Source organism: Pan troglodytes, chromosome 8, assembly GCF_028858775.2.
Source record: "Pan troglodytes isolate AG18354 chromosome 8, NHGRI_mPanTro3-v2.0_pri, whole genome shotgun sequence".
In the NCBI taxonomy this organism is placed as follows: Eukaryota; Metazoa; Chordata; class Mammalia; order Primates; family Hominidae; genus Pan; species Pan troglodytes.
The window spans coordinates 26,166,286-26,236,849 of record NC_072406.2 but is presented as its reverse complement, the minus strand read 5'-3'; the positions used below and the strand labels follow the sequence as shown (position 1 = coordinate 26,236,849).

At 46.8% G+C, this 70,564-nt stretch overlaps 3 protein-coding genes across 7 annotated transcripts in view; all 3 read left to right on the top strand.

The window, feature by feature from the left end:
- The first annotated feature begins 17,281 nt into the window (after nucleotides 1-17,281).
- Nucleotides 17,282-48,632, top strand: SEPHS1 (selenophosphate synthetase 1). 4 transcript variants are annotated; one of them, XM_024346122.3, is made up of 9 exons: nucleotides 17,282-17,575; nucleotides 20,529-20,799; nucleotides 26,769-26,872; nucleotides 29,235-29,342; nucleotides 31,610-31,764; nucleotides 35,752-35,842; nucleotides 37,090-37,189; nucleotides 42,732-42,938; nucleotides 46,387-48,318. In XM_024346122.3, the coding sequence occupies exons 2-9, from the start codon at nucleotides 20,607-20,609 to the stop codon at nucleotides 46,599-46,601; spliced, it is 1,173 nt and encodes a 390-aa protein (XP_024201890.1). In that variant the 5' UTR covers nucleotides 17,282-17,575; nucleotides 20,529-20,606; the 3' UTR covers nucleotides 46,602-48,318.
- Nucleotides 48,633-56,482: 7,850 nt separating this feature from the next.
- On the top strand, nucleotides 56,483-57,401 carry LOC100610318 (ribosomal biogenesis factor-like). The gene has a single exon (XM_024346768.3). It carries the CDS (start codon nucleotides 56,909-56,911, stop codon nucleotides 57,263-57,265), a length of 357 nt encoding a protein of 118 aa, XP_024202536.1. The 5' UTR covers nucleotides 56,483-56,908; the 3' UTR covers nucleotides 57,266-57,401.
- A 7,775-nt stretch (nucleotides 57,402-65,176) lies between these two features.
- PHYH (phytanoyl-CoA 2-hydroxylase) overlaps nucleotides 65,177-70,564 on the top strand; it is a 22,454-nt gene continuing 17,066 nt past the window's right edge. The window contains exons 1-3 of one of the 2 annotated variants that reach the window (XM_507662.7): nucleotides 65,177-65,475; nucleotides 67,162-67,220; nucleotides 69,816-69,926. In XM_507662.7, coding sequence (XP_507662.7) covers nucleotides 65,197-65,475; nucleotides 67,162-67,220; nucleotides 69,816-69,926 — 449 coding nt within the window. In that variant the 5' untranslated portion in view covers nucleotides 65,177-65,196. Of the gene's footprint in view, nucleotides 66,024-67,161; nucleotides 67,221-69,815; nucleotides 69,927-70,564 lie in introns of both variants that reach the window. The other variant, XM_001141280.6, reaches the window with a different exon arrangement.

The following is a 70,564-nucleotide window of genomic DNA, read 5'->3' as shown; positions in this document are numbered from 1 at the left end:
ATAAGGGCTGGCGACACTGCTGACAGAGAAAGTATCCAACAAGGACAGTCACAGTTGGGTGGGATGAACTCACGTTGTAATTCTTTTCCCAAGTGGCCTCTAACCAGAGGAAATAATTAAGGAAGACGGTAATCATGGGGCAAAGGGTAAAGTCTGCCATGGATTAAACATTGGAGACAAAGAATGTGGAGAAATAGCTGCTCCCTTCCTTGGAGAACAATGAACTCTAGTTAACTGAGGACTTAGTTCTGGATTCCATTTTTATTCAAGAATTTAGAGCAGGAAGTCAGCCTGAAACATACATCCACATATACTTGTCTTTTCGATCTATTTTCTCTGCATCTCTCTCCTCCTTCCTTTTCCCTCTTTCTGCCCCTCCCCTACCCAATAAACACGAGCTGGGAGCTGCATGCTAACAATCATCATTCAATACAATGTGACCACATGCAGATAGTCTTCAACACTGGGGGACAAAGAAGAGCCTATCACAATTTCATTCTGAAAAATGTGAAGAGGCTGGTGCATAGCTCACGCCTGTAACCCCAGCACGTTGGGAGGCACAGGCGGGAGGATCACATGAAACCAGGAGTTCAAGACCAGCCTGGCCAACATGGTGAAACCCCATCTCTACTAAAAATACAAAAATTAGCCAGGTGTGGTGGCACGTGCCTGTAGTCCCAGCTACTCGGGAGGGTGAGGTAGGAGGATCGCTTGAAACCAGGAGACTGAGGTTGCAATGAGCCGAAATCGTGTCACTGCACTCCAGCCTGGATGATGGAACAAGACTCTGTCTCAAAAAAAAAAAAAAAGAAAGAAAAAGAATAATGTGGAGGATGCATCTAGACCGAGGTGATCATGACTCTTCATTTAGGCTGGGCACGGTGGCTCACGCCTATAATCCCAGCATTTAGGGAGGCCAAGGTGGGAGAATTGCTTGACCCCAGGAATTCGAGATCAGCCTGAGCAACAAAGCAAGACTCCATCTCTACAGAATTTTTTTTTTTTTTTTTTTTTTTTTGAGACAGTGTCTCACTCTGTCACCCAGGCTGGAGTGCAGTGGCGTGATCTCAGCTCACTGCAAGCTCCGCCTTCCGGGTTCACACCATTCTCCTGCCTCAGCCTCCCTAGTAGCTGGGACTACAGGCGCCTGCCACCACGCCCCGCTAATTTTTTGTATTTTTAGTAGAGACGGGGTTTCACCGTGTTAGCCAGGATGGTCTCAATCTCCTGATCTCGTGACCGCCGGCCTCGGCCTCCCAAAGTGCTGGGATTACAGGCGTGAACCACCGCGCCCGGCCAGAAAATTTTTTTAAAGTAGCTGGGCATGGTGGCGTGCAACTGTAGTCCCAGCTACTCATGAGGGCTGAGGTGAGAGGATCACTTGATCCCAGGAGTTCAAGGCTGCAGTGAGCTATGATGGTGCTACTGCACTCCATCCTGGGCCACAGAATGAGACCCTGTCTCAAAAGAAAGGACTTGGACTTAGATAATAACCAGAAGTGAGTGGCTACCAAGATCTCATTTAGAAGAGGGGAGTCTGCACTTTCTGAAATGATGTGCAAGATTTCACTCATTTTAATTAGTGGAGGCAGGACGGGGCGGGGGTGGGGTCGATGAAAATGCAATCAAAGAAAATAAACCAGGTGTTTTTCAATATTATCTTTCACCTATCAAAAAAGGGGAAACAATTTTTATTTTGTTTTTCCTTTTTGAGATGGAGTCTCGCTCCCTCACCCAGACTGGAGTGCAGTGGCGCGATCTCAGCCCACTGTAACCTCCGCCTCCCAGGTTCAGGCGACTCTCCAGCGTCAGCCTCCTGAGCAGCTGGGATTACAGGCACACACCACCGTGCCCGGCTAATTTTTGTACTTTTAGGAGAGAAGGGGTTTCACCATGTTTGCCAGGCTAGTCTCAAACTCCTGACCTCAAGTGATCCGCCCACCTCGGCCTCCCAAAGTGCTGAGATTATAGGCATGAGCCACCACGCCCGGCCAAGAAACAATAATTTTGTAGCCTTTGATATTCTCTGGGTGCAAGGAAATCTTCATTTTATACACAAAAGGAATCATTTTGGGGGGGTTAAAAACGCGGAATTCACTGGGCAAACACCATGGCAGGCACGGTGGGATTTTGGTGGAATGTGGCTACGTTCAGGGAGCTGCAGAGCTAGAATCTTGGAAAGCATCTTCTGATTGATTATATTTCAGTGGCGCGTACTCCCCTCACCGCATCGCATGGAGGTGTGCTTCCGGCCATTGTCAATCGCATAGATGCCCCCTTGCGTTGCTGTCTAGACTGAGTTCAAGTCCTGTGTCCTGCCTCCGTTCTGCCACCGCGCAGTGGTGTGAGATCTTTTTGTTTTTTGTTTTTTGAGACGGAGTCTTGCTTCGTTGGCTAGGCTGGAGTGCAGTGGCGCGATCTCGGCTCACCGCAACCTCCGCCTCCCGGGTTCACGCCCTTCTCCTGCCTCAGCCTCCTGAGTAGCTGGGACTACAGGCGCCCGCCACCACGCCCCGCTAATTTTTTGTATTTTTAGTAGAGATGGGGTTTCACCGTGTTAGGCAGGATGGTCTCGATCTCCTGACCTCGTGATCCGCCCGCCGCGGCCTCCCAAAGTGCGGGGATTACAGGCGTGAGCCACCGCGCCCGACCGGTTTGAGATCTTTTCTGAGCCTAACTGCAGAGCCGCATGGGTAGCAGCCCTGGGAGAGGGGACAGCAGCGCCACTCAGAGGCCTGGAGGCTGAGGGGGGTTCTAAACTATGGTGGACTCTATGGCGTGTTCTTCATTTAATGAAGGCGTGAAATCGTTAATTCACTCCTTCTGAAATCAAACACAAAAGTGCCAAAACCGTGACAGGAATTCCTTGTGACCTTTTTTTTCTTTTCTTTTTCTTTTTCTTTTTTTTTGAGACAGGGTCTCACTCTGTCACCCAGGCTGGAGTGCAGTGGCATGATCACAGCTCACTACAACCTCAACCTCCCAGGGCTCAAGCCATCCTCCCACTTCAGCCTCCTGGTAGTTAGGACCACAGCCATGTGCCACCTTCCCAGCATTTTTTTTTTTTTTTTTTTTTTTTTTGAGACAGAGTTTTACTCTTGTCTCCCAGGCTGGAGTGCAATGGCACGATCGTGGCTCACTGCAACCTCTGCCTCCCATGTTCAAGTGATTCTCCTGCCTCAGCCTCCCGAATAGATGGAATTACAGGTGCTCGCCACCACACCCAGCTAATTTTTTGTATTTTTAGTAGAGACAAGGTTTCAATATGTTGGCCAGGCTGGTCTCGAACTCCTGACCTCGTGATCTGCCTGTCTCAGCCTTCCAAAGTGCTGAGATTACAGGCATGAGCTACCACACCTGGCCATTTTTAAAAACTTTTTTAGAGATGAGGCTTCGCTATGTTGCCCAGACTGGTCTCAAACTCCTGGGCTCAAGCAATCCTCCTGCCTTGGCCTCCCAAAGTGCTGGGATTTCAGGTGTGAGCCACTGCGCCCAGCTGTTGTGACCTTTTTTATTTTTGTCAAAAAAGCTATGGTTCTACCAAAGATCGTAAGGCCACTGATGAAGAGGAATGATGATTACTGAAATTACTGTAGCATTAATGAGTTAATGGAATAGTAATGTCCTCCCTATATTTCAAAGGTCTCCCTCAAATGCAACTGCTGTTCTCACAGTACTTACCACCATACTTAGGCTGGGAGTCACAGACCCCTCCGAGGAGCTAGTGGAAGCGAGGAACTCTCTTCCCAGAAATGACGAGGAAACACAATTTTGCTCATCATTTCAGAAGGTTCATGGATTCCCTCCTCTCCCCTCAAATGTAAAATAAAACAAAATGCATCTCCTGCCCGGGTGCGGTGGCTCACGCCTGTAATCCCAGCACTTTCGGAGGCCGAGGCGTGCAGATCACGAGGTCAGGAGATCAAGACCATCCTGGCTAACACAGTGAAACCCCGTCTCTACTAAAAACACAAAAAATTAGCTGGGCGCGGTGGCGGGCACCTGTAGTCCCAGCTACTTGGGAGGCTGAGGCAGGAGAATGGCGTGAACCCAGGAGGCGGAGCTTGCAGTGAGCAGAGATCGTGCCACTGCACTCCAGCCTGGGCGAAAGAGCGAGACTCCGTCTCAAAAAAAAAAAAAATGCATCTCTTGCAATCTCCACTTAGCACTTCATATTTCCACAGTTCCCGTCCACTGATTTGGATTCCAACGTTCACGGGATCCCAGTACCCAGCCCAGTGCCTGGAAACTAGTAGTTGCTCAGTGCTAAGGCTTATTGTTAACCTGACTTTGTAGGCAAGGGTGGTGGACAAAGACAAATGATATATAGAAGTAGATAGAGGCTGGGCGCGGTGACTCACGCCTGTAATCCCAGCACTTTGGGAGGCTGAGGTGGTCAGATCACCTGAGGTCGGGAGTTTGAGACAAGCCTGACCAACATGGAGAAACCAACCCCGTCTCTATTAAAAATACAAAAATTAGCCGGGCATGGTGGCTCATGCCTGCAATTTCAGCTACTCAAGAGGCTGACGCAGGAGAATCACTTGAACCCGGGAGGTGGAGGTTGTGATGAGCCGAGATCGTGCCATTGCACTCCAGCCTGGGTGACAAGAATGAAACTCTGTCTCAAAAAAAAAAAAAAAAAAAAAAAAAAAAGGAAGTAGGGAGAAAGCTTATTTCTCTTGTTCAAGAAAAAAACTTTATTGGTCTTTCAGCGGTATCCATTTTTGTTGGAATTCAGGTCACTTGGGAATTTCATAGCATGGAAAAACAGGACCAGTTTCTCTTTTTTTATTTTTATTTTTAGAGATAGGCTCTCATTCTGTTGCCCAGGCTGGAGTGCAGTGGCAAGATCATAGCTCTCTGCACCTTGGGCTCAAGCGATCCTCCCACCCTAGCCTCTCAAAAAGTGCTGGGATTACAGTCATGAACCACTGCATCCGGCCCAGTTTGTCTTATACAGAGAGGGATCCAAAACCCTTGCCCTTGGAAGAGTTCAATTGATCTAGAAAGCTATGTAGTTACAAGAATAAACCCAGGCAAGTCCAGGCACCGTGGCTCACGCCTGTAATCCCAGCACTTTAGGAGGCTGAGGCGGGAGGATCATGAGGTCATGAGATTGAGACCATCCTGGCTAACATGGTGAAACCCCACCTCTACTAAAAATACAAAAAAAAATTAGCTGGGTGTAGTGGCACACACCCGTAATCCCAGCTACTCTGGAGGCTGAGGCAGGAGAATCTCTTGAACCTGGGAGGCGGAGGTTGCAGTGAGCCGAGATCACGCCACTGCACTCCAGCCTTGCCGACAGAGCAAGATTCCGCCTCTAAGAAAATAAAATAAATAAATAAATAACCCCAGGCAGGGGCCTAGGGGAAAACAGAGAGGGCTCCAAAAGATGAAAATGCAATCTAAAATTTGCCTTAATGGTCTTGCTCTTTTACAGTATCAGCCCACAGGAAAATGCTGGCTTCCAGGGCATACACAGCAGGTGGTCCCAGGCCCTACTTCGGGATATAGTCCAGGCTGTGTCACTTTCCCACCTGACCTACCAGGGCTCCCATCTGGCCTTCCTGGTTCTCTGGCTTTCCTTAGCCCTGAATCGATTACCTCGGAACCTCCTGGTTCTGGATCTGAATTTCTGCTCCCCTTAGACACCTACCTTCTGACACTTGTCCCCTGGCCCTAATCCCTGCTGACAGACAATTCTAGAGCTGCAAAGACAGGTCTACAGGGAGTGAGGTGGTCCTGTGGAAGGAACCAGCCCCAGGGCCACTAGGGTTCCCTTCAATCTAGTGATCTATTTTCTTTTCTTTTTTTTTTTTTTTTTGAGACGGAGTCTTGCTCTGTCGCCCAGGCCAGAGTGCAGTGGTGCGATCTCCACTCCCTGCAAACTCCGCCTCCCGGGTTCACCCCATTCTCCTGCCTCAGCCTCCCAAGTAGCTGGGACTACAGGCGCCTGCCACCACACCTGGCTAATTTTTTGTATTTGTAGTAGAGACGGGGTTTCACCGTGTTAGCCAGGATGGTCTCGATCTCTTGACCTCATGATCCACCCGCCTGGGCCTCCCAAAGTACTGGGATTACAGGCGTGAGCCACGGCACCCGGCTCCAATGATCTATTTTCAATTCCTTATCTTACTTTAATTTTCTGTAGATTTGGCAATGTCCGATATTCTTCCCTTCTTGAAATGTTCTTTGTCACCAAATTCCAGAATGTCACTTTCCTGCCATTCCTAGCATATTTCAAGCAGTGTGCTAGGCACTGGGGGGCAAAGACATTCCAGACAGTTTCTGCAAGACACTCATGGTTTGATGGGGTTTTTGGAGGAACAGGCTAGGTACAGGGAGCACCACTGCAAGTCAGCTGGATAGGTTCCATGACGAGGACTGTACAAGGGATAGGGTGGTGCAGAGAATGGAATATTTGTTTCCTTTGACTTTTCTAACAAATAAGCCACAAATTTAGTGGTGGCTTATTAAACCTATTGAAAAGATGCAAATCTATTACTTTATAGTTCTGGAGCCCAGAAGTCTAAAATGGGTGGGCAAGCCACGCTTGGTGGCTCGCACCTGTAATCCCAGCACTTTTGGAGACTGAGGCCAGTGGATCACCTGAGGTCAGGAGTTTGAGCCCAGCCTGGCCAACATGGAGAAACCCCTGTCTCTACTAAAAATACAAAAAATTAGCCAGGCGTTGTGGCAGGCACCTGTAATCCCAGCTACTGGGGAGGCTGAGGCAGGAGAATCGCTTGAACCCTGGAGGCAGAGGTTGCAGTGAGTCAAGATTGCGCCATTGCACTCCAGCCTGGGGAACAAGAGCGAAACTCCGTTTCAAAATAAATAAATAAATAAGTAAATAGTAAAAAATATAAAAATAAAAATAGGCCAGGTGCACACCTGTAATCCCAGCACTTTGGGACGCCAAGGCAGGCAGATCACCTGAGGTCAGGAGTTCAAGACCACCTTGGCCAACACGGTGAAACCCCATCTCTACTAAAAATACAAAAATTACCCGGGCATGGTGGCGCATGCCTGTAATCCCAGGCATGTAATCCCTACTCGGGAGACTGAGATGGGGGAATCTCTTGAACCCAGGAGGCAGAGGTTGCAGTGAGCCAAGATCGCACCACTGCACTCCAGCCTGGGTGACAGAGCGAGATTCCGTCTCAAAAAAACAAACAAACAAATACATACATACATACATAAAAATAAAAATGGGTGGGCAGAGCCGTGTGTCTTCTGGAGGCTTCAGGGGAGAATCCGTTTCTTATGGACCCTCCTGTGTCCCTTGTGATGACATTGAGCTCACCTGGATAATCTGGGATAGTCTCCTATCTCAAGATCGTTAGTTTAATCACATCTGCAAAGCCCTTTTTGCCACGGAAGATACTATATTCATTCACAGGTTCTGGAGATGAGGATGAGGGTATCTTCAGGGATTATTACTCTGTCTACCAAGAATAGGGTATTCACTCTCCCTAGAGTATCTAGAGAGCCCTTCAGAGAGGAAACTCTTGGAGCTGAATCTCACAAGTTTACTTATTATCCATTTTCACCAGAAGTGAGGAGGGTGGAAGAGGGAGAGCAGGTGAAGAAATAGTACTTGCTGAGACACTTCGTGAAGAAAGAGAAGTGAGCCCGGAGATCTGGAAGGCACTCAGTGTGGCTGTAGGGCTGAAGAGGGTAGATTAGATTAGAGAAGAAAAGTAGAAGCCTGGCTGCGGTGGCTCACACCTGTAATTTCTGCACTTTGGGAGGCCAAGGCAGGAGGATCTCTCAAGCCCAGAAGTTCAAGGCTGTAGTGAGCTGTATGGTGACACCACTGCATTCCGACCTGGGTGACAGAGCCAGACCATGTCTCAAAAAAGAAAGAAAAGTAGGCCAGGCACTGTGGCTCATGCCTGTAATCCCAGCACTTTGGAAGGCCAAGGCAGGCGGATCACCTGAGGTCAGGAGTTTGAGACCAGCCTGGCCAACATGGTGAAACCCCGTCTCTACTAAAAATACAAAAATTAGCCAGGCGTGGTGGCGGGCATCTGTAATCCCAGCTACTCGGGAGGCTGAGGCAGGAGAATTGCTTGGACCCGGGAGGTGGAGGTTGCAGTGAGCTGAGATCATGCCACTGCACTCCAGCCTGGGTAACACAGTGAGACTCTGTTAAAAAGGAAAGGAAGGGAGGGGAGGGGAGGGGAGGGGAGGGGAGGGGAGGGGAGGGGGAAAGAGAGAAAGAAAGGAAGGAAGGAAGGGAGGGAAGGAGGGAAGGAGAGAGAGAGGAAGGAAGGAAGGAAAGAAGGAAGGAAGGGAGAGAAGGAGGCTTGGTCACAAAGCGTTTATTTTTTTGTTTGCTTAGTTTTTTACCATGTTAAGGAGTCTGAAATTTATCCTGTAGCTATTATTTACTTGGTCAGTGCTATTACTTCAGCCTGTGCTATTGTTTCTTTAAACTTTTATTTAAATTGACTCACTTTTGTTCTGAACAATAATGTCCGTGAAATCACAGGTTTTATGTTTCAGTTAAATCCTTCCAGTGGGTGTTGAAATGAATACCCCTAACTACAAAAATAAAATATTCTTCCATGTCCTACTTAACATGCACACACTATCCATGCACACCCACGAATGAAGACCAGACTTTTTGAGAAATGGAACCACAGGCAATGGGAGCTACTGCGCGGTTTTAAGCAAGGAAAGGACATGATCAGGTTTGCCCCTGATAAATGTCATTCCAGCCGCATGGATCATTTTGGGCTGATGGAAATGAGCAAAACAGCAAAAGACCGTAAATAAGGCTAAGTCCACAACAGTGGGGATGAGAGATGGAGAATATCAAGGTGGTAGAATTGACTCAGAATAGGGACTGGAAAGAGAGGGGAGGAGTTCAGTATAAGGGCCAGGGTTCCACCATGTGCAACACAGGAGATTGTCCACCAGCCAAGAGAGTACATAGTGGGGAGTGATGGGACAGGGAGAGTGGGAAGGAAAATGATTATTTTGGTCTGGAACATGTTGAATGTGAAGTGTTTGTGTAACACTCATGTAGGTGCCCAAATGCCTGTGTCTGGGGTCTGGGAACCAGGAATCCTTTAAGGCAGTGTTGTCCACTAGAAAGTGGATGTGACCACATGTGTCATCTTAAGTGTTCAAGTGGCCCCATTTTAAAAAGTAAAAAGAGGCCAGGCATGGTGGCTCACACCTGTATCCCAGGACTCTGGGAGGCCGAGGCAGGTGGATCACGAAGTCAGGAGTTCTAGACCAGCCCGGCCAACACAGTGAAACCTCATATCTACTAAAAATACAAAAATTAGCCACGTGTGGTGGGGCACAGTGGCTCACGCCTATAGTCCCAGCACTTTGGGAGGCTGAGGCGGGTGGATCACGAGGTCAGGAGTTCTAGACCAGCCTGGCCAACACAGTGAAACCTCGTCTCTACTAAAAATACAAAAATTAGCCAGGTGTGGCCAGGCATGGTGGCTCACGCCTATAGTCCCAGCACTTTGGGAGGCTGAGGTGGGTGGATCACGAGGTCAGGAGTTCAAGACCAGCCTCGCCAACACAGTGAAACCTCATCTGTACTGAAAATACAAAAATTAGCCAGGTGTGGCTGGGCACGGTGGCTCACGCCTGTAATCTCAGCACTTTGGGAGGCTGAGGTGGGTGGATCACAAGGTCAGGAGTTCAAGACCAGCCTGGCCAAGATGGTGAAACCCCATCTCTACCAAAAATTAAAAAAAAAATTATCCAGGCATGGGGGCAGGCACCTGTAATCCCAGCTACTCGGGAGGCTAAGGTAGAGAATTGCTTGAACCCGGTAGGTGGAGGTTATAGTGAGCCGAGATCGCCCACTGCACTCCAGCCTGGGCGACAGAGCGAGACTCCGTCTCAAAAGAAAAAAAAAAAGTAAAAAGAAACAGGTGACACGAATTTTAATTGTGTGTGTGTGTGTGTGTGTGTGTGTGTGTGTGTGTGTGTTTGAGATGGAGTCTTCTTCTGTTGCCCGGGCTGGAGTGCATTGGTGTGAACTTGGCTCACTGCAGCCTCCGCCTCCCAGGTTCAAGTGATTCTCTTGCCTCAGGCTCCCCAGTAGCTGGGATTATAGGCACCCACCACCATGCCTGGCCAATTTTTTTTTAGATGGAGTCTTACTCTGTCGCCCAGGCTAGAGTACAGTGGCACGATCTCGGCTCACTGCTACCTCCACCTCCTGGGTTCAAGTGATTCTCTTGTCTCAGCCTCCCAAGTAGCTGGGATTACAGGCACCTGCCACCACACCTGGCTTATTTTTTTGAATTTTTAGTAGAGACGGAGTTTCACCATGTTGACCAGGCTGGTTTGGAACTCCTGACCTCAGGTGATCCAGCCGCCTCAGGCTCCCAAAGTGCTGAGATTACAGGCATGAGCCACTGTGGCCTGCCTGAAAATTTCATACAAAAGAGTGGGACTAGCAAATGCTGGAGGCTGGGTGCATGGGCTCCAGACGTAGCCCAAGCTCAAATCCTGGTTTCACTACTTACAGCTGGGCACTGTGGTAGCACTGCCCACGCCATTGACATCTGACTCACTGATCTTACCCAAAGCTGCAGGGGCCAGCCCGCTAAGAGCATCCCACCCCAATCACCTGCCTGCCCAGCACTCCAGGGCAGCTCTGCTGGCCCTGAAGTTCTCAGTCTTGTCCAGTCTGAGAGGACGTGCGGGGAGTTCTGGGGAATTAACATCCAGGGGCAACCCTTAACCACCAAAGGACAGGAGTCAGTGGATAAAGCCGTGGCTTCTTTTCCTGCCAGTAGCATGAGTTTAAGGGGACAGATTTGTTGCTATTGCTGTTGAGACAAATTATCACAAACTTTGTGGCTTTGTCAGAGGCATTTGAACCAGATCAACTCCATCTTGAATGGGAGCTGGGTAAAATGAGGCTGAGACCTACTGGGCTGCATTCCCAGATGGTTAAGTCATTCTAAGTCACTGGATGAGATAGGAGGTCAGCACGAGATACAGGTCATAAAGCCCTTGCTGATAAAACAGGTTGCAGTAGAGAAGCCGGCCCAAATCCACCAAAACCAAGATGGTGATGACAGTGACCTCTGGTTGCCCTCATTGCTACACTCCCACCAGCACCATGACAGTTTACGAATGCCACGGCAATGCAGGAAGTTACCCTATATGGTCTAAAAAGGGGAGGCATGAATAATCCACCACTTGTTCAGCATATCATCAAGAAAGAACCATAAAAATGGGCAACCAGCAGCCCCCAAGGCTGTTCTGTGTATGGAGTAGCCATTCTTTTATTCCTTTACTTTCTTAATAAACTTGTTTTTTAAAAATACATAAATAAAATAAAATAAACTTGCTTTTGCTATTTTGCTTTGCACTGTGGACTTGCCCTGAATTCTTTCTTTCTTTTTTTTTCAGACAGAGTCTCACTCTGTTACCCAGGCTGGAGTGCAATAGCACAATCTCGGCTCACTGCAACCTCCACCTCCTGGATTCAAACGATTCTCCTCCCTCAGCCTCCCGAGTAGCTGGGATTACAGGCGCCTGCCACTATGCCTGGCTAATTTTTGTATTTTTAGTAGAGAGAGGAATTCACCATGTTGGTCAAGCTGGTCTCGAACTCCTGACCTCAGGTGATCCACCCGCCTCGGCCTCCCAAAGCAACGGGATTAGAGGCGTGAGCCACCGCACCCAGCTTGCCCTGAATTATTTCTTGTGCGAGATCCAAGATTCCTCTCTTGGGGTCTGGATCACGGCCCCTCTCCTATAACAGCTTGAATTATGATCTGACAGTTCTGTGGACCAGAAGTCTGACACGGATCTCATTAAGCTAAGATCAAGCTATCAGCTAGATGTATTCTCTTCCAGAGGCTTTAAAGGAGAACCTGCTTGTCTTTTCCATATTCTAGGGGGCACCTGTTTTCCTCAGTTTGTGGCCGCTTCCTCCATCTTCAAAGCTAGCAATGTCAGTCTAATTCTTTCTCAGGCTCCCATCTCTCCAGCTCTCTATTCCCTCTTCCACTTTTCAGGAGGCTTGTGATTACCTTGGATCCACCTAGATTATCCAAGATAACCACCCTATTTTAAGCTCAAATAATGAGCAAATTTTTCTTTAATTATTTTAAGAGACAGGGTCTCTGTCACCCAGGCTGGAGTGCAGTGGTACAATCATACCTCACTTTGTCCTTGAACTCCTAGGCTCCAATAATCTGCCAGCCTCAGCCTCCCAAGTAGCTGAGACTAGAGGCATGAGCGACAACACTTGGCTCTGATCAGTACATTCAACTCCTGCAACTGAAATTCTTCTTTGCCTTGTAACATAACATAGTCACAGGCTCTGGGGCTTGGGACATAGACCTACTGGAGTTTGTCATTCGTCTGCCTGCCCTAGGGGGTCCGTACCATTTCTCAGATCAGCCTCAACAGGGCAGAGTCCCAGGTGCCCACGGTTGGTAGGCCACTCTAACATTCCTTCCGGCTTTCTCCTTTCTGTTTCCTCCTGTCTGCTTCATGACTTATGTTTCCTAGGATCACCTCCCAAATTAACTAACTCCCTTCTCCCCAATCCTTGTCTCCAGGTCTATTTTGGGGGAGCCCAAACTAAGACAGTGACCTTGGATAAATTACTTAATTAGTCGGAACCCTGGTTCCCATCCCCATGAAAGGAAAACCTACCGCAGGGGGCTGTGGGGAGAATTCTAAAAGCAATGCTTTAAAACACTGTGCAGTGGGGTATGTAGTGAATCCTCAACAAAGGTTAGCTATTGTTGGAGGGGTGGAAGTCAGGGTACAGGCAGGGACCAGCCTGGGACAGGCAGAGGGCAGTCCTGTCTCTGAGACACTGACCCTGGAGGTCAGAGGAGTATAGTGGGGCCAGGGAAGGGTGGGGGAATTACAGGGTTTCCTCTGAGGACATGAATTTTTTTCTGTAAGGTGCATCTGCTCTTGAAGGCAGCAAAGTGTGAACCAGCCCTTGGGGAGAATAATGAACATCAGGAATAACATACTCAATGATTTCTGCGCTGTCAGAAAAGCCCTGCTGGCACTGGGGGCTGACATGCCCATCATGGCAGGATCTCTAAGTTCTGAGTTTCCTCCAGCCCAGTGGAAGGACAAAGAAGGCAGGTAGAGGGGCTTAAGTTTGGACATGTGGGGGTGAACATGGTCAATGAAAAGGGTTGAGGGGAGATGAGGCTGCAGAACTACCCTCAGAGGGTCCAAGCTGAACAGAATGAAACGGATCCACTTCAGGAGACCGGTGGCCCCCATGAAGTTAGAGTGTGGGTGTCCTATGTAAAGAAGGGAGAGGACTCAGGGATGGGGGAGAGGGTGTTGGTGTTTAACATTTCCAGGGTTAGCTAAGCATGGTAGTAGTCCCAGCTACTCAGGAGGCTGAGGTGGGAGGATTGCTTGAGCCCAGAAGTTTGAGACCACCTTGGGCAACATAACGAGAGCTCATCTCTAAACGAATAAAAAATGAAAGATTTCCAGGGCCGAGAAGGTTCACAGCACGGCCAAGAGAATGGGTGTCTAAAGTGGAGTTAAGGTCAAGGTCATCAGATTTGCACATCCATCATCTAGCAGGTGCTATTCCTGAGAATGGACCCTCTCCATCCCCTGGGATGACAGAGCAGGGGCCACTTTTGAATGGGCATGACTCAAACCATGCAGGGGAGTGACACTTCTGGCAGCAGATGGTGGCAGTGTTGGATGGCATGAGCCCCGAATGAGAAGGGCAGGTGACAGGAAGGTGATGTCACTGGAGCTGCTTTGCTGCTTTAGGGTGAGCAGGATGTGGGGTATAGAACAGGCAGCCTCTCGTCCCTCTGGGTTTCAGAGGAAGTGGAATTCTTAGGTCAGTGTTCTTCAAAAGCATCAGAATCACCCAGGGAGCCTGGCAAAATGGGGATTCTTCACATCCCTTCCCCACCACATACACCTCCGACCTGCTGGAGTCGTTTCCCATGGCTGCCATAACAAAGGACCGCAAGCTGGGTAGTTTAAATCCTGGAGGCTGCTAGCGGGAAGCCAAAGTGTCAGCAGTGCTACGCTCCCTCTGAAAGCTCTAGGGAAGAATTCCTCCTTGCCTCTCCCAGCTTCTGGTGCTGACGGCAACCTCTGCTGTAGCTTGTAGCTGCATTGCTCCAACCTCTGTCTCGGTCTTCACATGCATGGCCATCTTCCCTGTGTCTCCTCTGTGCCGCTGTCTCCAAATCTTCCTTTTCTTTTCTTTCTTTCTTTTTCTTTTTTCTTTTTTTGTTGAGACATCTTGCTCTGTCACCCAGGCTGGAGTGCAGTGGCATGATCCCAGCTCACTGCAACCTCCGCCTCCTGGGTTCAAGCGATTCTTCTGCCTCAGCTTCCCGAGAAGCTGGGATTACAGGCATATGCCACCACGCCCAGCTAATTTTTGTACGTTTAGTAGAGATGGGGTTTCGCCATGTTGGCCAGGCTGGTCTCAAACTCCTGGCCTCAAGTGATCTGCCCACCTTGGCCTCCCAAAGTGCTGAGATTACAGGCGTGAGCCACCACGCCCAGCCCAAATATTCCTTTTTTTCTAGGAACATGAGCCATAGGATTTAGGGCATATCACAATTGAGTATGACTTCATCTTACCTTGATTAAATCTGCAAATATTTTATTTCCAAGTAAGGCCACATTCACAGGTATGGGGGGCAGTCAGGATTTCAACACACCTTTTGTGGTGGACATAATTCATCCCATTGTATCTGCTAGCTGTAATCTTTCAAGTGAGTGAGGCTGGTAAATTAGTTCTTTTTGTTTTGCTCTGTTTTGTTTGAGACAGGGTCTTGCTATGTTACTCAGGCTAGAGTGTAGTGGCATGATTACAGCTCAATGTAGCCTTGAACTACTGGGCTCAAATGATTTACCTCAGCCTCTGAGGTAGTTAGGACTATAGGCATGCGCCATCACACCTGACTACTTCTTAAATTTTCTGTAGAGCCGCGGTTTCATTATGTTGCCCAGGCTGGTCTCAACCTCCTGGCCTCAAGTGATCCTCCTGTCTTGGCCTCCCAAAGCCCTGGGGTTACAGGCACCCTGAGCTACCCTGCTCAGCGGTAAACTGGTATTTTTAAGCTTATTAAAAATAAGCTTATTAAAAATAAGCATTGTCTGGGGCTTCCCAACCAGACAATGCAACCCAGGAGAACCATCTCTCGGACGGAACCAGCAGAGCCTGAGAATCCAGCGGGGATGGCTCCCTAGAATGGGGTTCTGGTGAGGCCGGGAGTTGCGGGGGAGCGTAGGACTAGCTCAAAGCAGTACCCAAGGAAGAAGCTCTCATCAGCGGCAAAGAAAAGGATGCATGACTCTGCCAGATGATCTGGGCCAAGGCTGTAGTGTGGCCCTGGATGAAGTAAGGCATCTGTGGCTTACGGCCTCTGCGGCAGAGAACTGCTTCCCGGTGAGCTCGTGGTGGGTGGAGGCGGGGAGGAAGAGTCGGTTCTGAGGATGGTGGCCTCCCACCGACGCAGCGGGGATCAGCCTCTGTCCCGCCCAGCCGCTTGATTTCCAAGTTCTGCAGAGCTCTGTCCAAGGTCTCTTTCACTTTTTTCCTGAGCTCTCCCTTCGGGGTTAATCTCACCTCTTACGGAGGCTTCGAACACCATTTACATGCTGATGGCACCCAGATTTGCATCTCTGAGCTCCATCCCCACACCAAATTCCGGACCTGTTTCCCTATTAACTTTGGTCTGGAATATCCGGCAGACCTGAGATTTGCAACTCTGAGCCCCACCCCCACACCATCCGGCAGACCTCAGATTTAACATTTCCAAAGCTGAACTCACCCCGAAACTTGTTTGCCTTTCAGCAGTTCTTAGATAAATTATTAGCATCGCTCCTCATTCCCTCCCCCACCCCCCACCCCCGCAAACTGGAAACCTGGGGGTCATCTTATCCTTCTTCCTCTCCTTCCTACGTGCTAAATCACACCAAATCCCTTCCCTGGGCTGCATTCCCCTTGCTTTCAGTTCAAGTACATCTCCGGGCTTGACTAGTACAATACCCTCTTAATGAGAACCGTGACCCTGTCTTCCCCTCTGGGAGAAGCCATCCTCCAGTGGCAGGCGCCTGTAATCTCAGCTACTGGGGAGGCTGAGGCAGGAGAATCACTTGAACCCAGGAGGCGGAGGTTGCAGTGAGCCGAGATCGCGCCACTGCACTCCAGCCTGGCGACAGAGTGGGACTCCGTCTCAAAATAAATAAATATAAAATAAAATCAAATAAAAGAATGCAGGCTAACACGTTCTTTGCAAACTTACTACAGGGTATGAAGAAAGGACACAAAGACAGGAGCAGCCTGTCTTCGAGGTGGCATCACTTCTGCATCCAGCCCAGGATTAAAACCCGGAGCAACTGGCAAGCGGAAATGTTAACGAAAAGGGCATCTGCGTAGCGTGCCAACCTGCCGTGCCACGTAAAGCACGGTCCAGTGACCCAAAACATTTCTGCTCCCAAATACATTTGGAAAATGCTGACCTACTGCCTAGAAAAGTTCGATCGGCATTCTTGCACACTGCTGTTTTAGAGGGAAGCCCTAAACGATATCTGAAAGCATTTGCTTTATTTTCATCAGCAATGCTTTAGAATCTCGACAGCCCGGAAAAAAGTTATTTCACGACGTGAAGCTCCCCCCTCGATGTCAATTCGAACACATCCAGGGTTGCGGCTGCCATGTTCGCTCGAACATGTGCAGGACAAACAATGCAACCAGCGGGGGAACCGTAAACCTTTTTCCTCGACTTCCTACCACGCACATGGAGTGTTCAAGAAACTTTGCAGGACGTCTCCACATTTCACGAGGCTCCCGTGAACTCCGGAGCCGAGCTAAACAATAGGAAGGACAGATGCTGGGAGTCCCCAAGCATCTAACGCGCCGTTTGTGTTTTCAAAAAACCTCTGCCTGGCGCCCAGGCGGCTTTTCCTGGGCTCCTAGCCTCCTGTGCAAATTGTTCCCATGGTCATTGTCTTCCAGGACGCTCCGCTGCGCATTCGGGGAGCAGGGACAGCGCCCCGCAGAGCGCCGCGCGGTCGAGCCCGGCCAGGTGGCGGAAACGTTCCCGGCCCTTGCAGCGGGGCCCGGGAAAAAGGTGGCCCGGGCGCCAAGGGCGGCTGCCAATGCAACTCGCAACTTTTGAAATCAATCCTTTTTTGCATCATGCAACGGATGCCACCGCTCCTCGGGTTTGCAACCCCCCACCCCTCCCCCGAGACCAATCATTGCCGCGCTCGGGGCTGCACGGCGCCCCCGCCCCCTTCCCGGGCCGCACGCCGCCACCCAGCAGCCCGGGCCGCCTCTTAAAGGGAGGTGGCCGGCCTTAAAGGACCCCCGCGCGCCCAGCCGGCGGGAGCGCGGCGGCCCGGCTCCCGCAGGGCCGCGCCGAGGCAGGCGAGCCCCCGCGGCGCCCAGGCGCGGGCCCGGGCCCCCGCCGCCGCCGCCGCCGTCGGGCGCGGCATTTTTATTCAGGCGACGCTTAAGGGAGCCCGGCCGCGCCCGGTGCATTGTGGGAGCGGCCCGCGGCCCGTTTTCGGGAGGAGGCGGAGGGCGCAAAGCGAGCCGGTAAGCGGCGGGCCCGGCGCGGGGGGGAGGCGCAGGCTTAAAGGGGAATCTGGGTCCGCAGGCCCGCGGCGGCCGTTGCAAATCCCCCTCCGGGCCGCCCGGGACCGCCGGGGAGCCGCGCGCCGCCGGCCCCGCCAGCCCTGCCTGGAGAGGGGCAGCGCCGGGCTTGGTGGGGCCGCTTTAAAAAAGAAGCGCCGCCCGCGCCGCCGCCGCCGCCGCCGCGCGGGGCCGGGGAAGGAGGGAGGGAGGGCGGGGAGGAGCGGAGGGGAGGGCGGCGGCGGCCACGCAGGGGTTAATTTTTTCGCCCGCCGACATTTTTGCGCGGCGGCGGCGGCGGCCCGTGCGCGCGGCGGGAGCGGCCGGCCTGGGGTCCCGGCGTGCCTCCGGGGCCTCCCCGCCTCCCCTTTTCTCCGCGCGGGCCCTGTCGACCCGGGGCGGGTGGGTGCCGGCGTCCTCCCCGGCTCCTGGGCCGCACGCGCGGTGCCCGCCGGCTCCCGCCGCCTCCCGCCGGCCCGAACAGGGATGGCCCGGCCGGGGCCCCGAGCTGCCGCCTCCGCCCCGCCGCCGGCCCGCAGCCCGGGCCTGCTGGGCCTTCCGAGGCGGCGGCGAGGGCCTGAGCCTGAGCCTGAAGGTGTCCCCGGGTTCCTTGCTCCCCTCCCCGGCCGCCTCCGACGCGGGCGTCCTGGAGAGCGCGCCCCATTGTGCGGGGCCGGCGGGGAGGTAGGTCCGGGGTTGGCGGGGCAGCACGCCGGGCCCACCCCGCTGACCGGCTCCCCGGCTCCCCACGCTCGTTGGAGGAAAAAAAAAAAACCAAACCATGGAAATGTGCCCGGGAAGGAAAGGGCTAAACGTTGCTTTAAATATTCATGCCATTGTTTTAAAGGCGTAAACATGTGGCTGCGGGGTCGCCGGGCACCGTCCCTTATTAATGCAAATGGATCCCCCTGGTTCCCTAATCACTGCACATTTCCCCCAGCACCCCCCTCCCTTCCCATGCTCTCCAAAAATGTAAGAATCTAGTACTTTTTTCATTAGGATGTGAGGCTGATTTGTGTCCTTAGTACCATTTGGAATTTTAAATCTGAGCGCCTTCCTGATACAAGGTGTTTTAAACTTTTTTCCACCCTTAAAACTCTTGAGAAGATAGTAATTTAAAAGGAAGTGATAGCCACACAATTCCCCTCCCCACCTTTTTGGGAGCCAGGAGAGGAATAGATAGGAGGTAGGAAAATAACTGGATGCCTCGTGAGTTGGATTTTTTCTTTTTCTTTTTTTTTTCCTGGTAGGGGTGAGGCTGTGTTAAATGCGAGGTGTTTTTTGAGGAAAGGACTTTGTTGTTTTTGTTGAAACGCCTTCCAAGTCAAAGTGGTATTCAAACTTTCCCATAACTCTAAGATGGCTTCAAAATTCTCGTCTCTTGTCACTTGCGGCCAGCGCCTGCTCTTTTTGGGCAGGGAGACTTCTTGGAATCGTGTTCGAAGGCTGACTCCTGTTCAGTTGTTACGTTTCCCACCGAAATCATTGCTCATCTCAAACCGTGTTTTCGTGAAGACGGTTTGGATTACTGCCCAAACTCGGGCTTCGTGAGATTTATGAGCGATGTGCGTCCCAAGGGATGGAAAACTCTATAAATGGGAATTATGTTCTTAATCATAAATTTTATAGGAGAAACCGACCTTAAAACTTGGGGTGTTTGTAATTCTAGTCCCAATAAAGTATCAGTCTGGAGGTTTGTAAACTCGAGGAACACATGTTGTTTTTTCCTTTAGCCCCAAAGGCTAAAAAACGTAGGAGTGCTTGTTCCAGAAACCTAACGGTGGTACACAGGGCCGAAATGCTGGTGATTTAGTATGGCTTAATTTATTGTTTCGGTTCTGCAATGAAATGTCAATGAGGAGTAGCATATTTTGTTAATGATGTGTTACTAGTTTGTTGGGCTGGATGTTTGCTTTCTAGGAAATAGCACTGCGTGAAAACATCAGAGAACTTTCCAGGCTTTCGCCTGAAGAACACAGACCTTACTGTGTTAAACTGCCACTGTAGTTTTTAAGTTGTGCCCTTTAGAGAGGACTCCTATTAGTTTTGGATTGCGTTGTATATTTTTTTATTTTTTATTTGAGACGGAGTCTCACTCTCGCCCAGGCTGGAGTGCAGTGGCTCGATCTCGGCTCACTGCAACCTCCGCCTCCCAGGTTCAAGCGATTCTCTTGCCTCAGCCTCCCAAGTAGCTGGGATTACAGGTGCGCACCACCACGCCCAGCTAATTTTTATATTTTTAGTAGAGACGGGGTTTCGCCATGCTGGCCAGGCTGGTGTCCTGACTTCAGGTGATCCACCCGCGTTGGCCTCCCAAAGTGCCGAGATTGTAGGCATGAGCCACCACGCCCAACCTTGTGTTGTATATTCTTTGGGCTCAGAGGGAAAACGTGTTTTTCTAAAATTAGGATTTAGCATCGTGAAGAATTTTGTCCAATGCATTTACATTAATGCCCTTTTCTGACAAGTTTGTATTGGGCGTTTCATTCTTCTATGTGATGAAGCAAAAGATTTTGCGGAAAAGTCACCTTAGCGAGGACCGCCGCTTTCTGAACCACAGTGCTTCCAGGTTGACACATGAAGTGCCCAGAGGTGCTGTTCTAATGCTGAGTCCTAGAAGAACCTTTGGGGTTTGCTGTTCAAGGTGGCATGGTGTCATGTGAACCTGCAGGCTGGCCCTCTTGCCACAGTTAAAACCACAGTCCAGATGTCAGATTTTGCATAGATGTCTGTGCTGACACAGTCCCTTTATGAAAAGATCTATTTTGTCATATGCACTGCTGTGGTGAATATAAGTGGTCTTGATGATTTCAGCCCTTGTCACATTGACTTTTCGCTGTCATGTATTCACTTGATTCGCTGGCAGGTTCCAGTGGGAATTCTTTTCATGGCATCTTTGTGTTTTGGTGACACCCAGGTGGATCCATAAAGAACCCAGCCAACCCGCAGAGGGAGGGGAGGGGCTGAGCTGTGAGGAGAGCGGGGCCCAAGAACCATGTCTACGCGGGAGTCCTTTAACCCGGAAAGTTACGAATTGGACAAAAGCTTCCGGCTAACCAGATTCACTGAACTGAAGGGCACAGGCTGCAAAGTGCCCCAAGATGTCCTGCAAAAATTGCTGGAATCTTTACAGGAGAACCACTTCCAAGAAGATGAGCAGTTTCTGGGAGCCGTTATGCCAAGGCTTGGTAGGTAACCCAGTGTTTCTTTGATGGTCTGTGATCCAATCAGTGAGTCAAAAACTGGATTTCTCGCCTCCCATATTGCCTGTTTATTTTTTATTATTAATTTTTTTGCTTTTATAGATTTGGGTAATACACATGCAGTTTTGTTACATGAATATATTACATAATGGTGAAGACTAGGCTCTTAGTGTAGCCATCACCCAAATAGTGTACATCGTACCCCTCTGTTATTTTTTTTTAATTTTTGTGGGAAGGATTAGAAGAGCAATCAATGTTATGATTGCTATGTTATGTTCTTGTAACTTATGTAGAGAAAGTACTTGAAACGCATCAAGAGGGGTACTCTTGACAGTTTTTAAATCATGGAGTATGCAATTGAGATTGTTATTACAGTAAAAACTTTTTAATTTTTATTTTCAATTTTAATTAAATTGAATTTTCTGTTAGCTGAAGATTAAGCAGAAATACTTTATTCCCTTTTCCTAAAAGGACTCCTAAAATGCTCACATTCCCTTCATTGCCCTAGGAAAGGCGGTTCCAGCCTTAGGGTTCTTGTGCCGTACTTGGATGGCAGTGACTGTGTCAGGAGGGCATTGGGGTTCTCTGCAGGGTGCATCGGGCGAAAAGCGTGTTGTGGTGAGGAGGTGGGACTGCTCCAGACCCAGGACTGGATGGATCTGTTCTTGACCCCAGGATGTCATCTGGAACCAGGGCAATGTCTTTTTCTTTACTACATTCCTGATGTCATGAGTGATTTCACTTTTCCCAAACACAGAGCTTAGAAACAAATTCTGGGCTCCTGGGATATTGTTTATTCATGTTTCTTGTGCAGTTTATTAAGTACACAGTACAAGACTGTGATCACTTTTCTTGTGTTGGACGCATAGTTTCGGAGGTTTGGATGTTCGATAATTACTGTGTGACTTAATCAGTTTTCTTCCTTTTTTTTTGTAATGGATTCTCACTCTGTCACCCAGGCTGGAGTGCAGTGGCGTGATCTTGGCTCACTGCAACCTCTGCCTCCTGGGTTCATGCAATTCTTCTGCCTCAGCCTCTTGAGTAGCTGGGATTATAGGCCCCTGTCACCATGCCCGGCTAATTTTTGTATTTTTAGTAGAGATGGAGTTTTACCATGTTGGCCAGGCTGTTCTCGAACTCCTGACCTCAGGTGATCTGCCTGCCTCAGCCTCCCAAAGTGCTGGGATTACAGGTGTAAGCCACCACACCCAGCCAAGGTTTTCATTTCATTTGTTTTTGCCCATTATTTTGTAAGGTTCATTGGTTATGAGCCTGGGGTCTCCTTTACTCCCAGATAGAGAAAGCAGATAAAAGCAGACTTGCTTTTGTTGGAAAGGAAGAAATGTTACACCCCAGTCTCTGGTGACCTGCAGGACTTTGAGGAGCTCAGTTTGAAAACAGTTCCTGCCGTCCAGCTGATGGCCAAGCTGTGGAGAAATACCACGTGAGCGAGCTGGGTTTGATGTTGGCTTATTTGTCGAGAAATGAGAATATACTGAGGAAGCTGTTAGATAACTGTCAAGAAAAAAAGCTATTAATACTTAATGCTCAAAAACCAATGAAATTAAAACATTACGGGATAAAGTAAGAATTACTATTTATAACTTCCTCTGGCACAGTTACTTACTAGTCACTCATATAATGTCATGAATGTCACCCAGCCCTCCTGAGCCTCAGCTTCCTAATCTATAAAATAATAATTGCTGTTTGGGGTTGGGTGCGGTGGCTCACACCTGTAATCCCAGCACTTTGGGAGGTCAAGATGGGCGGATCACTCAAGGTCAGGAGTTCAAGACCAGCCTGGGCAAAATGGTGAAACCCGTCTCTACTGAAAATATAAAAGTTACCTGGACTTGCTGGTGTACACCTGTAGTTTCAGCTACTCGGGAGGCTGAGGTGGGAGGATCCCTTGAGCCCGGGAGGCAGAGGCTACAGTGAGCTGAGGTCACACCACTGTACTGCGGCCTGGGAGACAGAGTGAGACCCTGCCTCAAAAAAAAAAAAAAGATTACTGTTTTGCATTGTTGTACCAAAAATGTGTGTAGGTGTGCCATGTATGTCTGTACTTACATATATAATACATGTATGTGTATACTCTCTGTACACCAGTATATATGGTATATATGTATGGGTGTTTTTCACCTTTTTTGTTGTTGTTGTTGAGATGAAGTCTCACTGTGTCGCCCAGGCCGGAGTGCAGTGGCACAATCTCAGCTCACTGCAACCTCCGCTTCCCAGGTTCAAGCAATGATCTCCTGCCTCTGCCTCCCAAGTAGCTGGGACTACAGGCGCATGCCACCACACCCAGCTAAATTTTTTTGTGTTTTTAGTAGAGACGGGGTTTCACGGTGTTGGCCAGGCTGGTCTCAAGCTCCTGAGCTCAGGTTATCCACCCACCTCAGCCTCCCAAAGTGCTGGGATTACAGGCGTGAGCCACCGCACCCGGCTGTATGTTTATTTTTTTAACTTTTTTTTTTTTTTTGAGACGGAGTCTTGCTCTGTCGCCCAGGCTGGAGTGCAGTGGCGCGATCTCCGCTTATTGCAAGCTCCGCCTCCCAGGTTCACGCCATCCTCCTGCCTCAGCCTCCCAAGTAGCTGGGACTACAGGCGCCGGCCACCATGCCTGGCTAATTTTTTGTATTTTTAGTAGAGACGGGGTTTCACAGTGGTCTCGATCTCCTGACCTCGTGATCCACCTGTCTCGGCCTCCCAAAGTGCTGGGATTACAGGCGTGAGACACCGCACCCGGCCATCTTTTTTTTTCTTGAGATAGAGTCTCACTCCATCACCCAGGCTTGAGTACAGTGGTGCAATCTCAACTCACTGCAACCTCTGCTTCCCGGGTTCAAGGCCCTCCCAGGCCTGATTCTCATGCCTCAGCCTCCCTCCAAGTAGCTGGAATGACAGACGCGCACCACCACACCCAGCTAATTTTTTTGTATTTTTAATAGAGTTAGGGTTTCACTATGTTGGTCAGGCTGGTCTGGAACTCCTGACTCTTAAGTGATCCGCCCACCTCGGCCTCCCAAAGTGCTGGGATTAAAGGCATGAGCCCCCGCACCCGGCCTGTTTATGTTTTTAACTTTTTTCTAATTAAATGTCATGTTTTCTGGCTTCAAAAATGGTGTTAATTGAAGGGTTAACCAAAATAGCTTTTAAATGTACACACGATTACTAAATGTGTCCTAATTAAAGAAATGTTGAAAGAAGTGTGCCTTAGAACCGGAGACATTTGTTGCCTGGTGCCTAGGAGCTATCAAGTAATGATTGCTGCTGCTGGGGGTGGGGTGCGGTGCGGGGGTTGGGGGTGGGTAGTGGTGTGATAACTTAGGTTGTCTTTCTGATGGAGGATGTCAGTATTGCTGAAAACCTTCCAGCAAGTTTGCCCATTGCCTCCTGGTCATTAAACCTAAACTGTTCTGTCTAGTATTTAAGGCTTCCCCGACCCTGTGGCATTTTCCTCTGTTCCCAGTTACCATCCCTCTGGACCGTCCCTCTGTCTTTCCATTTGAAACGCTAGTTTTTCAAGGCCTATGGGCATCTCAGGCTCACCCCTTCTCTCTTCCTTCCTTGAAATGTGATTGGTGATTTCTAAACCAATCACTGCAGACCAATGCTGTCCAAAAATACAATGCAAGCCACATGTGTAATTTTCAAATTTAAAGTAATATTTTTAAAAACCCGATAACAAAAATCAGGTGGAGTTAATTATAATCTATTTTATTTAGCACAATATATAAAAATGTCTTTTCAGTATGTATATATAAGACATTATTAATGAGATGTTGGTTTTTGGTACTAGGTGTTTAAAATCAGTTGTCTGTTTTATACTTACAGCACCTGTTTGTCAGATGCGCAGCCACCCCCTGTGTCTAGTGTCAACCACATTGGACAGCACCAGACCCTATTCTAGTAGACTATGGTGGCACAGGTGTGAAAGAGAAACCATGGATAACAGAGCTGCTTTTCAGCCCTAGGGGCGTGCTCAAGAGTCCCCCGTTACTCTGATCAAAGGACTTGCTAAGTTTAGAAATAAAGCGCTTTACAAATCAAATGTATGTAATTCAAATTTAAGATTATTCAAATTAAGAACATTTAAAGCTAACATTCAGCAACAATTTTAGTGTCTCTTTCAGTAGTCCTCCAGTTTAAATGGAAGCCTGAAAGAAAACTGCCTCTTACTGTTTTCCAAAGTGAATAATAATATACTCAGAATAACCAGTTGTCGGAATTTAATTTGTCGGATTCTCCATTTAGGGAGAATCCATTGAGTTAAAGAGTGGTATTTCTATTTAGGTGCTAAAGAGTGTGGTGAGACAAATTTCTGAGAGGTTGTGCCCATGGGCTGTTTACGTGAATTATCTCACACGTTCTCCTCTGACAAATGAAAACTGATCCAGTGCCTGAAATTGTTGAAACTTGCCATTCTGAACTTCACTTCACTTCTCCATTCCCTAAGCGAGGTCTTCCAGCAAGAGTTTCTGCTTTGTTATGTAGTGTGATAAAAATCAGCCTGTCTTCACAGACTATGGCTTTTTATTGAGTGCGATTTCATTTTTGCGGCAGGAAAGATCTGGTGCCTCCATGACCGGCCTCTGTGAGGTCTGCTGCTGTCATGAGACCAAGTGAGGCAGTGGTTCACGGCCCTTTCACTTACGCAGAATATTAAAGGTCGTTTTAGTGCGATTCAGATATGATTTAAACTTGTTTGAAATTCTGAATTTACAGGGTAGATTCAGGCACATAATTTGCTTCCTTTTGTCCTAATTCTGGCTTTTTCCCTGCTTTTGGCTATTGGGCTGCAAAGTAGAAGTACAGCATCCCCCTCTGTATCTGCGGAATCCTCGTAGGGGATTCAACCAACCACAGACTGAAAATATGCAGGGAAAGAAGTGGATGGTTGCATCTCAACATGCACAGACTTTTTTTTGTCTTGTCATTATTCCCTAAACAGTACAGCATAACAAATACTTACATCGCATTCACATCATATTGGGTGTCATAGGTGATCTAGAGATGATTTAAGGTATGTGAGAAGCTGTGTGTAGGTTATATGCAAATATTGGGACATTTCAAATCAGGGATTTGAGCATCTGTGGATGTTGGTGTCTGTGGGAGTCCTGGAACCAGTCCCCCACAGATACCAAGGAACAGCTGTCCTCATAAGAGGACAGAAGAGTGTCCTTCTGAGGGGTGTAGGGCTGCTCACTGTGTTCAGCTTTCTTGGTGGGAATGCTAGTCTGAGTTTGTAAAATGCCTGCATTACAAGTAATTTTGAAAGGAGTACAGCCTTATCTCCAAGACAAGGAGTAGCTTATCTTGACTACTACTGGTGGTCTTGGGACCCCTCTGACATAGATGCCAGAGTGTTTATATCCAGGCTTGATTGGAAATTTCCGTTGAATTGTCGATTGGGATTTGTCCTTTCATTTCATGTGTGTGTGTCATTTTCACTTTTGACTAAAATGTATAAGTAATAATAGCATTTTTCAATGTAAAAATATTTTACATAGTTTCTGATGGGACAATACGATAATGTCTATAAAGATGTACGCAAAATAACTATAGTTAAGATAACCCAAGTTCCATTTATAGGATTCTCATCTTCAAAGAAGTTGTATATGGTACCAGTCACACGCTACAGTAATACAGTAAAATAATAAAAGTCATACAGTGAAAAAGATTTTTATTCAAGGCATCATTAAGGATTAAAACTATGCCATATTGGAGTTGAGTCTTGATGAGTAACATTTTCATTGGTATTTTCTATCCTAAGCTGGATATGTTTCACGTTTATTTCAGTTACGCTTCTTGATAGGAAACACATGGCTTCATTGGCAGCCTGCAGTTTCCATAAGTATCTTATGAGCTCTTCCTGTTCAGAGCACTGGTGATATAAAATGAAATGGCTTTCCCGTTTTATTTTTGGATGCTAATGACTTCCATCTCCACAGGCATTGGAATGGATACTTGTGTCATTCCTTTGAGGCATGGTGGGCTTTCCTTGGTTCAAACCACAGATTACATTTACCCGATCGTAGACGACCCTTACATGATGGTAAGCGTGAGCCGATGTGTTTTTGTGACTGGAAGGGCTTATTCGTTTGGTTTGGGTTGTGGCTGGGGTTTTGTATGTATCTGTGGGGTTTTGGTTTTATTTCTGTTATATCCCGACTATACTGCCCCACCCTACCCAGACTCCTGCAGTTGCTGAAGTCGGGCCTGTCCCCTGCCCACACTTGGCACTGGGCATAAAGCAATTAGGGAGGAAGCAGGGAAGGCCCTCTGCTGCTGTTGCACCTGAGTACATGCTGTGAGTAAGAACACCTCTTGTTTAGTAGCGTGTCAATGGCCTGTTTTTGTCATTTTCTTCTTTCTTGCACCTTCTCTTCTTTGACATTGGTAACCTCCATCACCCCTGTGTTTTAGGCTGGAGATGTTACTGTCCTGTAATAGGACTGATCCTAAATGTTTCCTTCAAGAGATTAAGGAGCTAGTATCTCATCACAATTAGATGCCTCAAACATTAATTCAGATATCTGGTTAATTCACTCAACCCAGCCACCTGCACACCCACCACCGTGTGATGTGCCGCTGTACATAGTAGGTTTCTGACCACTGAGTTAAAGTTCCTGGCTACTGATGATACACTGCTGAGGTGTGTTCCCCAGTTGTTCACTGCGTAGTTGCAGCCAGCCACCCTTTGATCCACCCAACCTTTAACCCCAATTTGCCACCACCCAGGAGGAGCCAGTGGAGAGACTAGGAAAATCCGGTTTGCTATAAAATGCCAGGTGTTCTTCGTGTGTGGCAAGGACAGTGGGATCAGGCTGCACTGTAGGGACTTTATCATGAGGCAGCCACGTGGGGGGTGTTCACCCTCAGGTACCAGTGACAAATACCAGATTATTGGAAACCTATATTTCTTCCGCACATCCGTCCGTTTTCTCCTCTGGAGCAATACTCTTGAGACTGGGCAGGTAAGCCACAGCCCAGGTCCCACATGACCAGGTGGCAGGGATGGCTAAAACCACAGTCCATTGTTTTCCAGCATCTCCTAAAATGAGAACACCCAGAACAGAAGGGGCGCTAAATCACCACCCCCCTAACTAGCGATTGGCTTGTGCGAGTTGTAGACCACCTGTTGGCCTTGTGGACTGGCTTGATGGTACTGAAAGTGCGGCCACACCACAGATGGTTGTTGAGCTGCATTGCTGACCTCCAGGAATGTATAAGAAAGCATAAAGCAAGCAATTAAACAGCTATTGGAAATGATAACACTTGGGAGTTTGATTATCCTTATGTCAGAAGGAAAATTTGTATTTTCTCTTTATTGTCTACAAAAGATAAAAATTTAGATAAGGGCAACTTAACTTTTAAAAATCTCCAGTGGCAATAAAAAAATCTTCATTACCACATTTCTGTTGAATTGTATTTTAAAGTTCCTAATAAAATGACATCATTTACTGGGAAATGCTTCTTTTTCTTTTGAAAACAATATGACTTCAGCCCTGGGTATTTTTTTATTTGTTTCTTAAGATGATTTTTCTGTTTATCTCATACATCCTTGAAAAGAAGCTACAAAATTTTTTTTTGTTTTTTTTTTGTTGTTGTTGTTTATTGACAGAGTCTTGCTCTGTTGCCCAGGCTAGAGTGCAGTGGCACGATCTCAGCTTACTGCAACCTCCACCTCGCAGGTTCAAGCAATTCTCATGCCTCAGGCTCCCAAGTAGCTGAGACTACAGGTGTACACCACCATGCCCAGCTAATTTTTATATTTTTAGCAGAAACAGCATTTTGCCATGTTGGCCAGGCTGGTCTTTAACTCCTGGCCTCAAGTGATCCACCTGATTCGGCCTCTCAAATTGCTGGGATTACAGGCGTGAGCTATCACACCCAGCCTAAGCTGCAGACATTACTTAATCCAAGTGCACAAAGACTATCTCCGTCTCTATAACCACTAAAGCCAGCCATTTTTAGAATCTGTTTGGGATATGTGGCTGTTTCCAACTTTTCTTTAGGAGAGTTGTTTGCAGGCTTTTTCGCTCCATAGCTCTTCCACCAAGACTGTCGGTTCTAACCTTGCTTCTCCTCCTCATTCGCTGCACATATACCCCTTCCCCTATCTAAATAAATTGCAGACTTCTAAAATTTAGAATGGAGAAAAACTGGTACATTCTTTGTCCTGCACAAGAAAGAGGTGGTAACAGGAATGTCTGAGAAAAAACGAATGGCCTAGTGACTCTGTGATGCAGGAAAGGTTGCCAGTCTGCAAATCATAGAAACTGAGGACCCCATCCCAGTAGCTGCTACTCCTGGAAAGTCCCCACGTTCTCTGTGGAGTCCACTCCATGGCTCACTCAGTTTCTGCAGATGGAAAGTCCCCGGTCGTCCTTTCTCACGTTTCCCTCTCTTCCCAGGGCAGGATAGCGTGTGCCAATGTCCTCAGTGACCTCTATGCAATGGGGGTCACGGAATGTGACAATATGCTGATGCTCCTTGGAGTCAGTAATAAAATGACCGACAGGGTAAGTAGGAGCTACCTGGCTGCTGCCTGGTCCGTGTTGTCCCGGTGGCATCTCTGGCCTTGGTTAGACTTGGTTTCCCATCTAGAAAGCGAGGAGCCCAGGCCATATGGCTCCCTGCACTCCTTCTGGCTCTCCACTTTTTGGCAGTTACCAGTAAATTAAAATGAGGAAGCCTGGCCTATTCATCTCTGCACTTCTGCCACCTGCTCCCTTTCTCTCTTCCCAGTAGACTGAAACCAAGACTTTTTTTTTTTTTTTGAGACAGGAGTCTCACTCTGTCGCCCAGGCTGGAGTGTAGTGGCGCAATCTCAGTCCACTGCAACCTCCGCCTCCCGGGTTCAAGCAATTCTCCTGCCTCAGCCTCCCAAGTAGCTGGGATTACAGGCATGTACCACCACACCTGGCTAATTTGTGTATTTTTATTAGAGACAGGGTTTTATCACGTTGGCCAGGCTGTTCTCGAACTCCTGACCTCAGGTAATCCACCTGTCTCAGCATCCCAAAGTGCTGGGTTTGCAGGCGTGAAACACCGTGCCCGGCCCAAGGCATTTGTGTATATATTTTTTTGTTTTATTGAGACAGAGTCTCACTCTGTCACCCAGGCTAGAGTGTAGTGGCACAAGCTCAGCTCACTGCAACCTCCACCTCCCAGGTTCAAGCGATTCTCCTGCCTCAGCCTCCCAAGTAGCTGGGATTACAGGGGCACACCAGCACCCCCAGCTAATTTTTATATTTTCAGTAGAGACGGGGTTTCACCATGTTGGTCAGGCTGGTCTCGAACTCCTGAGCTCGTGATCCGCCCACCTCGGCCTCCCAAACTGCTGGGATTATAGGCATGAGCCACCGCGCCCGACCTGTGCATTTTTTAAAATAAAGTTTTGGCCATAGTAATGGTGCCTCAGTGTGAATCAGGCACAGCCTTACAGATGTGGGACACGTGGCACTTAGAGGGCACTCCCTCTGCTGTGGCTGGGGATGTCGTGGATGTAGATGGTGACAGGGGATAGGGCCACCAGGGGCTCACACCTCTGTGTCATCGCCTAGCATTCTGTGCCCTTGCTGCCTGAACCTGTTCTTTGAACCAGAGATGAATTCCTATTTAGATAGACAGGTACTTGTTTTTGTCCCAAGAGCCCCCAGCAGTTTGCCCTGCCTTAGAGAAACTTGAGTTTCCAGTAGGCTCTTTCCTGCCCTTGAACATGGGCTGTAGTCATCAGTGGTGCATGGTGGTCTTGGCGCAGGCTCTGTCAGTGTGGGTTACTCGTAGCCTGCAGCCAAGCCTTGGTAGGATGGATGCCTACTGCAGGGCAGGGGACCTGTGCTTAGGAAGCCAGTCTTGAGATTCTCGAGGAGCACTGGACAGCTGGCTTCCAGCAGTCATCAGACCTAGGGCTGGTCCTGTGCACTGAGTCCAGACAATGTTGGTGTCTGGGCTTTATTTACATTGTTGTCTAGAACATCTTCCAGCATTGGATAAAATGATGACAATGTGAAATATTTTCTAGCTTTTGTTTTTGTTTGTTTTTGAGACAAGATCTCCCTGTGTTGCCCAGGTTGGAGTGCAGTGGTGTGATGAGAGCTCACTGCAGCAGCCTCAGCCTCCCGGGCTCAAGACATCCTCCCACTTCAGCCTCTGGAATAGCTGGGACCACAGGCACATGCCACCACACCAAGCAATGTTTTTTTTTTTTTTTTTTGAGATGAAGTCTCACTCTTGTGCCCAGGGCTGGAGTGCAGTGGTGCGATCTTGGCTAACTGCAACCTCTGCCTCCCGGGTTCAAGCAATTCTCCTGCCTCAGTCTCCCAAGTAGCTGGGATTACAGGCGCATGCTACCACACCCGGCTAATTTTTGTATTTTTAGTAGAGACGGGGTTTCACCATGTTGGCCAGGCTGGTCTCAAACTCCTGACCTCAGGTGATCTGCCCGCCTCAGCCTCCCAAACTGCTGGGAATACAGGCATGAGCCACTGTGCCCGGTCACCCAGCAATTTTTACATGTTTTGTAGAGAAAGGGGTCTGTCTGCGTTGCCCAGACTGGTCTTAAACTCCTGGGCTCAAGCTCTCTGCCCACCTCGGACTCCCAAAGTGCTGGAATTACAGGCCTGAGCGATTATGCCTGGCCCCTAACAACCTTCCCTGTCTGTAAACTTTGAGGACTTCCTTTAGGATTTTATGGTTCTTTTTATAACGGTAAGTGTAAAAACCTTATTTTCTGGGTTTTGAACAGAATTCTTTGACTTTTTATTTGTACCTTTTTCAACCTTAGGAAAGGGATAAAGTGATGCCTCTGATTATCCAAGGTTTTAAAGACGCAGCTGAGGAAGCAGGAACATCTGTAACAGGCGGCCAAACAGTACTAAACCCCTGGATTGTCCTGGGAGGAGTGGCTACCACTGTCTGCCAGCCCAATGAATTTATCATGTAAGTTGATTTTTGTTTCATATCACCTGACCTGTTTTTCTCTCTCCTCTCTTTTTAAAAATTGATGTATTAAGGTCAGGTGCAGTGGCTCACGCATATAATCCCAGACTTTGGTAGGCCGAGGCGGGCAGATCACCTGAGGTCAGGAGTTTGAGACCAGCCTGGCCAACGTGGCGAAACCCTGTCTCTACTAAAAATACAAAAATTAGCCAGGCATGGTGGCGCAAGCCTGTAGTTTCAGCTACTCTGGAGGCTGAGGCAGGAGAATCGCTTGAACCCCAGGGGTGGAGGTTGCAGTGAGCTGAGATCATGTCCCTGCGCTCTAGCCTGGGCAACAGAACAAGATTCTGTCTCCAAAAAAAAAAAAAAGACAAGAACGCAAGGCTGGGCGCGGTGGCTCATGCCTGTAATCCCAGCGCTTTTGGAGGCCAAGGCGGGTGGATCACCTGAGGTCGGGAGTTTGAGACCAGCCTGACCAACATGGAGAAACCCCGTCTCTACTAAAAATACACAATTAGCCGGGCATGATGGTACATGCCTGTAATCCCAGCTACTTGGGAGGCTGAGGCAGAAGAATCACTTGAACCCAGGAGGCGGAGGCTGCAGTGAGCCAAGATCGCGCCACTGCACTCCAGCCTGGGCAACAAGAGCGAAACTCCATCTCAAAAAAAAAAAAAATAGATGTATTAAGATATAATTTGCGTACTATACCATTCACCCATTTGAAGAGTCAGTGGTTTGGAGTATACTCAGAGTTGTACAGCCATTACCGGAGTTGATGTTAGGATGTTTTCATCACTGCAGGAAGAAACCCCATCCTCCTCTGCTCTCACTGTTCACTCCTCCTGCTCCATCCTGGATTTTGTCACTTAGCATAGTATTAGCATACTTTTAAGGGTCATCTATTTTGTAGCATGTGTCAGTATTTTAATCCTATTTTTAAGACATTTTAGATGTTTTTGTTTTTGTTTTTGAGACGGAGTCTTACTCTGTCGCCCAGGCTGGAGTGCAGTGGCATGATCTCGGCTCACTGCAAGCTCCATCTCCCGGGTTCACGCCATTCTCCTGCCTCAGCTTCCCGAGTAGCTGGGACTACAGGCGCCTGCCACCACGCCCGGCTAATTTTTTGTATTTTTAGTAGAGATGGGGTTTCACCATGTTAGGCAGGATGGTCTCGATCTCCTGACTCATGATCCGACCGCCTCAGCCTCCCAAAGTGCTGGGATTACAGGCGTGAGCCACCACGCCCGGCTGACATTTTAGGTTTTTTAGTTGAAGTATAATTCACATAACAAAATTTCACATAACATAGAATTCAGCATTTTGAAGTACACAATGTGTTGGTTTTTAGTATTGACAAGGTTGTGCACCCATCACCACTATCCAATTCCAGAATGTTATCATCACCCCAAAAAGAAGCCCTGTAGCTCACTCCCATTTCCCTCCTGCTCCCATCCTCTGGCAACCAAGAATGTGCTTTTGTCTCTAAGGATTTGCCTGTTCTGGACATTGTATGGAAATGGAATCGTGCAGTATGACATGCTGTGTCTGGCTTCATTCCCATAGCGGAATGTTTTCCGGGTCCATCCGTGTTGTGGCATGAATCAGTATTGCATTCCTTTCCATGGCTGTATAATCCATTGCATGGATGGACCCTGCTTTATTTAGCCATTCCTCAGGTGACGGACCTTTGGGTTGTTTCCACCTATTAGGAATGATGCTGCCATGAACATTCTAAGTTTTTGTGTGGACATAAGTTCCAGTCTCTTGGGTGTATACCTAAGAATTGACTGGGTCATGTGGTAATTATGTTTAACTTGAGGAATCATCAGACTGGTCTCCAACATGGCTGCGCCATTTTACGTTCCCAGCAGCAATGTATGAGGATTCCAATTTCTCTGTGACCCCTCCAGTACTTGTTTTCCTGTCTCTTTTGGATTCTAGCCAGACTACTGGGTGTGAAGTGGAATGTCTTTGTGGTTTTGATTTGTGTCTGCCTGATGACTGATGAGGCCGAGCATCTTTTCATGTGCTTACCACCCATTTGTGTATCTTCTTTGGAGAAGTTTCTTTCCACGTTTGATGTCTTGTTAAGAAAAGTCAGTCTTTTGGCTGGGCATGGTGGCTCATGCCTGTAATCCCAGCACTTTGGGAAGCCAAGACGGGTGGATCATCTGAGGTCAGGAGTTCAAGACCACCCTGGCCAACATGGTGAAACCCTGTCTCTACTAAAAATACAAAAAATTAGCTGGGCACGATGGCAGGCGCCTGTAATCCAGCTACTCAGGAGACTGAGGAGAGTCGTTTGAACCCGGGAGGCGGAGGTTGCAGTGAGTCAAGATCGTGCCACTGTACTCCAGCCTGGGTGACAGAGTGAAACTCAGTCTCAAAAAAAAAAAAGATCTAGAACTAGAAATACCATTTGACCCAGCAATCCCATTACTGGGTATATACCCAAAGGATTATAAATCATGCTGCTATAAAGACGCATGCACACATGTTTATTGCAGCACTATTCACAATAGCTAAGACTTGGAACCAACTCAAATGTCCATCAATGATAGACTGGATTAAGAAAATGTGGCACATACACACCATGGAATACTATGCAGCCGTAAAAAAGGATGAGTTCATGTACTTTGCAGGGAGATGGATGAAGCTGGAAACCATCATTCTAAGCAAACTATCAAAAGGACAGAAAACCAAACGCCGCATGTTCTCACTCATAGGTGGGAGTTGAACAATGAGAACACTTGGACACAGGGCGGGTAACATCACACACCAGGGCCTGTCGGGGGTAGGGGGCTGGGGGAGGGATAGCATTAGGAGATATACCTAATGTAAAGGACGGGTTGATGGGTGCAGCAAACCAACATGGCACATGTATACCTATGTAACAAACCTGCATGTTGTGTACATGTACCCTAGAACTTAAAGTATAATTTTAAAAAATTAAAAAAGAACATCAACTTTATGGTACAACTGAGTCTGAATTCGAAGACATTTATGTCTTCAGGTCTGGTTTTTGGAAAACAAGTTTCTTGCGTAGTCACAGAATTCTATTTTTCAAAGCTGAGAGTGGATACAAATGATATAGGTTGAGCTGGGGAGCTGGGTGTTGGTATTGAAGTCTGTGGCCCTGGCTTTGTTTTCATCGACTTGGGTGAGTACCTGAGGAGGCCAGCATCGGGGAATGGAACGATTCAGGAGCTCAGCTGCTGAAGCTGCGAAAGGCACAACTCTCAGACCTGCTTCCTGGTAGTGTGAATGCAAGTCTGGTAGATGTTTCATTCGGGGCACCAGTTGTCATCTTTTAGAGGTGCCTTTTTAGTATTGCCTTCTGTCTCTAAGACAGGGACCACCAAGGCATCTGGGTGCCAGGTAGGAAACTCACCATCGGTCAGTCTGAGTTTGAGAACCTGGAGGCAGAAATCACCAAGACATTAGACCCACAGATTGCCTGCAAATCCACCAAACCCCTGGGCCGAAAAATCCGTCCTGAGTCTCTAGCATATCAGTGATCATAAAGAAGCACTCTCTGTTTCAGAAGCTTTTGAATGCTAGTGGGTCTGTAGTGAAAATTACACATACACTCGTATGTGGTCGAGGGGAAATCTGGGCCTGATGAAACGTTTGAAGGCTAAATGTTTCATTCTTTTTAAAAATATGTATATTATTTTTGAAATGGGGTCCTTGTTGTGTTGCCCAGGCTGGTCCTGAACTCCTGGGCTCAAATGATCCTCCCATCTTGCTGGGGTTACAGAAATGAGCCACTGTGTCCAGCCTGACGGCTGAATGTTTTGTTCCAGCAATAGCCTCAGTAGCAGGTTGCAAGGCTCTGTCCCATACATGCTGGTAGTTGGCTTCAATTTAAGTAAATGCAAAGGCAGATATATTTTTGACAGATTATTCCTTCTCTTGTGTTAATAACAATGAGCTCATCTCCTTGGTTAGTTTGGCTAGAACATGCCCTTTTCTTTTCTTCAGGCCAGACAATGCAGTGCCAGGGGACGTGCTGGTGTTGACAAAACCCCTGGGGACACAGGTGGCAGTGGCTGTGCACCAGTGGCTGGATATCGTGAGTAAACCACTGCTGTGATGGGAGGGAGGGGAATGGTACGTTTGCAGGTAATTTTTGTTGGCGGATTTGGGAAATGAGGTTTTTTAGTTTCATATCCAGGGAGTTAATATTAGTCAAGTCCTTAAAGAAATCCTAGGAATTGTTCATAGTCTTTAAATAACAGTTTTGCATATTGAATGCTTGATTGCAGTAGGTAAGCCCCAGCTTGGAGCTTTAAGATTTTTCTGTAAAGAATTTGCTCGGCAGGGGGTTAGCTTTGTTTACTTGGCCCTGAGATAGCTTCGTCTTTCATGTCTTAAACATCACTAAGAAATAATATGAAGGAGAATTGGTGGAAGGCGTAGTGTTTGGGGTATAAATAAAACCAGGGTTATTGACAGTTTAAATTGTTTTATGCAGTTTTTGGTTGTTTTTGTTTGGTAGTTTTGTCTTTTTAAACTGATTAGTAACTCAGAACATTTTGATAAATAATTCTCTTGTGCAGAATGAATCTATCTATAATGAGGATATGTCTCATGAGTCATTTTTCCAGTGAGCTATAATCATACTTTAAGATTGGTTTTCTTCATTGCCGTAACAACTCACAAATTAATAAGATTGGGGTATATTCTCACATATCATGGTGCATTTAATTTCTACAACTATCATCTGAAACTACCAGTCCTGAGAAACAGTTGAAAGAATAATCAATAATTGCACGTCTTTCATCAACCTGGTATATCTTAGCTTTTCATGTAGCAGGGTAGAGAAATTCTCTAAGGCTGCCACGTTCTTTAGCAGTTTTTCCCTCCTCCCCCTGTGATGGGGAGCAGAGCAGAAGGCCACTGCGGGGATGTTGCGCAGAGGTGCCTTCCAGCCCCACCTCCCAGGCCTGAGCTAGCAGGGAACTGGAAGCAAGTGAGGCAGGGAGTGTCAGGGATGGGGGAGCCTTTCTCCACTAGCAGGACACTACACTGCATGTACAGCAGTGCCACCGTGTGTCCCGCTAGACTACACATACCCAATAAATCACAGCATTTGATTACAGAAATGTGGGATGAGAACAGAAAAGACGCCATGCTGACAGGTCTAATGGACACCTAAAATACTATCCACAGAAAAACCAGAGTTGGAAAATTCAGTTTTCTGAATTAAAGTCCCTAGAAGTTAAATAAGAAAAAGTTGCTGTTTTTCTCAGTTGCTAGAAGTAAAGATTAATCACATTTTCCTCTCTTTCTCTCCCTCACCTACATTTCTATTATCAGCCTGAGAAATGGAATAAGATTAAACTAGTGGTCACCCAAGAAGATGTAGAGCTGGCCTACCAGGAGGCGATGATGAACATGGCGAGGCTCAACAGGACAGGTATGACAGGTGGGAAGGGCGCTTCGGTCCCAGGGGTCCAAGACAGTAAATGTCTTAGGCTTTTCTGGCCACATACTGTCTCAGGGTAGGTGGCCAGGTTTTTGGCCAGTGACTACAGACCGTCTTCTCCTGGTACCAGGTTGGCATTCCATAGATCACTGCAGATGGTCCCTGACTTACAGTGCTTTATAATTAAGAAGGAAGTCCTAACTTCTGACATACCAGAGGAACTATTTCTAGAAAGCATTTGTGTGGGTTACCTGTGTAAGATTTGGAAGCAAACCATTCAGAATGGAAATTTAGAAAGTTTAAGATACTGGAGCTATTTCCAGAACATAACCTTGGAAGTCTAGAAGTGCCCCCACTCCCACCCATCCCCTGCATTCCTGCTTAGGTGTAACCACTGAATTTTGTGTTTATTTTCTTGCATTTTAGAAGATTTTTATTGCACAGGCCTTGTGTTCTTAAGCAGCAAATTAGTTTTGCATTTTTTTTACTTGTTTTTTTCACCATTGTTCCTGAGAGTCTCCTTGTTACATGTAGCTGTAGTAGATTCCTTTTGGCTGTGTTGATTTTTCCACTGGCTTCTCTGCTCTCCTGTTTCACACTGGGGCGACTGCTAGGGACCTCCTTGGCCCAGCCCTCTGAGGCACGTGTAAGAGATCAGTACTGGCTCAGCTTTTATAGATAGTGCCAAACTGTCTTCCAAAGTGTTCACCACAGTTTACAATGGCACACTATGTTTAGAAAGCGTTTTTTAATATGTCTTCTCTTCCCATTTATTTTATACATTTTTTCTACTATAAAAGAATTACATGCTTATTATAGAAAAGTTTTTAGAAAATGGAAAATAGTACAGAAAAAAGTTGTCCATAGTCCCTCCACCCAAAACAGCTCCAGCTAGCATTTTTATGTATTCTTCCAGGACTTTTTTTCATGTTTGGCTGGTGATTTACTATTGTTGTTTTAAAGTAGTGGTTAGTATAAGTTTTCACTATGTAATGGTTAGTATAAGTATATGTATTTGGAGTGCCTGCTTTTGTTGTTTTGACATGACTACTGTTTCCCATATTATGTATCCTAGTAAACTTTTTTTTTTTTTTTTTTTTTGAGATAGAATCTAACTCTGTCGCCCAGGCTGGAGTGCATTGGTGTGATCTCGGCTCGCTGCAACTGCCACCTACCAGGTTCAAGCAGTTCTGTTGCCTCAGCCTTCCCAGTAGCTGGGACTACAGGCACGCATCACCATGCCCGGTGGATTTTTGTATTTTTGGTAGAGACAGGGTTTCACTATGTTGGCCAGGCTGGTCTCGAACTCCTGACCTCAGGTGATCTACCCTCCTTGGCCTCCCAAGGTGCTGGGATTATAGGCGTGAGCCACAGTACACATAATTTTTAATGACTAAATAATGTTCTACCAGAGAAATGTACCACAATTATCTTTTACCTATTGTTTTACAATTCATTTGGAAATAAAAATTTTCTGTAATTTGTTGTTACTTGTAAGAAAGTTATAGCCAGGCACAGTGGCTCACACCTATAATCCAGCACTTTGGGAGGTTGAGGCAGGAGGATCACTTGAGTCCAGCAGTTGGAGACCAGCCTAGGCAACATAGTGAGACCCCATCTCGTCTCTTTAGCTGCGCCTGGTGCATTCCTGTAGTCTAAGCTACTCGAGAGGCTGAGGTGGGAGGATTACTTGAGCCCAGGATGTTGAGACTGCAGTGAGTGGTGATCATACCCCTACGCTTCAGCCTGGGTGACAGGGTGAGACCATGTCTCAAAAAAAAAAAAAAGTTATAGATCAGAGGAACAGAATAGAGAATCCAGAGGTAGGTCCATATTATAGTCAACTGATTTTTTTTTTTTTTTTTTTTTTTGAGATGGAGTTTTGCTCTTTCGCCCAGGCTGAAGTGCAGTGGCAGGATCTTGGCTCACCGCAACCTCCGCCTTCCGACTTCAAGTGATTCTTCTGCCGCAGCCTCCCAAGTAGCTGGGATTATAGGCGCCTGCCACCACACCTGGCTAATTTTTGTATTTTTAGTAGAGATGGGTTTTCACCATGTTGGCCAGGCTAGTCTTGAACCCCTGACCTTGTGATCCGCCTGTCTCCGCCTCCCAAAGTACTGGGATTACAGGCGTGAGCCACTGCACCTGGCCTAGTCAACTGATTTTTGACAAAGGAGTAAAGGCAATTCATTGGAGAAAAGAGTCTTTTCACCAAATGGTGCTGGAACAAGTGGACATTCACATGAAGAAAATTATTCTGGATGCAGATCTTACACCTTTCATGAAGATTAACTCAAAATGAATGTTTAGTGTGTTTTCACACTGCTATAAATAGCCAAGACTGGATAATTTATTTATTCGTTTATTATTATTATTATTATTTTTTTTTTGAGACTGAGTCTCGCTCTTTCGCCCAGGCTGGAGTGCAGTGGTGCTATCTTGGCTCACTGCAAGCTCTGTCTTCTGGGTTCTCGCCATTCTCCTGCCTCAGCCTCCCGAGTAGCTGGGACCATAGGCGCCCGCCACTGCGCCCTGCTAATTTTTTGTATTTTTGGTAGATAACAGGGTTTCACCGTGTTAGCCAGGATGGTCTCGATCTCCTGACCTCGTGATCTGCCCGCCTCGGCCTCCCAAAGTGCTGGGATTACAGGCATGAGCCACTGTGCCCGGCCTATTATTATTTTTTTGTAGACAGAGTCTCACTATGTCACCCAGGCTGGAGTGCAGTGGGGCGATCTCGGCTCACTGCAACCTGTGCCTCTCAGGTTCAAGCGATTCTCCTGCCTCAGCCTCTGGAGTAGCTGGGATTACAGGGCGCACGCCACCACACCCCACTAATTTTGGTATTTTTAGTAGAGACGGGGTTTCACCATGTTGGTCAGGCTGGTCTTGAACTCCTGACCTTGGCCTCCCAAAGTGCTGGAATTGCAGGCGTGAGCCACCATGCCCAGCTGACTGGGTAATTTATAAAGGAAAGAGGTTTAATTTACTCACAGTTTCACATGGCTGGGGAGGCCTCAGGAAACTTACAGTCGTGGCAGATGGTGAAGGGGAAACAGGCACCTAGGTTCTTCATGAGGCAGCAGGACAGAGAAGAGCAGGGGAAACTGCCACTTACAAAACCATCAGATCTCATGAGAATTCATTCACCCTGACGAGAACAGCACGAGGGAAACCGCCCTCATGATTCAGTCACCTCCCACCAGGTCCCTCTCTTGACATGTGGGGATTACAATTCGAGATGAGATTTAGGTGGGGACACAGAGCCAGACCATATTGATGATTCGTAGACCTAAATAAAACACAACAATATAAAACTGGAAGAAGGTAACATCAGAGAAAATTTAGGTGGCTTTGGGTTTGGTGATGACTTTATAACACCAAAAGCACTATCTATTTAAAAATTGCTAAGTTTGGCTTTATTAATATAAAAAACTTCTGCTCGGTGAAAAACACTGTTAAGGAAATGAAAAGACAAGCCACAGACTGGGAGAAAAATTTTGCCAAACACATACCTGTTCAAGGTCAGGTATCCACAATATACAAAGGACTCTTAAAACTCAATAATGAAAAACAACTCAATTTAAACATGGCCCAAAGACCTTGACAGACACCATGAAAGAAGATAACGCAGATGGCAAATAAGCATAAAAGGAAACCTTCAGTGTGGTACGTCAATAGGGAACTGTAGATTAAAGCAGTGATTGAGATGCCACCACATACCTGTTAGAATGGCTAAAATCCAAAACACTGAGAATAGCCTGGGCAACATGGTGAAACCCCATCTCTACCAAAAAAATACAAAAAATTAGCTGGGCATGGTGGCTTGCGCCTTAGTCCCAGCTACTTGGGAAGCTGAGGTGGGAGGATCCCTTGAGCCCAGGAGGTCGAGGCTGCAGTAAGCTGTGATCGCACCACCTCACTCCAGCCTGGGTGACAAAGTGAGACCCTGTCTCAAAAAAAAACCCAAAAACACTGATAATACCAACTGCTGGCAAGGATGTAGAGAAACAGGAAGGAACTCTCATTTATTACTGGTAGGACTGAAAACTGGCACAGCCACTTTAAAAGTCAGTTTGGCAGTTTCTTATGAAACTAAATATGTTATTATATGATGCAGCGATTGTGCTCCTTGATATTCACTCAAAAAAGTTGAAAACTTACATTCACACAAAAGCCTGCAGACGAATGTTCATAGCAGCAGCATTCATAATTGCCAAAACTTGGAAGCAGCCATTCATTTCTTCAGTAGGTGAGTGGATGAATGGATAAACAAAATGTAGTGTATCTGTATGATGGTATATTATTGAGCAGTAAAAAGAAATGAGCTATCAAGCCATGAAAAGATGTGGAGGAATCTTAAGTGCATATTACTAAGTGAAAGAAGCCAGTCTGAAAAAGCTCCATACAGAAGGATTCCAACTGCATGACATTCTGCAAAACTGTAGAGATGCAGAAAAGATCAGTGGTGGCCAGAGGTTATCGGAGAGGAAGGGGATCAGGTAGAGCACTGAGGATTTGTTACTTCCTACTTAATTTCTTTCTAAACGCAAAACTGCTCCAAAAAATAAAGTCTATAAATTTTTAAAAAATTAAATAATAGGTCGGGTGAATGGATAATTAAATAATAGTAGGTGAGTGGATGAATGGATAAACAAAATGTATCTGTAGTATGGAATATTATTGAGCAGTGGCTCACACTTGTAATCCCAGCGCTTTGGGAGGCTGAGGCAGGACGATTGCCTGAGCCCAAGTGCAGTGAGTTATGATCATGCCACTGCACTCCAGCCTGGTCAATAGAGCAAGACTCTGTCTTTTAAAAAAAAAAAAAAAAGGAAATTTAAAAATAAACTTGCACGCAATTCACCTTTAGCAGGAGTACCTTGATGCTGAGCAAGGCCTTCTTAAAAAGTGCTGGTCTTGGCCGGGTGTGGTGGCTCACATCTGTAATCCCAGCACTTTGGGAGGCCAGGGCGGGCGGATCATGAGGTCAGGAGTTCAAGATCAGCCTGGCCAATATGGTGAAACCCTGTCTCTGCTAAAAATACAGAAATTAGCTGGGCGTGGTGGTGCGCACCTGTAGTCCCAGCTATTCAGGAGGCTGAGGCAGGAGAATCACTTGAGCCCTGGAGGCAGAGGTTGCAGTGAGCCGAGATCGCACGACTGCACCCCAGCCTGGATGACAGAGCGAGACTCCATCTCAAAAAAGGAAAAAAGTGCCAGTCTTTGGTTTTAGGATGGTCTTGGCTGGTTTACCTTCCACTGAGATCATAATCCCTCTGCATAGTTTTTTTAGTTTACTGGAAAACTACTATTGATTGAAGCTTCTGATAGTTTTCAGGTGGCTCAAACTGAAATAAGAACTTTTGGAATTTCACTATGTCTTTGGTTGATTTTACATTGCGTTTTCATTATTCCGATACGTCATCTCCCTGACAAGTAAGGAAGTTGCAGATTAATTGTGGACGTAAGATTTTTGAGTTGAGGAAAGGTGTTTTTTCTCAGAGTCGCCCCCTCTCTCTCCCAGCTGCAGGACTCATGCACACGTTCAATGCCCACGCCGCCACTGACATCACGGGCTTCGGGATTTTGGGCCATGCACAGAACCTGGCCAAGCAGCAGAGGAACGAGGTGTCGTTTGTAATTCACAACCTCCCGGTGCTGGCCAAGATGGCTGCGGTGAGCAAGGCCTGCGGAAACATGTTCGGCCTCATGCATGGGACCTGCCCGGAGACTTCAGGTACAGGATGCTGGGTGCGTCTGAGGACTAAATAGTGAGGCTAACAGAAGGCTCAGCGAGAAAGCAGCAGCCCCACCCCGAGTGGGCCCCCACTCTGTTCGAGTTCCGTGCTGCTGACCTCGGCCTCCGCAGCAGCTGGTGCCTTTCCTCCTCCCGGTGGGTCTGGTCCCCGCCATCCTGGGCGGATCCAGCAGCCTTGCTGAAGTTGAGTGGCCTGTGCTCTTTTTGATGCAAGAATATGGTGATGGGGTAAATAAGGTAGCATTCAATTTTTACCGAAAGCTTCGCATTTGAAATTAACTGTAATACCCCTAGGTTACTTTGAACAGGTGATATTTTTTTCCTTGAAAATTGTCTAACGTTGTTTTAAGAATGATAGAGAAAAAAGGGGCCAGGTGTGGTGGCTCTTGCCTGTAATACTGGCACCTCAGGAGGCTGAGGCAGGCACATCAAGTGAGGTCAGGAGTTGAAGACCAGCCTGGCCAACATGGTGAAACCCCATCTTCACTAAAAATACAAAAAAAAGTAGCTGGGCGTGGTGGTACATGCCTTTAATCCCAGCTGCTTGGGAGGCTGAGCCAGGAGAATCGCTTGAACCTGGGAGACAGAGGTTGCAGTGAGCCAAGATTGCGCCACTGCACTCCAGCCTGGGTGACAGAGCGAGATTCTGCCTTAAAAAAAAAAAAAAGAAAAGAAAAGAGAATGATATAGAATAAAAAAGAATGCAATAGGATATTATGTCTTTAAAGTGCCATTTTTCTTTTTTCTTAGATGTGCAGTAATTTATTAGAGGAAACATAAATGGAGGATAAACGGGAGATGGAGCAAGCGTAGGTAGAGAGAGCCGTCAGACAGCAGTGCAGGTCTCACACCATACGCCCCAGTAGTTTGACTCCTAGGGAGCTTTTATATCCCTTATCATTTTTCTAAGCTTAAGCTCCTTTTGTTTCCTCATTAATTTGGTGGCCACATCTGTCCGGAACTTGTGAGACGTCGTCCTCTTCATCATGGCAGATGCTCCAGCATGGCCTGCCGGCCGCCGAGGCCACCACCCACAGCCTACAGGCTCGCCATCGCTCGCTCCCACTCCCGCAGCCCCAGCTGGAGCCAGATGGCGCATCCTCCTGAAGTACCATTTTTCTTTTGCCCCCTTTGTTCCCTTTACCTTTACTGTTTTCATCTTTTAAGTCTCCCTGTTTTTCCCTTTTTTTCGGTTTCTCTCTTTTTCTGTTTCCTTTCCTCTAGAACTCTAGTTTTCTACCCGCAAAAGAGTGGAATCACCTTAGGATTTTAAATATACACATGCCGGCCAGGCCTGGTGGCTCACGCCTGTAATTCCAGCACTTTGGGAGGTCGAGGTCAGGAGTTCGAGACCAGCCTGACCAACATGGTGAAACCCTGTCTCTACTAAAAATACAAAAATTAGCGGGGCGTGGTGGCGTGTGCCCTGTAATCCCAGCTACTCCAGAGGCTGAGGCAGGAGAATCGCTTGAACCCGGGAGGCACAGGTTGCAGTGAGCCGAGATCGCCCCACTGCGCTCCAGCCTGGGCGACAGAGTGAGACTCTGTCTCAAAAAAAAAAAGAAAAATACACATGCCTAGCCCCAGCCTCCCAAAAATGGTGGGATCCATCTCGGGTGGGCCTGGGCCTCAGCATCTGTGAAGGCTGCCTGGGAGATTCTGTAGTAGGCCGGGGCAAGGGACCACAGTGCTGGGACCACAAAGCCCTGGTCACGTCGACCTGTGCTGTGGCGAGGGGGCTTCAGGACTCTGCCAGGCCTCTCACCGCCTTTATAGAGGACCTTCAGCCTCCCGTTTAAAAAAACAAACCATTTTCTAGAAGTAAGCTCCAACAGGGCAGGGTTTTTTTCCCCTGCTGGTTCAGGCTCTGGCCAGGACAGTGTCTGCCACATAATTGGGCACTGAATGGAAATTGAATGAATTGACGAATGTTACCAGCCATTTAAATTTGTTTTCTTTCCTCAGAAATAGGAAGTTTTTAATTTTATGATGGAGTTTTCCTCTTGTCACCCAGGCTGGAGTGCAATGGCGCGATCTCAGCTCACTGCAACCTCCCCCTCCCCGGTTCAAGCGATTCTCTTGCCTCAGCCCGAGTAGCTGGGATTACAGGGCTGTGCCATCATGCCCAGCTAATTTAGAGACGAGGTTTTACCATGTTGGCCAGGCTGGTCTTGAACTAACTCCTGACCTCAGGTGATCCACCCACCTCGGCCTCCCAAAGTGCTGGGATTACACTTGTGACCCACCATGCCCAGCCACAAGGTTTTTACATTTTGTAGAAGTAGACTACAGTTTTTCCTCATCATCTTATTTCTACTTAGACAAATAAAAAATTTTGGCCAGGTGCCGTGGAGGGAGGCCAAGGTGGGTGGATCACGAGGTCAGGAGATCGAGACCATCCTGGCTAACACGGTGAAACCCCGTCTCTACTAAAAATACAAAAAATTAGCTGGGCGTGGTGGCGGGCGCCTGTAGTCCCAGCTACTCAGGAGGCTGAGGCAGCAGAATGGTGTGAACCCGGGAGGTGGAGCTTGTAGTGAGCCGAGATCACACCACTGCACTCCAACCTGGGAGACAGCGAGACTCCATCTCAAAAAAAAAAAAAAAAATTCTGGCCTATTTACTGGAAAGAGCAACAAAGGTTTATTTTGATGTATTTTATAGTGTTTGTCTTTTGGATATAATGACAGAGTCATGACTGGAACCTAGATACTTTGGGGCATACACTGTTTCATGAGTCTTAAATTTTCTAAAAATACAAAAAAGCATTCTCGGTAAAATGAGAGAGTCAATGTAGAGAATCAAAAGTTCCCTTTTGTTTGTCAATATTTGTTTCAGTGTAGCTTGGAAAAAATAGCTACCACATGGGTTATTGAAGCCCCAAACACCTTACCCCTACACAGTGTTATGTGGTTCACGAATAGGTCATTTTCACAGTTGAAAGTTGGAGTGTATATGTGTGTGTGTTAGGAGTTTACTAGCAATTGCTTAATTACAGCATAGAACAGGCCTCTTAGGCTGGGAGTGTTGGTTCATTCCTGTAATCTCAGCACTTTGGGAGGCCAAGGCAGGTGGATTGCTTGAGTCCAGGAGTTTTAGACCAGCCTGGACAACACAGTGAAACCTTGTCTCTACAGAAAATTAGCCAGGTGTGGTGGTGCACACTTGTAATCACAGCTACTGGGAAAGCTGAAGTGGGAGGGTCACCTGAGCCAGGACATTGAGGCTGCAGTGAGCTGTGCACTCCAGCTTGGGCCACAGAGTGAGACCCTGTCTCAAAAAAAAGCTGCTTAGTTGAATGGGAAGAGCTACTTGCATATAGGTGGCAGCAAGTTGTTGATGGAAGTTGGATCTCTGCAGAAGCAGCAGAGGCAGAGAAGCTGCTGTCATGTCAACACTAACAGTCATTCTTGTTTTCTTTTGCCAGGCGGCCTTCTGATCTGTTTACCACGTGAGCAAGCAGCTCGGTTCTGTGCAGAGATAAAGTCCCCCAAATATGGTGAAGGCCACCAAGCATGGATTATTGGGATTGTAGAGAAGGGCAACCGCACAGCCAGAATCATAGACAAACCCCGGATCATCGAGGTCGCACCACAAGTGGCCACTCAAAATGTGAATCCCACACCCGGGGCCACCTCTTAATCTAGACAGAAATAGCTGTTTGGTTTTGTTTTTAAATAGATCTATTTCCCTTATCACTTCAATTAAAGACTATAAACAACAAAAATCTCATTGTGTCTACACATCGGGGTGACCTTAGGTTGGTTTGTAAGTGGATACAATTAATAAAATAAAATCCATTGCCTTTTTTTCCTGTTACATTAACTGAAGATGCACCTAATCTTGAGGCAGCTTCTGAGTTGAGAATTATATTGTTATCCAATACTGTTGATTCATTTTGAATCTTTAGACACTTATCTCTTGCCGCATAGGCTCTTTTTAAAGGTGCTTTCACATAGCACAGGCATTACCCGTAGTCGTGTCAAATAGCAGTTGGTGTCTTCATTTTATGTATATTTATCATATAAGTCTGATTTTTTTTTTTAAGCGTCTTGAATGGTTTTCTGGAGAGACAGCATTGGTAAGTGGCACATGACGGTATCCCAGTCATAAGAGGGTTGCATGATTCCTTTGAGTGTTTGATTTGAAAAGCCTAGTCTTGTCTCTCAAGAGCATCTCGGACCCAGAACATTCTCCAGTAGTGCATTCAGTTCAACACAGCAAGTGCTTCATTGCATGGAAAACACTTTGAAGACAAAAAAGAAATCTTATTTCTTTTTTTGTAGCCTTCCTGATATTTACAGTAATACCATTAACTGTTTTATCGATAACAAAAAAGGATACTTTTTGCAATGTAATTAGATGTTCTATAGTGCTACAAGGAATTGCCTTCCGAATGGAGGTTCATGTATAATACTCATTTACAATTCAATATATAATTACACAAATAATTTTTAAATATAATCAATAATAAAGACTGTTCTGTGGATGGTAGTGTTTAATACATTTTATATTTTGTATAGTGATTTCAGGCCTTTTGTTTTCTTAAAATCAGGAGCTATTTGGCCTAATTCTTAGCATTATTTTGTCCTTTGCGCCAGTACTTTTTTGTGCACGCTTTTTGTGATCTGTGTTAAAAACCTGCATTGCCAACATTGCAGCTCGAACTTAAACTTGTTATTCAAATAAATATTTAATTTTTTAAATTGCTCTTGTATAATCAGATGCCCCTTTTAGTATTATTTTAGAAGCGTTGGGAGGGTTTTGCCTAAAGTACAATTTATCGGGAAAAACTAGATTTTAGTTTTATAAAACTTTTAAGTCTTTCATGGGACCTATATTTTCTTGAATTAAATTTTGTAGTTCTAGAATAAATAGGCAATCTAAAAGGGTGTTCTCTGTGTTTCGTAAAGTGGAGGCTTCCTTATATTTTAACCTACTAAGCAATGAGGAGGGATTCCTGTCATTAAGCACAAGGGCGCTGGATCCTCAAGTGCCCATCTTCATGAGAGAAAAAGCAGCACATCCTGCCCATTTCTGGTGCTTTCTGCTCGCAGGCACCAAAGCCACACATGTAAACTGACTTCTTGCCAAAGGAAATGACCCCTGGGAAGTTCAAGCTCCTGGAAGAGGCTTTAACTCGGACGCGCCCTCCTCCAGGAACCAGCGGGCCGGGCAGCCTTCATGCATGTGTAACTGGACCTCCAGCCATAAGCATGGTGTGCAGTATGGAAGAGCCTGCTACGGAACTGAAATTGATTGGACATTTTATAGGAATTGATACAGATGTTGGTCCTCAAAAGCTACAAACCAGTGGTCTGCAAAATAAAGTGTGTTGGAAACCTCTGAGTAAGATAAACCTACTGTTGAGCTTTTTTTTTTTTATTTTTTTAAATAACGATGACTGAACTTCAGTGTAGCCTGTGCCATGAGAGCTGGTGTTTTCCTCAGTGGCAGGCCTATTGAGAGGAGGGAGCTAAGTGGAGTATGTACTTAAGGAAATAATATTTGTGAAGATTGATATTTATAAAGAGAAAATGTTGGGTACTTAGAGGTCCGTGTAAGTCTTATGATCCCAAGAGGAAGAATTTGTATTTAAAGCAGTGTTGGCTGGGCATGGTGGCTCACACCTGTAATATCAGCACTGTGGGAGGCCGAGGTGGGCAGATGACCAGAGGTCCAGAGTTCAAAACCAGACTTGCCAACATGGTGAAATCCTGTCTTTACTAAAAATACAAAAATTAGCTGGGTTTGGTGGCGCACACCTGTATTCCCAGCTACTGGGTAGGCTGAGGCACGAGAATCGCTTGAAGCAGGGAGACAGAGGTTGCAGTGAGCAACCTGCAATCACACCACTGCACTCCAGCTTGCGCGACAGAGACTCAGTCTCAAGAAACAAACTCAAGCTCTTTTGAGACTCAAGTCTCAACAAGCAAACAAAAACCAGTATTGCATAGTGGCCCAGATCCACCTGTGTTAGAATCACCCGGGGTGTTAGAAGGCAACATTCCTGCCCCTGATTTTCCAGATTCACAGAATCAGAATTTCTGGGGTGTGGGACTTTGGGAATATCTTAAATAAGGACCCTATGGGGCTATGGCCAAAAAAGTTTCAGAACCATGGGTGCAGCACACCAACATGGCACATATATACATATGTAACAAACCTGCACGTTGTGCACATGTACCCTAAAACTTAAAGTATAATAGAAAAAAAAAAACTGATCTCAAAAGGAATGTTGCAGAGGAAGGCAGGGAAAGTAAGAGGACCTGGTTTTGCAACTTTTTTTTTTTTTTTTTTTTTTTTGAGGCGGAGCCTCACTCTGTCAGCCAGGCTGGAGTGCAGTGGTGCGATCTCAGCTCACTGCAACCTCTGTCTCCCAGGTTCCAGTGATTCTCCCGCCTCAGCCTCCCGAGTAGCTGGGATTACAGGCGCATGCCACCAAGCCTGACTAATTTTTGTATTTTTAGTAGAGACAGGGTTTTGCCATGTTGGTCTCGAACTGAGCTCAAACGATCCGCCTGCCTTGGCCTCCCAAAGTGCTGGGATCACAGGTGTGAGCCACCATGCCCAGCCTTTTGCAACATATTTTGCAGGAATTTTTTCCTCGACCATTCTCTTACCGACCATTCCGACCAAATCTTGACCATTCTGTTCACTTCCCACATCTGAGCTACGGCCCAGCAAGGCAGCAGAAAGACCTGTATTTTGAAAGCTCCACGAAGACTCAAATGATTGTCACTGAATATTGGAGTTCTTGGCAAAATCTATGCAGAACATTTTAAAAGTCAGTGGACAGGCCAGACATGGTGGCTCATGTCTATAATCCTAGCACTTTGGGAAGCTGAGACAGGAGGATCACTTGAGCACAGGAGTTCGAGACCAGCCTAAGCAACATAGTGAGACCTCGTCTCTACAAAAAATAAAATTTTAAAAGTGAGTGGAGAGTAAGTAGTCGATTTGACTTTCTGGTAGCACTTTAAAACTTCACACTGAAGCGTATTTATCTTGGTATACTGATTTGTTTTCTGTAAATCATATAGTATAGTTGCATCCAAAAATACAGTCTGTTAGAATGCATAGAATTAGTGAATACAACCTGAGGCAGCTGGATCATGGTGGAGTCAGTCATTCAGGCACTAGGAATAATCTGAAGGAATATTGAAGCTGCTTATTTGCACAGGCTGTGTTGAGGTATTTATTGTGTTTCAGTCCAAGAAAAATTGAAATATTGTATAAGCAATATGTACTTTTTGGCTCAGTCTTTAAAAATAGTTGATTATAGTCTTCCAAGTTCTGCATGCTTTATAATGAATAAATGTGTTTCAAATTGTTCTGTTTATAGATGAATGAGCCAGGCATTTTCAGTCTGAATTTAGCATTCCCTTTAAAAGAGTTATATCTGAGTTCTCAATCTTAGTTTTAATTGTATAGAGACCAGAATAGCTATACTGTGCTGCACTTTATTTTTAGGTAATAGAGCAAGCGTAGTCATCGACGCTTCAGATACCAGTCGTGTCCGTGTGTGTGTTTTTGTGTATATTTGTGTGTATATATCCTTGAGTTGCTCACTTCCACACCCAGCCCACCCTTTCCTCTAGCTTAGGCAGTGGTTGCATAGACAACATAATTTACTTTGAACAGTAATTTGTAAATTTTTCTCATTAAGAATCCGCATATGAATTATAGTCATTACATATGCCAAGGGGCACAGTGAAAATCACCAATGTCCTGTTAAAAGTGAAGCCTGGGAATATCCTGTTATCTATGCTTAAATCTCTGTGTCTTGAATGAGGATGGGAGTGGATGGATTACACAAGGTTTTCATTCGGTAAAGCAGTAGGTGAGACGGTGCTCCCATAGGCATCTAGACTGGTTCTGGAATTGCCTGGAATCCAAGCCTGCTGCCAATGCCAAATGCTTTGATTTGTCTGTGAATTCAGGGTAAGGAAGGTGCTGTAAGTTTCCCTATGTTTCACAGTCCTTAAATATGACATCCAGCACTGAACACACAGTTGATGCTTTCCATGGTTTTTGTCCTTTCTAAGTCCTGTTGCTTTCAGAGGGAGTTTTATGCTTAGGAGAAACTGCATGTAATGAAGCCTATCAAAGCTTCATAGAAACAGAAAAGGCCATGTGCGGTGGCTCACGCCTGTAATCCCAGCACTTTGGGGGGCCGAGGTGGGCGGATCACCTGAAGTCAGAAGTTCGAGACCAGCCTCAACATGGAGAAACCCCATCTCTGCTAAAAAAAAAAAAAATACAAAATTAGCCAGGCATGGTGGTGCATGCCTGTAATCCCAGCTACTCGGGAGGTTGCGGCAGGAGAATTGCTTGAACCTGGGAGGCGGAGGTTGTGCCGAGCTGAGATTGCGCCATTGCACTCCAGCCTGGGCAACAAGAGCAAAACTCCGTCTCAAAAAAAAAAACAACAGAAAACTCACTCTATTAGTGATCTGATTGCAGAAAAGCCAGTGTGTTTTCTACTATTATATTTTTAGAACAAGCATAGGCCCGTAGAAAATTGTAAGGGCCTGGCCGGGCACAGTGGCTCACGCCTGTCATCCCAGCACTTTGGGAAGCCGAGGCTGGCAGATCCCGAGGTCAGGAGTTCGAGACCAACCTTACCAACATGGTGAAACCCTGTCTGTACTAAAAATACAAAAATTATCCGGGTGTGGTGGTGCGCACCTATAATCCCAGCTACTCAGGAGGCTGGGGCAGGAGAATCACTTGAACCCGGGAGCCAGAGGTTGCAGTGAGCCAAGATCGTGCCATTGCACTCCAGCCTGGGTGACAGAGCAAGACTTTGTCTCAAAAAAAAAAAAAAAAACAGAAAAGAAAAAAACGAGGCCGGGCGCGGTAGCTCACGCTTGTAATCCCAGCACTCTGGGAGGCCGAGGCAGCAGATCACAAAATCAGGAGATCGAGACCACGGTGAAACCCCGTCTCTACTAAAAATACAAAAAATTAGCCGGGCATGGTGGCGGGTGCCTGTAATCCCAGCTACTCGGAGAGGCTGAGGCAGGAGAATGGCTTGAACCTGGGAGGCGGAGCTTGCAGTGTGTCGAGATCGTGCCACTGCACTCCAGCCTGGGCAACAGAGCGAGACTCCATCTCAAAAAAAAAAAATTAAAACGGCCTATAAAATGTTAATGTTGATCATTACCCAGTATCCAGTCCTATATGTTGCTTAATTCTTTTTTTTTTTTTTTTTTTTTTTTAGGCAGAGTCTCGCTCTGTCACCCAGGCTGGAGTGCAGTGGCGTGATCTCCGCTCACTACAAGCTCCGCCTCCCAGGTTCAAGCCATTCTCCCGCCTCAGCCTCCCAAGTAGCTGGGATTACAGGCACCTCCCACCATGCCCGGCTAATTTTTGTATTTTTAGTAGAGACGGGGTTTCACCATGTTGTGCAGGCTGATCTCGAACTCCTGACCTCAAGTGATGGGGGTCACTCAGCCTCCCAAAGTGCCGGGATTACAGGCATGAGCCACCGCACCTGGCTGGCATATCTCTTTCTTACTACAGCCAGGAAACGTTTCTCCATTTTCAGGACTCATGATTGCAGTGGGCTCACCCAGATAATACAGGGTAATCCCCCTATCAAAGTCCTTAACGTTAATCACATTTGGAAAATCCCTTTTGCCAGGTAAGGTAACAGCCACAGATTCCAGGGATTAGGGCGTGAACATCTTTGGGGAGGACCGCTATTCTCCCCACCACAAGGCCGTATACCCACGGGGTAGCTTCTTCACCAGGGGAGAGATTTTTGCAGCCATGAAGCAAAGCTGTTGCCTCAAACATGGTATTTTTAAAATCAGTGAACAAGAATTGCTTACACAGCCATACCAAGCGGGGGCCAGCAGGGTGGAAGGTCTGTTCACCACTAGCTACCAAGCTTTGTGCACAAAGAAAACATGGGCCACTAGACAGGCTGTGGCAGAATCGACTTTCCTTTTTTTTTTTTTTTTGAGACTGAGTCTCGCTCTTGTCACCCAAGCTGAAGTGCAGTGGCATGATCTCGGCTCACTGCAACCTCCACCTCCAGAGTTCAAGAGATTCTCCTGCCTCAGCCTCCCCAGTAGGTGAGATTACAGGTACCCGCCACCACACCCCGCTAATTTTTGTATTTTTAGTAGAGATGGGGTTTCACCATGTTAGCCAGGCTGGTCTCAAACTTCTGACCTCAGGTGATTTGCCCCCCTCGGCCTCCTCAAGTGCTGGGATTACAGGCATGAGACACTGTGCCCAGCTGGAATCGACTTTTCTTTTTTCTTTCTTTTTTTTTTTGAGATGTGGTTTCGCTCTTGTTGACCAGGCTAGAGTGCAATGGCGTGATCTCAGCTCACTGCAACCTCCGCCTCCTGGGTTCAAGCGATTCTCCTGCCTCAGCTTCTGGAGTAGCTGGGATTACAGGCATGTGCCACCACACCCGGCTAATTTTGTATTTTTAGTAGAGACGGGGTTTCTCCATGTTGGTCAGGCTGGTCTCGAACTCCCAACCTCAGGTGATCTGCCCACCTTGGCCTCCCAAAGTGATGGGATTACAGGCATGAGTCATCGCACCCAGCTGGAATTGACTTTTCTTTTCTTTTTACTTATTTATTTTTTTCTGAGACAGAGTCTCACTCTGTCGCCGAGGCTGGAGTGCAGTGGTGCAATCTTGGCTCACTGCAACCTCTGCCTCCCGGGTTCAGGTGATTCTCCTACCTCAGTCTCCTGAGTAGCTGGGATTACAGGTGCGCGCCACTAGGCCCAGCTAATTTTCGTGTTTTTAGTTGAGATGGGGTTTCACCATGTTGGTCAGGCTGGTCTCAAACTCCTGACCTCGTGATCTGCCTGCCTCAGCCTCCCAAAGTGCTGGGATTACAGGCGTGAGCCACCGTGCCCGGCGGAATTGACTTTTCTATAGTGCAAGGATAACCTAGCAGTTTCTGACCAATGTTTTAGAGAACATCCTATCCCAAATACTTGCATTATACAACAGCAGAGAAATTCTGTACATGATTCATCTTCTAAGTGTCTTCCTCTGTAGGAGTGGTCCCCAACCTTTTTGGCACAAGGGACTGGTTTTGTGGAAGCAATTTTTCCACAGACTGGGGCACAGTGCCCGGGGAAGGTTTCAGCATGATTCAAGCAAATTACATTTATTTTGTACTTTATTTCTACTATTATTACATTGTAATATGTAATGAAACAACTGCAACCCACGATAATGTAGAATCAGTGGGAGCCCTGAGCTTGTTTTCCTGCCACTAGACGATCCCATCTGGGGGTGATGGGAGACAGTGATGGATTATCAGGCATTAGATTCTCATAAGGAGCAGACAACCTAGATCCCTCACATGCAGTTCACAACAGTTCCCGCTCCTGTGAGAATCCAGTGCCACTGCTGATCTGACAGGAGGCAGAGGTCAGGTGGGAATGCTTGCTCACCCCATCCTGTGTGGCTCGGTTCCTAACAGGGCACAGACTGGTAAGGGTCCCCGGCATGGGAGTTGGGGACCCCTGCTCTGTAGTATTTCTCTCTGAGTCACCAGCTTCCAGAGTCTCATTATTTTACCCTTTCACTTGAGTCCCAGTTTTCAGTGGGTTGGGCACTGCCTTGCTGTAGTCTCTTGAAATCTGTTGGGGCCACCTATACTGTGACTGCCTTCCGTTGACACCCTCAGAGGATGCAGGTCTAAGGTGACAGCATCACAAAATGGACTTGCGGATCTCTCAGTCATTGCTGGAGAATCATTGACAAGTAAACTTTCATTTGGTTGAGGCATTAACAGTTCAGGGTTTACTTATTACCACAGCATAGCTTAACCTACCCTAACATAGAAATCGACAGGCAATTCACAAATACACAAATGACCAATGTAGAGCTCAAAACTTGTTCAATCTTACTAGACAGGCAAATTTAAACAATACGAAGTCTTTTTATTTTTTGCCTACCTAATTGGCAAGAATTTAAAAAGGGTAAGGTGGCCAGGCACGGTGGCTCACACCTATAATCCTAACACTTTGGAAGGCCGAGGTGGGTGGATCACCTGAGGTCGGGAGTTGGAGAGCAGTCTGACCAACATGGAGAAACCCCGTCTCTACTAAAAATACAAAATTAGCAGGGCGTGGTGATGCATGCTTCTTTCTAATCCCAGCTACTCAGGAGGCTGAGGCAGGAGAATCGCTTGAACCCGGGAGGCGGAGGTTGCAGTGAGCCAATATTGTGCCATTGCACTCCAGCCTGGGCAACAAGAGCAAAACTCCATCTCAAAAAAATTAAAAAAAAAAGGGGGTAAGGCCCAGGTTTTGTCAATGCTCAATGCTCATTGATAACAGCATTTTGAGACTTGTTTGGCAATATTGAAATGTTTAATAGCCTTTGACTAGCAACTCTATGTCAATAATTTATCCTAAGGAAATATCCATGGGACTACCCAACACTGAAAATCAGCACATTCATCAAATTATTTACAATTGTAAGCAAAAAAGAAAGAAAGGAAAAGAAAACATAAACTTACATATAGTAATAGGACATTGGTTCAATGAATATAGAAAAATCCACAGGCTAGAATGCTATGAAGTCATCAAAAATCAGGTCTTAGGCCGGGCACAGTGACTCACACCTGTAATACCAGCACTTTGGGATGCTGAGGCGGGCGGATCACCTGAGGTCAGGAGTTCGAGACTAGCCTGGCCAACATGGCAAAACTCCGTCTCTACTAATAATAAAAAAATTGGCCAGGCGTAGTGGCGCACACCTGTAATCCCAGCTACTCAGGAGGCTGAGGCACAAGAATCTCTTGAACCCCAGAGGCAGAGGTTGCAGTGAGCTCAGACAGTGCCACTGCCCTCCAACCTGGGTGACAGAATGAAACTGTGTCTCAAAAAAAAAAAAAAAAAAAATCAGGTCTTATGGCATTTAAAATAAGGAAATATTCACAATGTAATAATGAGTTTTGAAAAACAACTCTATATGCAGTATGATTCCAATTTATGTATTTATGTATGTAAGTAAGTGTGTTTTTATTGAGACAGTCTCATTCTGTCACCCAGGCTGGAGTGCAGTGGCATGATCATGGCTTACTGCAGCTTTGACCTTCCAGGCTCAAGAGATCTTCCCACCTCAGCTTCCTGAGTGGCTATGACTACAGGCACACCACCACGCCTGGGCTAATTTAAAAAAAAATTATTGTAGAGATGGGGGTCTCACTTTGTTTCCCAGGCTAGTCTTGAAATCCTGGGCTCAAGTGATCGTCCCACTCTGGCCTCCCAAAGTGTTGCGATTACAGGTGTGAGCCACCGCACCCAGCAGTTTTTTTGTTGTTGTTGTTTGTTTGTTTTGTTTTGAGACAGGGTCTCACTCTATCACCCAGGCTGGAGTGCAGTGATGCAATCTCGGCTCACTGCAACCTCTGCCTCCCAGGCTCAAGCCATTCTCCTGCCTCAGCCTCCAGAGTAACTGGGAGTACAGGTGCACGCCATATGTCCGGCTAATTTTTTTGTTTCTTGGTTTTTTTTTTTTTTTTTTTTGAGACGGAGTCTTGCTCTGTCACCCGGGGGGAGTGCAGTGGCGCAAACTCGGCTTACTGCAAGCTCCACCTCCTGGGTTCACGCCATTCTCCTGCCTCAGCCTCCCGAGTAGCTGGGACTACAGGCACTCGCCACCACGCCCGGCTGATTTTTTGTATTTTTAGTAGAGACGGGGTCTCACCGTGTTAGCCAGGATGGTCTCAATCTCCTGACTTCAAGTGATCCACCCACCTCGGCCTCCCAAAGTGCTGGGATTACAGGCGTGAGCCACCGCGCCCAGCCCACACCCATCAGTTTTTTATATGTTTCTTTTTGAGATTCTGTTTCAAAAAAAAAAAATTATCTGTAATTCTACCTCAAAAGTCACATTTTTGGAGACCATGTATTCATGGTAAAATGTCTATGCTGTAATCTAAGGTGAAAAAAAGATGCGGCGTCACCTGGAGTTTAAGAAGCTTCACGCAAGTATTGAATTCCTGACAACGGCCAAGAACAAATTTAGAGGGCAGAAGTCCAGGAACGTATTTCGCATAGCTAGCCAAAAAAGCTTTAAGGCTAAAAACAGAGTAAAACCAATTACCGCTAATCTTAAGAAGATACACATTATGAATGATGAAAAAGTCAGCAGAGTAAACAAAGCTTTTGGAAGTGTACAAGAGGAACCTCCACATTTCTCAAAAGGCCTTTCTCTTGATCTTCTGCAGAAAGAGCTGATTCCTCAGCAGCGTCATGAGATCAAACCAGTTAATGTTGATGAAGCTACAAAACTAATGGCTCAGCTGTAACACACTGGTGATGCACCTAATTCTCCACAAAGACCAATAAATTAAGTGTTTTCTACCAAAAACAGATGCAATGCAGTCTATTCAGTGTATTCAGTGTGATACCAACTTTGAAAAAATATATACGTATGTATGTATGTACCTGTATAAAATGTATATTTTTCAACTAAATGTGAATGGGAAAAAATACATTGAATTGTAACAATGGTTTTCTTGTGAAGAGCAGCCACATGAGTTAATTTTAGAGGTTTTTTTCCCTGTATTTTTTCTTTTTTCTTTCTTTCTTTCTTTTCTTTTTTTTTTTTTTTTTTTGAGATGGAGTTTTGCTCTTGTTGCCCAGGCTGGAGTGCAGTGGCGCTATCTCGGCTCACTGCAACCTCCACCTTCTGGGTTCAAGCAATTCTCCTGCCTCAGCCTCCCAAGTAGCTGGGATTACAGGCATGCACCACCACGCCCGGCTAATTTTGTATTTTTAGTAGAGATGGGGTTTCTCCACGTTGGTCAGGCTGGTCTTGAACTCCTGACCTCAGGTGATCCGCCCGCCTCGGCCTCCCAAAGTGCTGAGATTACAGGCATAAGCCACTGCTCCTGGCCTAAATTAAGTGTTTTATACAAAAAAAGATGCAATGTAGTATATTCAGTGTGATATTAACTTTGAAAAAATATATACATATATATGTATATACCTGTATAAAATGTATATATTTCAACTAAATGTGAATGGGAAAAATAGAATGAATTTTAACAATGGTTTTCTAGCAAAGAGCAGCCACATAGGTGAATTTTAGGGGTTTTTTCCCTATATTTTTTCAAATATTCTACAATATATGTGTATTATTATTGATCACAAAACATTGGGTCATTTAAATATATATGTAATATATAATGTAAACTAATATGATTTTTAAAAATTTTTTTGAGACAAGGTCTCACTCTGTTGCCCAGGTGGGAGTGCAGTGGTGTGATCATGGCTCACTGTAGCCTCTGATTCCCAGGCTCAAGTGATCCTCCCGCCTCAGCCTCCTGAGTACCTGGGACTACAGGCACACCACGATCACGTCCGGCTAGTTTTTTAGCTTTTTTTCATAGAGATGGGGTCTTGCTGTGTTTCCCAAGATGGTCTCAAACTCTTGGCTTCCCAAAGTGCTGGGATTACAGGCCTGAGCCACCACGGCTGGCCAAATTAATATGATCACATAGCCATACAAAGTGGGGGCCAGCAGTGGGGAAGGTCAGTTCACCGCTGGCTGCCAAGCTTTGTGCACAAAGCAAGCCTCGCCCACCAGGCAGACTGTGGCAGAATCAACTTTTCTGTAGTGCCAACATGAAATGATTAATGCCAACATGAAAGTATACATAAATCCCAGCACTTTGGGAGGCCGAGGCGGGCAGATCACCTGAGGTCGGGAGTTCGAGACCAGCCTGATCAACATGGAGAAACCCCATCTCTACTAAAAATACAAAATTAGCCGGGCATGGTGGTGCATGCCTGTAATCCCAGCTACTTGGGAGGCTGAGGCAGGAGAATCACTTGAACCCGGGAGGCGGAGGTTGTGGTGAGCCAAGATTGCGCCATTGCACTCCAGCCTGGGCAACAAGATCGAAACTCTGTCGGAAAAAAAAAAAAAAAGAATACATAAAGGGCCATGGAAATACAACAGTTTCCAATGAGAAGTTTCTTTCTTTCTGCATTTTGGACAATTTAGAATTAAAACACCACCTTCCCTTTGCTCTCAAGCAGCCTCTCTGATTCCAGCCTCCCTGCACACACACACGTGTTCCATTCATATCCATGGGGAACTGACACACAGAATGGAAGGTGTGTGTGTGCATGCGTGCATATGTGTGTGTGTGTGCATGTATGTGTATATGTGTGTGTGTATGAGTGTGTGTGTGTGATTTCTTTCCCTATTTCCTTCCTTTCTGCCCTCCTTCACCCTAACATACCTTAGCCCTCACTCTTCCTGCACCTGCTGCCTTGTCCCCTGGCCTGTGTCGTTTAGAGCCTGGGCATGGCACTGCCTTTCCCTCTGCTTACGTGGATCATTGCTGTACCCCCTCCTATGTTTCCCTGTTTCTTTTAGACAGCTCGGTACAAATTAGGTACCCAATAATTGTGTAGAGGTTTGCTGGTTGATTTGTGTTTATTTCATGGTAGATCATTTACCCCGGGCCTCTAGATATTTCTCAATCCAAATAATTCCATAAGTGATAATTTTATTCTTTCCTCTTCTCCCAGATTTACACACCTATATTTTTTAGTTTCTAATTTAGGTTGGAAGATGAGATATTTCTTTGCACCACAGATGTCTCCACTCTTCAGACTTGTTTTCATTATAGCTGACATCAGAAATGGGCTTCGAGAAAAGCAGATCCTCTCGCTTCAGCCTCCTGAATAGCTGGGACTACAGGTGCGTACCACCACACCTGGCTATTTTTTTTTGAGACGAAGTCTCGCTCTGTTGCCCAAGCTGGAGTGCAGTGGCGCGATCTCAGCTCACTGCAACTTCCCCTTCCCAGGTTCAAGCGATTCTCCTGCCTCAGCCTCCTGAGTAGCCAGGACTGCAGGCATGCGTCACCATGCCCAGCTAGTTTTTGTATTTTTAGTAGAGACAGAGTGTTGGCCAGGCTGGTTTCAGACTCCTGTCTTCAGGTGATCCGCCCACCTCAGCCTCCCAAAGTGCTGGGATTACAGGCGTGAGCTACCGCACCCAGCCTACATACCTGGCTAATTTTTAAACTTTTTGCAGAGATGGGGTCTTGCAATGTTGCCCAGGCTGGTTTTGAACTCCTGGCCTGAAGTGATCCTTCTGCCTTAGCCTCTGAAAATGCTGGGATTACAGGTGTGAGCCACTATATTCTAAACGAACTTTAAAACTTGTAACCAAATGTCCTCACCTACAGTAATATCTATTCTCAGAGTTTTTGAATCTGGCGTTGATTGCAGATATTTTTTTATTCATATAATGACATTTCCTTAAGTGTGTACAATGCTTGAACAACTTATTATTGTTATTATTATTATTTTTGGAATCTCTCTCTGTTGCCCAGGCTGGAATACGGTGGTGCAATCTCACCTCACTGCAACCTTTGCCTCCCGGGTTCAAGCGATTCTCCTGCCTCAGCCTCCTGAGTAGCTGGGACCACAGGCGCCCACCACCATGCCTGGCTAATTTTTTTATTTTTTTAGTAGAGACAGGGTTTCACCATTTTGGCCAGGCTGGTCTCAAACTCCTGACCTTTTGATCCACCCGCCTCAGCCTCCCAAAATGCTGGATTACAGGCATAAGCCACCACACCCAGCTAACTTTTTAAATTTTTTAAAATAAATTTTAGAGATAGGATCTCTATCACTCAGGCTGGAGTACAGTAGGGGATTATGGCTCACTGCAGCCTAGAACCCTGAGCTCAAGCAATCCTCCTGCCTCAGACTCTGGAGTAGCTAGGACTACACGTGCGCCACTGCACCCCGCTATTTCTTTTTAAAATTTTTTGTAGAGGCGAAGTCTTGCTATGTTGCCCAGGCTGGTCTCGAGCCTCTTGCTTCAAGCATTCCTCTGCCTCGACCTGCCAAAGTGCTGACATTACAGGCGGGAGCCACCATGCCTGGCTTGAACTATTTATTTATTTATTTATTTATTTATTTATTTAATTTATTATTTTGTTTTTGAAACACAGTCTTGCTCTGTCGCCCAGGCTGGAGTGCAGTGGCACAATATTGGCTCACTTCAACCTCCACCTCCTGGGCTCAAGCAATCCTCCCACATCAGCCTCTCAAGTGGCTGGTACTACAGGTGCGCCACACTCAGCTAATTTTCTGGGGTTTTTGTTTGTTTGTTTGTTTTCTGGTTATCGTTTTTGTGTTTGTTTCTTTGTTTGAGATGGAGTTTCACTCGTGTTGCCCAAGCTGGAGTGCAATGACGCTATCTCGGCTCACTGCAACCTCCACCTCCTGGGTTCAAGCGATTCTCCTGCCCCGGCCTCCTGAGTAGCTGGGATTACAGGCATGTGCCACCACGCCCAGCTAATTTTTTTATTTTTTTATTTTTTATTTTTGTATTTTTAGTAGAGACGGGTTTTTAACATGTTAGCCAGACTGGTCTGGAGCTCCTGACCTCAGGTGATCCACCTGCCTCAGCCTCTCAAAGTGCTGGGATTACAGGCGTGACCCACTTCCCCTAGCCAGTTTGAACAATTTAATCCAAGATTTAAAAACTCAAACATTTTACTTAGCTGTTCAAATATGGCTATTATTTAACAAATCATTTAATTTATATATATGGGGAAAACTATTCCTTAGATCATTTTGAAAATTGCGTTTCAAAACTTGTCTGCAAGGTTACTTTCAATACATAAGTAACCAAGCACATTACTTGAAGTGGGGGGAAGCTAATTTTGAAGTAATCTTCAAAAGGTCAACTTTAATAAGAAATGAATAAACGCCTAATACAAAAGGGGAAAGAAATTTTCATTCTTGTGATAATGTTTACATTCCATTAATGTTCTGCTTCAATTGTTCTAAAACAGTTTTATTTTAATAACATAATTATTAAAGATGCCTACTTAGGGAATTTTCCAATAATCCAAATAGCTATTTGAAAGAAAACTAGTAACATTCATCAAATTACCTCTTTACCTACGGAGAAATTATCATGTTAATTCTCCGTGGGATCTTAAATGAAAAATGTTAAACCCAGCATCCCTCTAATTTTAAAAAGGCAGATAACAATTGTGAGCATTTAAGAATTTCCTTCATCTGTCGGTAAAAAGCATCAGTTTGGGCCGGGTGCGGTGGTTTACGCCTGTAATCCCAGCACTTTGGGAGGTTGAGGCGGGCGGATCACTTGAGGTCATGAGTTCGAGACCAGCCTGGCCAAAATGGTGAAACTGGCTCTACTAAAAATACAAAAAATTAGCTGAGCTTGATGGCGCGCCTGTAATCCCAGCTACTCAGGAGGCTGAGTCAGGAGAATCTCTTGAACCCGGAAGGCAGAGGTCGCAGTGAGCCGAGATCACGCTGTGCACTCCAGCCTGGGCAACAGAGTCAGACTCCGTCTCAAAAAAAAAAAAAGAAAGAAAGAAAAGAAAAGCATAAATTTAAATACATCTAAATATCTAAGTACATCCTTGTATAAATGCCTTGGGGGAGAGATGGCAGGAATTTTCACATGGTTGTGAAATTAGGGCATTTTAAAGGAACAGTAAAAACACAGGTGTAAGTAGCTTCATCTCATTCGAATTTCTTTATTGGTCACGAAAACCAATCACCGTCAGCGCGGGTAAAGGTCCTGATCTTTTTTTTTTTTTTTTTTTTTCACCCAGGCTGGAGTGCAGTGGCACGACCTCGGCTCACTGCAAGCTCCGCCTCCCGGGTTCACGCCATTCTCCTGCCTCAGCCTCCCGAGCAGCTGGGACTACAGGCGACCGCCACCACCCTGCTTTTTTGTATTTTTAGTAGAGACCGGGCTTCACCGTGTTAACCAAGATGGTCTCGATCTCCTGACCTCCTAATCTGCCTGCCTCGGCCTCCCAAAGTGCTGGGATTACAGGCGTGAGCCACCGCGCCCGGCCAAGGTCCGATTTTTTAATAAACAAGGGAAGGGTGATGAACTGAATTCACATCTTCAGTTTTTTTTTCTCCTGGCAGCAGTGCCCACATTTCACCAGGCGAGGGCAGAAAGGAGAGACCGCCTCGCCGGTCCACATCCAGAAAGGGGCGTTCCCAAGGGCAGAAAGAGGCCGACCCTCCACCTGCACCCGCTCCAGGCCCTGCGCTTGCGTTCAAACCGTGACAAACTGTAGAGTCCTTGAGAGCCCCGGGTTACTCCTACATGGTCATATTCCCGCGCGGGATGCCGAAGTGGGGCAGATGAGGTCCGGAGCTGCTGAGGGATCCCGGGTCCTTCTGTTGGTCTGAGACCCTGGGGCGGGCGGAATCCCGGAGAAAGCCGGAGGGACTCCCCAGGGGAAGCCCGGGAGCTGCGGTTCTCCTCCCTGCCTGTGCAAACAGGAAGGGGCTGGTGATGCTGGCTGCAGGCCTCCCTCCTGGACTGCGACATTGTCACCAAATTCTATAAAGACGTCATGCAGGAAGTGATAACGTGTGCTGCGACGTTCTGGAAGTAACTCGAAGCTAAAAAAGAACAAAAAATCAATGAAAAAATGAAACTAAAGAAACAATGAGATGCTATGTCAATATCCGTAGTTATGGAATGGAAAATAAATCTTACAAAGAGATGCTGGAGTTATCTAAGAAATTTACACCATACTGGCCTGTGTGCATCAGACTTTTCTGGAGGTCATTTATTTTATTCACTTTTTTTTTTCTTATGACCAACCGAACTTTCTAATATTTTGGGCTGGAGTCCCACTAAATGAAATACCCCTTTTGAATGGCACATATGACTTTTAGGGATGAATCTTAGCATTTTTATTTTTTTATTTTTATTTTCAAAACTTCATTGATGTTTTGGAGTTTTGTTTGTTTTTTGTTTTTGTGTTTTTTGGACATGGCCTCACTCTGTCGCCCAGGCTGGAGTGCAGAGGCACGATCTGGGCTCACTGCAACTTCAAACTCCCGGGCTCAGGTGATCCTCCTGCAGCAGGACGAGCCGCAGACAAAACTCAGACCCCGGATTAAAGAAGGGCTTTATTAGGCCGGGAACTTCGGCAGACTTGCAACCGAGGTCCCTGAAAAAGAAATTCTTGGCCCTTTTAAGGGCTTGCAACTCTAAGGGTCTACGTGAAAGGTTAGTGAGAGATCGAGCAAGCGTGGGGAACATGACTGGGGGCTACATGCAACAGCTAACAGAACAGAAAGTTTTGCAATGCTTCCTCATACAATGTCTGGAATTTTTATTTATTTAATTAATTAATTTTTTTTTTAAATTTTTTTTGAGACGGAGTCTTGCTCTGTCGCCCAGGCTGGAGTGCGGTGGCGCCATCTCGCTCACTGCAAGGTCCGCCTCCTGGGTTTACACTGTTCTCCTGCCTCAGCCTCCTGAGTAGCTGGGACTACAGGCGCCCGCCACCACGCCCGGCTAATTTTTTTGTAGATCAGGTGTTCTCACTATGTTACCCAGGCTGGTTTCGATCTATAGCGATCCTGAGCTCAAGCGATCCTCCTGCCTCGGCCTCCCAAAGTGTTGGAGTTACGGGCGTGAGCCACCGCACCCGGCTAAAAACCTGTTTGTTTGTTTGTTTAGAGACGGAGTCTTGCCCTGTCGCCCAGGCTGGAATGCAGTGGCGCCATCTCGCTGACTGCATCCTCCGCCTCCCGGTTGCAAGTGATTCTCTTGCCTCAGCCTCCCCAGTAGCTGGGATTACAGGCGTGCGCCACAACACCCAGCTAATTTTTGTATCTTCAGTAGAGACGGGTTTTCACCAAGTTGGCCAGGCTGGTCTCGAACTCCTGACCCCGTGATCCGCCTGCCTTGGCCTCCCAAAGTGCTGGGATTACAGGCGTGAGCCACCGCGCCCGGCAAACTTTTTGTTTAAATCGGAGATTTTATTCTTTCAGCTGTCAGTGGAAGGAGCAGTCACGTGGGGTTAAACAGATGGAAGCCATGAAGTTAGGAGAGTGAGTGAGGTCCCAACCCAGCCACTTGTCACTGTGTGACCTCGGCCTGGTCACTGGGCCCCCGAGCTTCAGTGCGGCAGGGAGGGTCCTGGTGATGGAATAGAAACAAGGTGCGGGGCAGGGGTGATGACTCACGCCTGTAGTCCCAGCACTTTGGGAGGTCGAGACGGGAGGCGGGGAGGAGTTTGAGACCCACCTGGGCAACGTAGCGAGACCCCATCTCTACAAAAAATAAAAATTAGCCCAAGAGTTCAAGGCTGCAGTGAGCTATGATCGCGCACTGCACTCCAGCCTGGGCGACAGAGCAAGATCTTGTTTCTTTTTAAAAAGAAAGAAAATAAAGGACGGAAGGATCATGGTGTGGGGAGGACTTCAGCCCCGCGCGGTTGCCCGGCGCGCGGACTCTAGCAGACTAGGGCTCCCCAGCAGCCCGGCCCGCGAGCTGGCACCGCCCGGAATCCCGCTTACGTCCAGTCCGGGGCGGCGCCTGGAGGCGGAGCCGCCCGCTGGGCTAAATGGGCAGAGGCCGGGAGGGGTGGGGGTTCCCCGCGCCGCAGCCATGGAGCAGCCTCGCGCCGCCGCCCGTCTGCAGATTGTTCTGGGCCACCTCGGCCGCCCCTCGGCCGGGGCTGTCGTATCCTTTGGGCTGCGCGGGGCTCGGGCTGGATCCGGCGCCGGCGCCGCCGCCTGAGTGGTGGCCCCGGTCCGGGTGGAGGCCTCGGGGTCGCACGCTTCGCAGCCCCAGCGCCTCCTCGCTCAGCGCCGGGTCCCCGCCTGGGTCGCGTCTCTTCCCGGAGCCGGGGAGCGGGGAAGAGGCTGCGTCCCCCGAGGACACGCGCGGCCGCCCTGGGGTCGGGGCAATTGCCGCGTTGCCCTGCCCTCCGGGATCCCTGGGGGCCTCTGCTCCTCTCTTTGTGGAGACGTCGTTTCACCGGCGGCGCGTGACCCCCGCAGCTGTCCAGAGACCCAGAGATGTCCAATCAGAGGCGCACGGTGCACAGGCGCGCAGGGCTGCCTGGAACGGGCCCAGGCAGGCAGTGACCGGGCCCTCTCCGGAGGGGAGAGGACGGTGCCCTCCCGGGCAGGAGCTGGCCAGGCAGGCGCTGCCCAGGGCGGCCTCCCTGCTGGACTACGGCATTGCCACTGAGTTATATAAAGACACTATTTGGGGAAGGACAGCGGGTGAGGACTGGCGCGGCGGCACACGCCTTGCCTGTTGTCTCAGCTCTTCTGGGGGCCAAGGCCAGGAATCCAGGGTTGCAGTGAGCCGTGATGGCCAGTGCGTTCCAAAAGAGAGAAACAGAGAGAAAGAAAGGATAACATGTTAATTGATGAGAGTGACATTCCGAAAGTAACCGATTAAGCTAAAGAAACAATGCAATTCTATGTCAACTCTCTGCAGTTACCGGATAGAAAAGAGATCTTTAAAAGGAATTTCTAGGGTTTTGCTTTTTTGGTTTTTTTTTTTTTTTTTTTTTTTTTTTGAAACAGGGCCTCACTCTGTCACCCAGGCTGGAGTGCAGTAGTGGTACGATCTCGGCTCACTCCTGGGCTCAAGAGATCCTCCCACTTCAGCCTCCTAAGTAGTTGGGACTACAGGGTTGCGCCACGATGCCAGGCGAATTTATATTGTTGTTATTATTATTATTACTATTATTATGATGATGATTATTATTTTGAGACGGAGTCTTGCTCTGTGGCCAGGCTGGAGTGCAGAGCCGCAATGTCGGCCCACTGCAACCTCCGCCTCCCAGGTTCAAGCCATTCCCCTGCCTCAGCCTCCCAAGTGTAATTTGTAGTAGTAGTAGTAGTAGTAGTAGTAGTAGTAGTAGTAGTAGTAGTAGCAGTAGTAGTGTTTTTTTTCTGAGATGGAGTCTCTCTCTGTTGCCCAGCCTGGAGTGCAGTGGCCTGATCTCAGCTCACTGCAATCTCCGCCTCCCAGGTTCAAGCAATTCTCCTGTCTTAGCCTCTCCAGTAGCTGGGATTACAAATGAATGCCACCACGCCTGGCTAATTTTTGTATTTTTAGTAGAGATGGGGTTTCACCATATTGGTCAGGCTGGTCTCGAAATCTCGACCTCAGGTGATCCACCCGCCTCGGCCTTCCAAAGTGCTAGGATTACAAACGTGAGCCACCGCCCCCAGCCTAATTTGTATTTTTAGTAGAGATGGGGTTTCACCATGTTGGCCAGGCTGGTCTCGAACTCCTGAGCTCAAGTGATCCGCCTGCCTCAGCCTCCCAAAGTGCGGGAATTACAGGCATGAGCCACCGCGCCTGGCCTTCTATATTTTACTTTATTTGCCTTAATTCACATCCTAGGTAGCTCATCCCATTTCAGGGACTATTTCCTCTGCCAGTTTCCATCCTCAACAATTCCAGTAAGTAGTTTGAGTTTTAATTTTGAAATATATTATGTATATGAAAGTTTCTTGAGTGGTAATGAAGATATACCACATAATATGTTACCTGATTAGAATTTTATTATACAAATCCGCTGTTTCCAGGACTTATTCTAATTAGTGCACTTGTGGAAAATTTTGAAGACCGATTAATTTTCTGTATGTATTTTAAGATTCAGAAAGAAGGAAAAATACCAGAAAATACATAATCTGACATTTATTTATTTATTTTTAATAGAGATGGGCCCTTCCTATGTTGCCCAGGCTGGTGTTGAACTCCTGGGCTAAAGCAATCCTCCTGCCTTGGCCTCCCAAAGTGCTGGGATTACAGGCCTGAGCCATCACACCAGGCTTATAATCTGACTTAAAAATTCAGTTAAACATCACATTTAAATTAACTTGTGGCCGGGCACCGTGGCTCATGCCTGTAATCCCAGCACTTTGGGAGGCCAAGGCAGGTGGATCACTTGAGGTCAGGAGTTCAAGACCAGCCTGGCCAACATCTCTACAAACCCCACCTCTACAAAATGAAAAAATACAAAAATTAGCTGGGCATGGTGGTGTGCACCTATAATCCCAGCTACTCAGGAGGCTGAAGTGGGAGAATCGCTTGAACCTTGGAAGTCAAGGTTGCAGTGAGCTGAGATCACGCCACTGAACTCCAGCCTGGGTGATAGAGCCAGACTCCATCTCAAAAAAAAAAAAAAAAAATAGCTTGTAATTTGGTTATATGGACATAATAGCTAGCATCTTTAGTTTATCTTAAATCACCTTTAAAGGGGAAGATCTTGACCTTCCTAAATATTCTCCTACAACCACAATTCCAATCTTAAGGAATAGGTTGGGTGATTTGAGTTTATGGGTATGCTGTACATTTATTTGGATTTTGTTACTTTACCTTCTTGGAATGCATCAACTGGACAGTTAAAAATATACAATTTATTGAATTTGTTTCCCATCTGAAAAATCATATGTATTCATTACAGAAACATCAGAGAAATAGAAGGAATTTTTAAAAATCATCCCTAATTCCATTTCTAAAGGCAATCACTGTTAAAAATTGCTTTGGTGTATTTCTTTGCAGGCTTTTCTTTTTTTCATATAGTGTCTTGGTTTTACATAATTGTAATAATATTTTATTATAATAAGCATTGTCCATACTATTTTTTATTTTATTATATTTTATTATATTTTATTTTATTTTGAGACCGAGTCTGGCTCTGTCGCCCAGGCTGGAGTGCAGTGGTGCCATCTTGCTTCACTGCAAGCTCCGCCTCCCGGGTTCACGCCATTCTCCTGCCTCAGCCTCTCCAGTAGCTGGACTACAGGCGCCAGACACCACGCCGGGCTAATTTTTTGCATTTTTAGTAGAGACGGGTTTCACCATGTTAGCCAGGTTGGTCCCAATCTCCTGACCTCGTGATCCGCCCACCTCAGCCTCCCAAAGCTAGGATTACAGGTATGAGCCACCGTGCCCGCCGTCCATACTATTATATGGCCTTAATTTTTAATATCTGAGTCATATTCCACTGAGTGAACATAGTGTCACTAATTTTTCTTCCACTAATGCACTTTTTTTTTTTTTTTTTCTGAGACGGAGCCTTGCTGTGTCACCCAGGCTGGAGTGCACTGGTACAATCCTGGCTCACTGCAATCTCCACCCCTACAGGTTCTAGCGATTCTCCTGCCTCATCCTCCTGAGTAGCTGGGATTACAGGCACGCTAATTTTTGTATTTTTAGTAGAGATGGGGTTTCATCATGTGAGTCAGGCTGGTCTCGAACTCCCGACCTCAGGTGATCCACCTGCCTCAGCCTCCCAAAAAGCTGGGATTACAGGCATGAGCCACTGTGCCCGGCCCACTAATGCACTTGTTTTGGTGACCATAGTTAACATTTTGAACATAAAGCGTAAGTTTTCAAATTATTTCCTTGGTCTTAGAAATGCTGAATTGAAGGGCATGAACGTTTCTTAGGTTCTTGTTTTTGTCTTTGTTTTTGTTTTTTGAGACGGAGTCGGGCTCTGTCGCCCAGGCTGGAGTGCAGTGCCATGATCAGAGCTCACTGCAACCTCCGCCTCCCAAGTTCAAGCGATTTTCCTGCCTCAGCCTCCCGGGTAGCTGGGATTACAGGTGCCCACTACCATGCCTGGCTAAACTTTGTGTTTTCAGTAAACATGGGGTTTCACCATGTTGGTCAGGTTCGTCTCAGACTCCTGACCTCAGGCGATTCACCTGCCTCAGCCTCCCAAAGTGCTGGGATTATAGGCATGAGCCCCCACGCCTAGCCTCAGGTTCTTGATACATATTTTTAGGATGTAATTTAAATTTTTTTTTTTTTTTTTTTTTTTTGAGACAGGGTCTCACTCTGTCACCCATGCTGGAGTGGAGTGGCACAACCAGTATTTTTTGTAGAGACAGGGTTTCATCATGTTGCCTGGGCTAGTCTCAAACTCCTGACCTCAAGTGATCCACTTGCCTCGGCCTGCTAAAGTGCTAGTATTAGAGGTGTGAGCCATTGTGCCTAGCCTGTAATTTAAAAATATAACTTATTTTGGGATTCTTTTTCTCCTTTAGGTATACTCTGGATAATAATGTTCTAACCCTGGAACAGAGAAAATTTTATGAAGAAAATGGGTTTCTAGTAATCAAAAATCTTGTACCTGATGCCGATATTCAACGCTTTCGGTACAGTAACACTATTTGTTATTTTACAATAGTATGTATTGTGTGCATGTAATGAGAATACAAGGTGGATTCGCTCCTGGCTTTACAGATGTTTTTTAATGATTTGGTTTGTTGGGAAGTGTTTAGAAGCATGGGCTCTGGTGCCAGACTGGCTTTTTATTTTTTGTAGAGAAAGGGTCTCACTCTGTTGTGTAGGCTGGAGTGCAGTGGTGCGATCATAGCTTACTGCGGCCTCAAGTTCCTGGGCTCAAGCAATCCTCTTGCCTCAGCCTCCTGAGTAGCTGGGACCACAGTTGTGCACCACCATACCCAGCTAATTTTTTATTTCTTTGTTTTTAGAGACAGGGAGTCTCACTATGTTGCCCAGGCTGGTCTTGAACTCCTGGCCTCACCCTCCTGAGTTGCTGGGATTACAGTCGGGAGCCACCATGCCTGGGCTTCAGTCTCAGCTCCACCACTTAATATCATGTGTCCTGGGGCAATTTACTTCACATCCCATGCCTCTGTTTCCTCATCTGTAAAATGGGGATAATAATAGCACTTATGTCCTAGTGTTGTTATTAGGACTAAATATGGTGAAATATATGGAAACCACTTTGAAGAGAGCTGGGCACATGGTAAGTGTTACAGAAATGTTT

Bases quoted from the DNA above. Each gene is read 5' to 3' on its own strand.
- SEPHS1 (XM_024346120.3), top strand. From the start codon at position 20,607: ATGTCTACGCGGGAGTCCTTTAACCCGGAAAGTTACGAATTGGACAAA. The intron at 35,843-37,089 runs GTGAGTAAACCA...TTCTATTATCAG, and splicing joins TGCACCAGTGGCTGGATATC to CCTGAGAAATGGAATAAGAT. The intron at 37,190-42,725 runs GTATGACAGGTG...TCTCTCTCCCAG, and splicing joins GGCGAGGCTCAACAGGACAG to CTGCAGGACTCATGCACACG.
- LOC100610318 (XM_024346768.3), top strand. From the start codon at position 56,909: ATGCGGCGTCACCTGGAGTTTAAGAAGCTTCACGCAAGTATTGAATTC.